The sequence below is a fragment of the Squalius cephalus genome (genome assembly GCF_949319135.1).
Source record: "Squalius cephalus genome assembly, chromosome: 1".
NCBI classification, from domain to species: domain Eukaryota; kingdom Metazoa; phylum Chordata; class Actinopteri; order Cypriniformes; family Leuciscidae; genus Squalius; species Squalius cephalus.
The window spans coordinates 8,460,940-8,533,028 of NC_137122.1; the positions used below are offsets into that span (position 1 = coordinate 8,460,940).

The 72,089-nt window shown below is 39.9% G+C and overlaps 3 protein-coding genes across 14 annotated transcripts; all 3 read left to right on the plus strand.

The window, feature by feature from the left end:
* The first annotated feature begins 2,025 nt into the window (after positions 1-2,025).
* On the plus strand, positions 2,026-18,853 carry LOC307162569 (uncharacterized protein). 2 transcript variants are annotated; one of them, XM_079877983.1, is made up of 4 exons: positions 2,310-2,370; positions 2,579-2,802; positions 15,571-17,245; positions 17,773-18,853. In XM_079877983.1, exons 2-4 carry the CDS (start codon positions 2,745-2,747, stop codon positions 17,786-17,788), a joined length of 1,749 nt encoding a protein of 582 aa, XP_079734109.1. In that variant the 5' UTR covers positions 2,310-2,370; positions 2,579-2,744; the 3' UTR covers positions 17,789-18,853. The 2 variants fall into 2 exon arrangements, with proteins under 2 accessions (XP_079734110.1, XP_079734109.1); XM_079877984.1 differs by having other exon boundaries at positions 2,026-2,802.
* Positions 18,854-23,429: 4,576 nt separating this feature from the next.
* On the plus strand, positions 23,430-30,842 carry LOC307163302 (uncharacterized protein). Its single transcript, XM_079879342.1, has 4 exons — positions 23,430-23,743; positions 27,129-28,159; positions 30,190-30,281; positions 30,559-30,842. Exons 1-3 carry the CDS (start codon positions 23,686-23,688, stop codon positions 30,268-30,270), a joined length of 1,170 nt encoding a protein of 389 aa, XP_079735468.1. The 5' UTR covers positions 23,430-23,685; the 3' UTR covers positions 30,271-30,281; positions 30,559-30,842.
* A 3,294-nt stretch (positions 30,843-34,136) lies between these two features.
* On the plus strand, positions 34,137-63,980 carry LOC307162781 (uncharacterized protein). Of its 11 annotated transcripts, XM_079878384.1 has the most exons (7): positions 49,092-49,204; positions 51,914-51,968; positions 57,525-57,596; positions 57,759-58,043; positions 58,859-60,224; positions 63,321-63,417; positions 63,693-63,980. In XM_079878384.1, the coding sequence occupies exons 4-6, from the start codon at positions 57,986-57,988 to the stop codon at positions 63,388-63,390; spliced, it is 1,494 nt and encodes a 497-aa protein (XP_079734510.1). In that variant the 5' UTR covers positions 49,092-49,204; positions 51,914-51,968; positions 57,525-57,596; positions 57,759-57,985; the 3' UTR covers positions 63,391-63,417; positions 63,693-63,980. The 11 variants fall into 11 exon arrangements, with proteins under 11 accessions (XP_079734514.1, XP_079734518.1, XP_079734513.1 ...); XM_079878388.1 differs by lacking the exons at positions 49,092-49,204; positions 51,914-51,968 and adding an exon at positions 34,137-34,274; XM_079878392.1 differs by lacking the exons at positions 49,092-49,204; positions 51,914-51,968 and adding an exon at positions 34,137-34,274 and having other exon boundaries at positions 63,324-63,417.
* The last annotated feature ends 8,109 nt before the right edge of the window (positions 63,981-72,089 follow it).

A 72,089-nucleotide genomic window follows, 5' to 3' on the forward strand; every position in this document is an offset into this window, starting at 1 on the left:
GAGTTCGTGCATCTTTTGGCAAGTCACAGTGGTGGACCGTTAATATTGCCAAGAGAGCCGAAAGTGCAATATGGGAAATACCATATGTTAATGCCCAGTTGGAAAGGCGAGTTTTTCTGGTTCCTCCCAGTCAGATATTTCTTCTACATCACTATCATCTTGATAATAAGATCTATCCTCTGGGTCAGACACAACAGCTGCCATTGGATCTAATCCAAGATTTTCTTCCATGATTTCATTTTCAGGTTCTGCAACATCATCTGTTGGAGACCCAATATCTCTGGGAGGAAGTGTGGCTGCAGGTGTTTTCTGGCCGATATCAATTAACCTTCTATTAAGGTCCACCCTGGCTCTTCTCCTCAACGCTGAACTGGAAACAGGTGTCTTGCGTCTTCATTTTTTACATTTAAGGTAACTATCTCAACTGTATCTATCTATCTATCTATCTATCTATCTATCTATCTATCTATCTACGGCTGACTCAGGAGACTCACTTTTGTTTACAAGAAAATGAAAGTAAAATACCAATAACAAAATTGTAATTGTAAGGTTGAAATTGTAATTGGGGTAGGCTACATGAGAAGAATAGTGGTTATGGTCTTTGTTCAGTGTAAGGTTGGAGGCATACACATTCAGATTTATTTCTAAATTATGTAGGCTAATGTCCCTGCCACTTTCTATCAGTTCTATCATATATTTTCTCTTCCTTTTCTTTAATGAATGTATATTTGATTTCAGTAATGATACTTTGGCCATGAATTAAAAAAAAAATCATAATCACAATTACTTAATTTATTTTTAGTCCAGGCAAAGTAGCATTTTACGACAGACTAATTGTAAAATAATATTTTTTCAGCATAGATCATTTCTATGAGGTGCCCAGAACAACATACTAAAAGTTCTAAGAAATCCTAGTTGAGGAAATATGTTAATTTATCATCAATCCGAAATGTGTGCCAATAAGGCCAGACAACAATACACCCAAATGGGGCTACTTTTTTCCTTTACTCCTATCAAAATGAAACTTTACACAATGAAAGTACCCATGAAAAGTATTTTTTTTTTTTTGTTTAAGTTTAAGTTTCTTTGAAAATTAATTGTAATATGCAAATATGGGGTGTGTTGTTGCTGGCCTTAATGGCACACATTTCGGATTGATGATAAATTAACATATTTCCTCAACTAGGATTTCTTAGGACTTTTAGTAAGTTGTTCTGGACACCTCATAGAAATGATCTATGCTGAAAAAAAATATTTTACAATTCTTTTTATTTTTGGCTCCAAATGAGTTAGTTTGCCTGGACTATTTGTTTTATTCTCAACTTTTACAAAAGAGCACGGCCTGCTGGGAAATCTGTTGACGAATCATTTTATTTCTCATCGTGACGTTTCTGATCATAGTGAGATGATCTGCTGATGATCCTGAATGGCTTGTTGAATGAGTGTTGATAGTCTGAGGCTCATCAATATTAACAGATCTGCTGAAAACACTCTTTATTTCATGACAATAGTTCCTGTTTTCACCTCATTTATTATGCTGATGTCTTCAGATCTCCTGTAAATTGTCACTTAAAGCTCATTTCATTGGTGTCAGCAGACTGAGGGTATTTGGCTACGTTTATTTCTGTATTTATGATTTAACTGTTTTCTTATCATTATTTATATTTGGAAGAATTTAAATTATTTATATTCTTTTCTATATTTCTAGATATATACCTGAATTTGAATGAAGAAGCTGATGTTGGGATTATGCAATAAAAATTGTTCAAAATAATTAATGAATTGGCACCAGTTACTGTAGGATGAATAGATAGACAGGCATAAATGCTTATTTAACATGTTAAAGAATGACAAATATTTTTGCAACCTTTCATTTTCTATTTTGTGGGTATGTGAGTTTTATGTGACTCTTGTATTGTTCAGTCTTTTCATAGGTATCGGGAGAGTTGTGTGTTGTGTAAGTGCGCCCTCTATTGGATAGAGGCTAGAGTGGTGGTCAAATACTGAACTTTCGCGCTCGTTTCTCAGTCTGCATCTACTGGACCGAGAGAGATGTTCACATCAGGGCGATGTAAGCTTGAAATATACCGGTTGGAACTTTAGCTTTAGTGCACATGGTAACTTGTACGTGTATTTTATGGTGAGTGCATACATTTAGTTGAGATGTGTCGAGAACTGCTGTTTTGAGTGCTTAAGAAATTGCTAACATTGCTAACCTCGAGGTTTGTTTTGCTGTGTGCTAGCGCTCGCCAGCAGTCTATCGTCTTAATGCAGCCCACGTGTTTCAGTTGTCCTTTTTCTTATGTTAGGCTGATTCTGAATGGAGATAGAATCCTGAACTTTTGCTCTCTTTGAAATTGTACAGGACAGGTATGTACTTCCAATACCAGGTTTAGAATATAATGTGTTCATTTAAAAGTTTTCTTGTACTTATTGATGTCCAATGGCACTGAACAGCCCAGATGGTAAAGCATGTACATTTTGCTTCATGCATGTTACTGTGTGTGTTAACTAGTTAAAGGAAGATGGTTTAAAAAACCAAAACAAATTCAGTAATTGATATTTTTGATTTTGGCAGATCAGCACCCCCAACTCTGGAATTCATCATCAGTGAAGCTCCTCCCACTGTATTTCTCCAATAAATTCTGCAAATTCCCATCAGCTACAAGTGAAGACGAGCATCAGAGCATCAGGAAGAGCTGAAATCTGCAAAGACTGAGTTTATTAAAGAGGACAGTGAGAACATGAGTGATCCAGAACCCTGTAGAATGAAACACACTGAAGATCCTGAAGAACAAAGAGGTTGGTGTTTATTCTTCATTCATTCATGATGCTGAAGAACATTCATGTTAGAAACATTCAAGCACTTCATCACTTTTAGATAAACAGTTTAACTATGAAATGGTACAGAAGGTTCTGGGTTTTCTTCAACAAATGGTCAGTAAGGGAGGTTTGAGACATTTTTATACTGATTATAAATATTAGATCAAGCTAAATACTATTTTACATTTATTTTATATCTGGTTTCCAATTTGCAACAATTTTACCCAAATTTTAGTCATTTTCAACATAGTTAAAACAATTATTATTTTTTAAAGAATAATCAGTAAACACAAAAGTCACTGATAAAGTTGTATTTGTCAAATATCATACAAGTTATTCATAGTTATAGAGATTCTTACAGTAACTTTGGTAACAGGGTTGATGAACACAGTCAATGCTACAGTTTGTGTAAAAACTGAGACAATGGATTGAGATTATATTCTTGTCTTCCCATCATGCAGTAGAAAGAGCCCAGATGATGTCACAATTTTAATAAATTCTCTGTTTTTAAAAGGAGGAAAATCATGTCAGGAGTAACAGGGTTGAGTGAAACATGTAGGACACAGATAATGCTAATAAAAATTGTTCATTTAAAACTAGTTAAAGCCGCGGCCGCTCTACACTTTGAGCTTGTGAAATTTCTACAGACGTGCGACGGCTGAGAAATGACGTCACATTTTGTGGCAGCTTTTTCACAAACATAAATTTAACATACATTTAACGGTATAACAAATAATAATAATAAAAAAATAAAAATAAAAAAAAATATAAAAAACAATCCACTCCACTTGAATGATAAATGTTTGTGTTATTTCTCACAGAGTTATTCACTTGAGCTTGTGTTTCTGGTGTCTCACTTTCACAGACTCATGAATGGAAGTCTAGGAAGGAAAAGTCTAGTGTGAACGGCCATTAATAATTAAAAGTCAAGTCATCTTCATTTATATAGCGCTTTTAACAATGTAGATTGTTAGCAGCTTTACAGAGATAAACGTATAATTAAGATAACAGAGATTGTTTTGGCTTTATAGCGGTTCTTTAATGAAATTATATTCCAGCTAAAGTTAGTTTTGATTGATTCGCTTCCGTCACAATGATAATTTGTTATTAAATTAGGGGCCGCTAAGACGACACCATTCTCTCTACACAGATTTTAAATGCGAACCTGTGATAAACACTGATGGCGTTCACATGCGCATTAAGAATTGGTTCTATAGTTATGTGCGTTTGAATATATGTGCACAGGTTTGTAATTCCCTACAAACCAAGTCTAAAAGTACTGGGCTTTCCTTATAAATTTTAATACAGAATTTTATTTTATTTTGTCATTTCGGGGTAGGTATGTGAAACGAATTTCCTGACAACGCTTTATCTGAAGAGTGGTAAAGGGATCCTCCATAGGGAGAGACTAGTTGGCACTAGAGACTAGAGCACTGCATTGACTTCCGGTCCAGGCGAAGGTCCTTCGTCAGATCTGGATTCGGCAGGCTGCGGGAAAACCTCTGGATAAACAAAGACACTAAAATTAGCGTAGACGCCATTCTTCTCATGATGTAACGAGTACATCAGGATTTATGGGAAGTGTTCCCGGTTCCGGCTGACCTAATCTATGCAGCCTAATCATTGTATTATAGAAGTCTATAATGTTTTATGTGCTGAGGTGGAAAAGATGACTGAAAATTTGTACTCAAGTACAAGTACCGTTACATTGCTGAAATAATACTCAATTACAAGTAAAAGTACTGGTGTCAAAAAAGTACTTAAATAAAAGTACAAATTACTCTTCTCAAAAACTACTCGGAGTACTATTTACATTTTAGCTGGCGATAGTTAATGTATTACCAATAAATATTCAACCAAATGATAGATTTATGTAGAAAATAGCTACTTTTAACACGTTTTTACCCTATTGTCGAAGGACATTAATTAGTGGTCATGATACTGGAAATTCTAATTTCAATATGACACCTTGAAATATGTCAATATTCAGTAGGCCTAGCCTATAATTTTTAATACCATCGGGAAAACTACCACATACTAAATATTTTAATATCTACATTTTTGTCCATCCATTTTGTCAAGGCAATCATTATTTTCAAGCATGGAAAAGCACAACACTCATTGTAACAGTAATCTATTTGTATGGAAAAGTTTAATTCAAGTCTTCTGAAGAGACATGTCCACTTTATACGGTGAGATTTTAATTTAGGCTTTTGTTTACATATTTAAACATTGATCAGTAACCATTACAAAAATCTAACTTAAATATTTACTCACTCAGTGTATTTGTCTTTACAATAGGGTAACGTTAAAGGGATACTCCACTTTAAAAGGAAAATTCTGTCATCATATACTCACCCTCATGTTGTTTCAATTCAATCCTTTATGAATTTCTTTCTTCTGCTGAACAGAAAGGAAGATATTTAGAAGAATATCAGTAACCAGACAGTTTCCGGTCTCATTGACTTCCATAGTATATTTTTTTCCTACTATGGAAGTCAATGGTACCAGAAACTGTCTGGTTACTGACATTCTTCTAAATATCTTCCTTTCTGTTCAGCAGAAGAAAGAAATTCATACAGGTTTGAAACTACATGAGGGTGAGTATATGATGACAGAATTTTCATTTTAAAGTGGAGTAGCCTATCCCTTTAACTGTTGCAATAGCTCACACACAGCACAAGAAAGCTTAATTTCAAACTGAATTTAATTTGCAAAAAAGACTAGATTTTTCATAACTTTTGACAACGTTTAATTCAAGAGCATGGAGAGATTGGAGCTGGACGTCATTTGAGTCTGCAGTGAGAACCACTTGGAGAGATTCGCGAATCGCGATTGCACATGATATGACACAGTCCGAGAGCGCACACTCAATATCCGAGTCCAGTTCATTCGTATATTTGAGAGCTCGTGTTCAGTTTTCTCGATTACATGAATGTGCCCTCGTGTTATAATATTGCACTCGTGACATTTGCCATTAAAATATGCCATAGAAACTTGCAGGTATTAATAAAATTATGTGTAATAGGCCTACCTGCAATCCCGCGCTGAGAGGAGGCGGGTGTGTCAAACTCGCTGTCGTTGAGATGAGAGAATGAGAACGCGCAGCTGGTATTGTATCAGTGTATAGGCCAAAATGAGTATTGACAGATATTTCAGTATTGATATCAAAATACAGATATTTTGACAATACAACTTATGTAGTTTGTTGTTTCTCCAAACTTTCAGTCCAGCCATTAATCACTCTGAGCTCCTCGCCTCCTTCACTTATGATCAGCTCTTCAAAACCTGCTGTGACTGCGGCGGCTTTAATTCAGTCCAAATATCAGGGGTTTTATTGGTCCGTTTATGATCGGATATTTTTATTGGCTACCGAAATGCCGGTCAAAGATTTGAATATCAAATTGTACTCGGTAACGAAATGTGATTTTACACATTTCGAAGTAGCGAAGTTGATTACTTAGCTTAATATGTACTTGAGTACAAGTAAAATTACAGATTTAAAAATATACTCAAAAAAGTACAAGTACCCAAAAAAACAACTTAATTACAGTAACGTGAGTAGTTGTAATTCGTTACTTCCACCTCTGGTTATGTGAATGCTAGTTCAAAGAGATGTGTCTTTAATCTGGCTTTGAACTGACAGAGTGTGTCTGTTTCCCGGACAATGTTAGGAAGACTGTTCCAAAGTTTTGGTGCTAAATAGGAAAAGGATCCACCGCCAGCAGTTGATTTTGATATTTTAGGTATTATTAACTGGCCGGAATTTTGAGATCGCAATAGACGTGAAGGACTATAATGCAGGGTTCTTAAGTTTTATCAAAAGCTTGGAGTGAGATCATATGCGGTTAGGGGAGGAGCCCTAATGGAGCCCCGCCCCCCAATTTTACCCATTGTTCATAATTAACCAGCACAAATTGAAATTATAACAATAGGTAAATCTGATAAATGTCAGAGCAATTCATCACATCAAATATACTCTTTAATGTTACATTTCAAAATTACAAATATACAAAAATTACAAAAATATAACAAATTGCTCCAAACAGTTTGGAAAATCTTTTTGCATTTTGAATGTGTCTAGTCAAAATGGTATAATAATTTATTGTGTGGTGGGACATTGTGTACAAATGACATATTAGAGTATTAAAGGTGCAATGCGCAACATTTCATGTTAAAAATACCCATTTTTCTAACCCATACATGCTTAAACAATTGCCTGATGGGCTGAATGAGCCCTTCTCTGATCACTGCGATTGCCTCTATAAATCCTGTTCAGTAAAATAAATAAGAGGGATTCGGGACGGAATTTGAGACTGGGCCTATTAAATTGCCTATATTGCAGTTTCGCTTGTTGCCAGAGGGGGCATTGTTCTGCAAAAACTCAGACTTGCGCAATGCACCTTTTAAGGTGTGTGTGTGTGTGTGTGTGTGTGTGTGTGTGTGTTTGTTGTGTGTGTACTCCAGCTTATGAAATGTGTTTTGTGTAGTAAGTGTTTGTTGCACATTTTGATGCCTTGATAACAGGGGTAGGGGGCTCCCACTTTAACCCTCTGAGGTCGACAAACGCGCCGGCGCGTTTTGCTGGATTTTCTCCACATTGTAGCACTATAAACTTAAATTTCTCCGTCATTTATGGTCATACAGAAAAAATAAATATAAAAAAAGAATCTGTGGTATTTCAACTTTTGTATGTGTCCACTTCCAATCAAATCAAAACATTGTGCTTTTGTAAAATAAAGAAAATAAACAGTGTGTGCGTTCTGCCTCTCCGTCGCGGTGAACTTTTTTTTCTTGAGCACGTCTATAAACTGAAACAAATCTCAGCGAATACTTGTCACACATTTATGAGCCATACACCTTTATAAACATTTAAGTGTGTACTTTTAAATGATCGGATTCAAAACGAAAACAAATATTCTCTGTTTAAGTAATTTGTATAAAACCAACAAGATTTCCAGCTTCTCAAACGCTTCCTAATTATTTTTAATTCGGCCACGCCCACTCGCGCAAAAGATATTCACATGCAAATCTCCACATGGAACGCGATCGCCCTCATTACCTCAACAACAAAACACTTCACTTCACTTTTCGTCGAGTTTGAAAGACGTGCCTGAGCTTACATTGGATTTACATCAGAAGAAGAAGAACGATATTTGAAGACAAGAAAGATAAGGTAAGTAATTCTTACATATTAGTTTGCTATTGTTGGATAAATTTCACATTGCAGTTGAACTGTTGCTAGATATATGGTGAATATTATAATATTTAGACCCGTGTTTACTGTTACTGTGTTTGTGGATATCTGCTCAAACGTAGATAGGCTATTTATATGGTAGGCCTAATCATAATGTTTTATATTTGATCGCAATCGCGTTTTAATGTATCATATTTTTGATCGCGATCGCGTTTTAATGTATCATATTTTTGATCGCGATCGCGTTTGAATGTATCATATTTTGGAAAAGCAAAACGCTCCAAACGGCTTCATGTTTTTACTATTATCTCATTTCATATCATCATAAAGAATGGAAACATTTGAAGTAACATGATAATCAATATATTTTTCTCTAGCTTAGTTGTTACTGAAATCTTTTTGAAAATATATATAGGCTGCTATATTGTTATTATTTTATGCAGCACTGCGCATAGCCTATACCTACAAGGCACAACAAACCTGGTGTTCATTATATATTGTTGGAAACATTTGTGTGAGTGTGTGTGTGTATTCTGTGAATTTTAAAAAGCAATTTTAACAAGAAAAATCTAAAATGTATTCCCAAAATCGTGCAGGCCTTTCTCTTGATATCAGTATGTTCACTTTTTTTTTTTTTTCAGGGCCCAGATGCCACTGAGTCCTGCTGACTTCAACATTCACAGTACATGTCTCTGTACATGAACATGGTAAAGTGAAAATCAAACACCTTAGAAAATGAAAGGTATGTACAATGTTTTTAGGAATGGCACAAAGGTCTCTTTCTTCAATAAGTGCTTTTTTGTTGTGTATCTTTGGATTATGTTGTGTTGTAAATAAATCCAAACAATTTTAAAAGCCATTCTTTTTTAAATCTCCTCATTCTTTGTGCAAGGTTGGTCAGAATGATGGGCCCTGATAAGCTCCTAATAGGGCCATTAGGGAGGTTCTTTGTCTTTCTCAGGTGTGGAAAGCTTTCATATTAATGAGGTGATCCGCCCCTTCGCATATTGCTTTCTAACACAAAACACGTCGTAAAATTTTTAAATCAATATATTGTCTTCTCTGAATGAGCAGTCAGGGTGATTCTCACATAGTTTTAGAGCAAATATTCTAGGCTACGTGATACAATTTTCAAAAGTCTTGTGAAGAAATAATCAGTATGGGTTTCATGACCTTATTTCAGTGAGAATTTATTTTTGTATTTTCACAAACCACGCATAAATGTCATTATCTCAAAACTACAAACTTTTACATACATGCTGCTGATATATTATTGTAGCAGAGTTTGTGCTGAATACAGTGTAATTAGACTTTAGCCATGAAAATGTCACAAGTAACAGAAATAACCACAAATGTCAGAGCATGTCAGAACACCTCCAGGGCCCAGAAAACAGCTCAGACCTCAGAGGGTTAAGCACTGTGGCTCGATGCCAGACAGTTAAATTGAAATATTACCCAGAGCACTCTGCTTTAATACATGTAGCCTTAATGTAACTAGAAAGACTATTAATACAGTATAATATATAATTTAAAATAAAATGATGAAATGCATCTTCATTCCTTCCCATACCCACTAACATTTCCCTTAGTTTCAGATAACGTAAGCTAGCCAAACTGAGCCAAAGCTTCTGGCCTGGTGTCAAAGTAGTTGTAGAGTTTTTGACTGCATCAATAATAATGTATACGATGGGCTATATATTAAATGTTCTAAAATGTTAGACGAGCTTTCTTCCAACTTACCTTCTCCATCACGATGTGTGTTCGCGCAATGTTGTTGGTTACCTAGTAATGAACGTACGGTGGCCGAGAATGTTCCGTCAACTACCGTGTGTTCGCGCATCTATGTTGCCTAGTAACTAATGCAATCTGGCGGCAGTAAACTTCACTTTGTGTGCCTGCGCCTCATATACAACGTTATATATAAAGCTTGCAGGACAACTTGGTTGGCATTGCCTTTTCAGCGTGAGAAATACACGGTGTGGCGTGTGAGCGTGTGAACTGGTTGAATTGCGTGTGTCTCACGGCCAATGCGTGAGACTTGAGAACCCTAAGAGCTCGCCCAAGTACTGCAGAGCTAAACCATGTAGTGCTTTGTAAGTAATCAGCAATATTTAAAAATGTATGCGATGTTTAATAGGCAGCCAATGCAGTGTTGACAGAACCGGGCTAATATGGTCATACTTCCTGGTTCTGGTAAGAACTCGAGCTGCTGTGTATTGAACTAGCTGTTTGTTCATTAAGCGTGCAGGGCAACCACCCAGTAGAGCATTACAATAATAATCTAGCCTTGAGGTTATGAACGCATGATCTAATTGTTCCGCATTTGTCAATGAGAGCAAATGCGAAATTCTTTGGCGAATAAATTTTTTTTAATGTGTAAATTGGCAAGTCAATACACGTCCAAATTATGAACTTTCACTCTATGATGTTTAAATTTAGCAGTTAATCCGCGAATCACATGCGTGCCGAACCGAATCTGGTGTGATCCATTCCACCCCTAGCGCGTTATCTCATTGAATATCATTGTCAGAATCGTAGAAATGCAGCCTTGGCTAAATGTAATTTACATGAGACTAGATAATGATCTTAGATGTCATCGCTCTGCTGCAGAATTTCAATGGCATCAACATCTATTCCATGTGATAATATTAGATCTAGAGTAAGGTTTTTTACCTTACCAAATTACTATAGAGAAGAGCAGCACCATCCCAGGAGGGATGAATACCATCTCTTTTCAACAGGTCAGGTCTGCCCCAAAAACTTTTCCAATTGTCTATGAATTCTATATTATTAAGTGGACACCACCTCGACAGCCAGTCAAGTCAAGTCAACTTTATTTATATAGTGCTTTTCACAACACAGATTGTATCAAAGCAGCTTCACAGCATCAAACAAAATAGCACATCAATGTTTGTTTCTAATGCAAAACGTCCACGTCTGGTAATGCTGATCAATAGTATTGTTGATTGATTAATTAAATTAAGTATCCCCAACTGAGCAAGCCAAAGGCAACAGTGGTAAGGAACCGAAAAACTCCATCAGGTGACCTAATGGAGAAAAAAAAAAACTTGGGAGAACCCAGGCTCAGTCGGGGGCCAGTTCTCCTCTGGCGTTTATGAACTAGAGACCGGATTTAACTGTAAGATTAAAAATATTATATAAATGCCTGGCTGAAGAGTTGCGTCTTTAATCTAGTTTTAAACTGGGAGAGCGAGTCTGAGCATCGAACAGTATCAGGAAGGCTATTCCAGAGTTTTGGAGCTAAATGTGAAAATGATCTCCCTCCTTTGGTTGATCTGGATATCCTAGGTATGACCAAAAGCCTCAGATTTAGTGATCTTAAAGAGCGCGGTGGATTATAGGGCGATAGAAGATCCGTTAAATAGACTGGAGCTAAGCCGTTTAGGGCTTTATAAGTCAGTAGCAATACCTTGTAATTAATACGGAGCTTTATAGGTAACCAATGTAGTGATGATAAAATTGGTGTTATATGGTCAAATTTTCTTGATCTAGTAAGAACTCTAGCGGCGGCATTTTGGACTAACTGTAGCTTGTTTATTGAGGATGCAGGACAACCAGCTAATAAAGCATTACAGTAATCTAGTCTCGAGGTCATGGACGCATGAACTAACTTTTCTGCATCAGAAACTGATAGCATATTACGTAGCTTAGCAATGTTTCTAAGGTGGAAAAAGGCTGTTTTTGTAACATATGAAATATGATTTTCAAAAGACAGGTTGCAGTCAAGTATAACACCCAGGTCTTTTACTGTAGAGGATAAAGTAACAGGACATCCTACAATGTTAAAGTTGTATTGTGAGAGGTTCTGTGGGCGGTTTTTTGAACCGATAAGTATTACCTCTGTCTTGTCTGGATTTAATAAAAGAAAATTACACGTCATCCAATCTTTTATATCTTTAACACACTCTGTCAATTTGGATAATTTAGCGTTTTCATCCGGCCGTGATGAAATATATATTTGAGTGTCATCAGCATAACAATGGAAACTAATTCCATGTTTCCATATAATATTTCCAAGTGGCAGCATATATATTGAGAATAATAGAGGGCCTAACACAGATCCCTGCGGCACTCCATAGTTTACTGGAGTTATGATCGATTTTTCTCCATTTAAATAGACAAAATGGTATCCGTCAGATAAGTATGATCTAAACCAGCTTAAAGGAGAACTTGGTAACTTTTTTAACTTAATAAAACTGTCTAGAAATCATTTGGATGGTTAAACAACCTGTTCTGGTGATATTGGTGACTTTCCCCGCTCCCCCCAGCGTTCCCTGGCGGAAAACCAACCTTGCAACTTGGGGACTACCGTCCCGGCAAGATAGAAATTGGAAGTCTCGTGAGAAGCGAGAAGCGAGAACGAGTGCGAAACACGAATTGCTTTATGGCAATTCGACATAAACACACACGCATGTATGATGTATTACCAGATTACCCACCTCGGTAGACATAGCTCCACACGATACAGTTGGCTTGCTCCGATCAAAACAAACGCACATGAGCAGCTGTAGAGAGGGGGAGGAGGCCGCCGCAAGTGAGTTTTTTACGACCGTGTTGTGAAATATACACCCTCCCACAGCTGTAGGGGGAGCTCGTGGGGAAAACATGCGACAACAAAAGGGAAAATCAGCGAAGAAGTGACTAGAGTTCGCTAGAGTTGCCGAGTTCTCCTTTAATGCTTGTCCTTGAACACCAGTATAATTGTGTAGTCGATCTAAGAGTATTGTGTGATCTATAGTATCGAATGCAGCACTTAGATCAAGTCAAACTAGTATTGAGATACAGCCTTGGTCAGAAGCTAATAGTAAATCATTTGTGATTTTAACGAGCACAGTTTCAGTGCTATGGTGCGGCCTGAATCCAGACTGAAACTTTTCATAGATGTCATTTTCTTGTAAGAAAGAGCCTAGTTGGGCAGACACAACTTTTTCTAGTATTTTAGACATAAAAGGAAGATTTGAAATGGGTCTATAATTTGCTAGGTTATTTGGGTCTAATTGTGGTTTCTTAATGAGTGGTTTTATAACTGCCAGTTTAAATGTTCTTGGAACATGACCTAAAGATAAAGACGAGTTAATAATATTGAGGAGAGGCTCTTCCACTATAGGTAACACTTCTTTCAGTAGTTTAGTTGGTATGGGATCTAATAAACATGTTGTTGTTTCAGAGGAAGTGATAAGTTTATTTAACTCTATTTGTTCTATAGTTGTAAAGCACTGTAATTGTTCTTGCGGGGTGATAATCGAGGCTGAGTTATAAGGCGCGATTGAGGATTGAACGTTTACAATTGTGGTTCTGATGTTTTCTATTTTCTCAGTGAAAAAATTCATGAAATCATTACTACTAAACTGTAACGGGATATTTTGTTCAGGCTGATGTCTGTTTATTTGTTAGTCTAGCCACGGTGTTAAATAAAAACCTAGGATTGTTTTGGTTATTTTCTATTAGTTTGTGGAGGTGCTCAGCCCTGGCTACTTTTAGAGCCTTTTTATAACGTGACGTACTGTCTTTCCAAGCGATTCTAAAACCTCTAAATTAGTTTGTTTCTATTTACGCTCTAAATTACGGGTTTCTCTCTTTAGGACACAAGTAGTATTGTTGTACCATGGTGCTTTAATTTTCTCTCTGACCTTTTTTAGTCTAATAGGTGCAACAATATCCAGTGTTCCAGAGAGAATGGTGCTCATTTTGCTGGTTAGTTCCTCTAGTTCATCTGTTTGTTTGGGTTCACTGAGCAGCTGAGACAGATTCAATAAGCAATTTGAAAAATGATCTATGGTGGATGGAAGGATTGTTCTGCCTAATCGATAACACGGCGCAGCATGATATATTACAGGGGTACGTAATATGCAAGTTACCATGTAATGGTCAGTTACATCATCACTTTGTGGAATGATATCTATATCGGTTGGATCGGTTCCATGTGATATAATTAAATCGAGTGTATGATTAAAACGATGAGTTGGTCCGGTAACGTTTTGCTTAACCCCAAAGGAGTTTAATAAATCTATAAACGCATCCCCTAACGCATCATTTTGATTATCTACGTGTATGTTAAAATCTCCAACAATTAATGCTTTATCGACATTGACCAATAGATCTGAGAGAAAATCTGCAAATTCTTTTAGGAAATCAGCGTAAGGCCCTGGCGGTCTATATACGGTAGCCAAGGCTAAAGATAATAGGGATGTTTTTCTAGCATCTAAGAGCGTAAAATTTAGTACAAGTACTTCAAATGAAATAAACTTATAACCCGTTTTCTGAGTAACATTGAGAATATCTCTATAGACCGCTGCAACACCGCCGCCACGACCAATCAGACAGGGTTCGTGCTTATAGGAGTATACAGATGGCGGAGTCGAACATCATTAGTGCCGCCGTTAATAATGATCTTAGAGAATTTACGATTAGCATTAGCCAGCACTTTTAAATTTGCTTTGATGTCAGGCGCTCTGGTCCCGGCAAACATGTGACTGGTGGCTGGTGTATCTAATTACTAGGGCACAATCAACAGGATTCTCAGTGGGTGTTTCACTGAGCGGGGCAAATCGATTTGTTATGGTAATCGGAACGGAAGAGTGTTTTTTTGATCCGCAACTAGAGCGATCCCTCACTGTCACCAATTTGCCTTTCTGCGCAGGCTCTACTTCAGCTGGAACCGAATCATGTAAAGAGTTCACTATGCTAGGCGCATCCAAAATAGTATCTAAAGCTCTAGCACTTTTACTATCCTCAATTAAAGTTTGGATGCGTGACTCTAGTTCTGAAATCTTCTCCGTCAGCCTGACTGTCTCTTTGCATTTATCAGTGCAGGTGACAATAACAGGACGACATTACTCACCGTGTTTGCTGACTGATTCTTACTCACCTGGGCTTTTTATAAACTCAAAGGTGCGGGCACACAAGAGAAAATAAATAAGAAATAACTGAGTGCATGTGTTAACAGGCTAGCGAATTACTAGCTTGTTGTGCCAATTATAACGGAAGCTAGCAATGTCAGGTTAATCTGAGATGTTGGGTAAGCTGTATTTAGTAGTATAAACAACTAGAAATGATAGTAAATGATGGTTCAAAACAAAGAAATACGAGGCTAAGACGGAGCTTACAGCACCGAAGCAAACAAACTCACAGCAGGCAGCGAGGAAGACGGAAGGTTTTAGTAAAATAAATATCAATCTCAAAGTTGGTTTCAAAATATGGCAGTATTGTACATTTTATTGTTAATATCATGTTAGATAATTGTTATTGATCAAGTATATTTAATAGTTCTTGCTAAAGAAACATGGGATTCGTGCCTATGTTTTAAAAATAATAGTTGGAAGATAAATTTACCTCATTCATGGAAAGTTTCAAGGACATATAATCAATTTATAAAAAGGCATGATATTATCATATTTTATAGCAGTTTTCTACTTTCTACCATTACATCAGGGCTCACTTTCATGTCCATTCACTTTATAACTTTAAAGAGAAATATTTTGATGTCCTAATGTAATAATTAAATGTAATAATTGTTTCTTTCATGCCAGACATGATGGAAGAGAGCGAGGAGAGTGAAGAACTGAGTGAAGTGGATGAGGAACATCATGTCAGACCTGGAGGAAAACCTTTCAGTCGCTCAAAGACTAAACAGACATTTTTAAAGAAAAGAAGAGCCAAGAAATATTTCACCTGCACTCAGTGTGGAAAGAGTTACACAACCAAACTAAATCTTGAGTGTCACATGAGAGTTCACACTGGAGAGAAGCCGCACACGTGTGATCAGTGCGGAAAGAGTTTCTCTATTAAAAGTGAACTGAAGATACACATGAGGATCCACACAGGAGAGAAGCCTTTCTCATGTGATCAGTGCGGAAAGAGTTTCTGTCAATCTTCATCCCTTAATGTTCACATGAGGATCCACACTGGAGAGAAGCCGTTCACATGTGATCAATGTGGCAAAACATTTCTTTTTGCATCAACCCTGAAGAATCACCTGAGAGTTCATACGAAGGAGAAGCCGCATTCATGTTCGGTGTGTGGAAAGAGTTTTTCATCGCTGCAATATTTACGTGGACATGAGAAAACTCACACTGGTGTGAGAGAGTGCTACATGTGCTTTGAGTGCGAGAAGACTTTTATTACAGCAAACTGTTTAAAACTGCACCAGAGAATTCACACTGGAGAAAAACCTTACAAGTGTTCACACTGTGACAAGAGATTCAATCAGTCTGGAAATCTGAAAACCCATGAGAGGATCCACACTGGAGAGAAACCGCTAACATGTGATCAGTGCGGAACGAGTTACTCTTTTAAAAGCGAACTGAAGCGACACATGAGGATCCACACTGGAGAAAAACCTTACACATGTTCACACTGTGACAAGAGATTCAGTCTCTCATCACATCAGAAAAGACATGAGAGGATCCACACTGGAGAGAAGCCACACACGTGTGATCAGTGTGGAAAGAGTTTCTCCAGTAAAAGTGAACTGAAGATACACATGAGGATCCACACTGGAGAGAAGCCGTTCTCATGTGATCAGTGCGGAAAGAGTTTCTCTATTAAAAGTGAACTGAAGATACACATGAGGATCCACACCGGAGAGAAGACGTTCACATGTCATCAATGTTGCAAAACATTTCTCTGTGCATCAGCCCTGAAGTCACACCTGAGAGTTCATTCGAAGGAGAAGCCACATTCATGTTCTGTGTGTGGAAAGAGTTTTTCATCGCTGCAATATTTACGTGGACATGAAAAAATGCATACTGGTGTGAGAGAGTACATGTGCTTTGAGTGTGAGAAGACTTTTATTACAGCAAACAGTTTAAAACTGCACGAGAGAATTCACACTGGAGAAAAACCTTACAAGTGTTCACACTGTGACAAGAGATTCAGTCAGCCATCATCTCTGAAAAGACATGAAGGAATTCACACTGGAGAAAAACATTACAAGTGTTCACACTGTGACAAGAGATTCACTCACTCATCATATCTGAAAACACATGAGAGGATCCACACTGGAGAAAAACCTTACAAATGTTCACTCTGTGACAAGAGATTCAATCGGTCATCAAATCTGAAAACACATGAGAGGATCCACAGCAGAGAGAAGCCGCACACGTGTGATCAGTGCGGAAAGAGTTTCTCTATTAAAACTCACCTGAAGCGACACATGAAGATCCATTCAGTGGATAAACCACTTAAACACAGACTGAAATCATGGTAAGTAGTAGAGATCCACCGATTACTATTTTCTCGGCCGATTCCGATTTCCGATTTTTCATTGAGTTTGACCTGCCGATACTGATTTTAGCCGATTCCGATTCCATTTTTTCTAACCACTTTACAGCACACAGAAATATTTATTTTCTATCTTTTCTTTAGTAGAACATTTTGCATAGAACATATAATTTTTTTTTAACAGAAAATGTTAATAACTAATCTAAAACTATATAAATTACTCCTGGTGTGGGAAATTCACAGTGCAGTGTTATGGAAGAACCAATTCCTCCTTTTCACATTCAATATCAATTTCTTCTCTCATCTGCCACATGTCCAGCCAGGCTAAACAAGCACTCACACAACAACACTAATTGTGCTCACCTGATCCTCATGTGCTCTGGTCCCTTTATATTTAGCCTCTTTCCCTCATGTCTTTGCTGGTTTGTTTTGTACGTTGTCTGCATTCAATTTCTCTGCAAGGTTGCAGTCTTTTTTAATTTCTTTTTGTTTTTTTCTGTCCTGGCAAGCCACTCTAGTGCCTAGTGTTGTTTCATCCCACCTATGCCAAGCCTCTGGTTCCTTGAGTTGCTGTCAAGTTTCCACTGTTCCCAAAGAGCCTGGGTTTGTCTAATCCCTGACCCACCGGTTCTCCAGTTGTGTGCCCTTGACCCACCTGTTCTCCAGCTGTGACCTCGACCCACCGGTTCTCCAGTTGTGCCCTTGACCCACTTATTCTCCAGTTGTGACCTCGACCCACCTGTTCTCCAGTTGTGCCCTTGACCCACCTGTTCTCCAGCTGTGACCTCGACCCACCGGTTCTCCAGTTGTGCCCTTGACCCACTTATTCTCCAGTTGTGACCTCGACCCACCTGTTCTCCAGTTGTGACCTCGACCCATCTGTTCTCCAGCTGTGCCCTCGACCCACCTGTTCTCCAGTTGTGCCCTCGACCCACCTGTTCTCCAGTTGTTTGCCCTGCTCTATTGTTTGGACTGTTCCGCCTGTGTTTTGTCTTTGTCAATAAATATCACTCCCCGTTCATTCGGCACCTGGGTCCTCCCTTCTCTGAATCCTGACAATTTATTTATATTTCAAAAAACAGTACTAGAGATTCTAGAAACCATATCCATTTTTGCCCTTTTAAAGGGGTCATATAATGCCATTTTTGTACAAGCTAATATGATTCTTTAGGGTCTAAATTAAAAGTTTGTAATATACTTTAATTAAAAATTATCAATAGTATTGTAGTTATTTTTGCTTACACATGCATTGATGAGAATATGTTAATGTTCTTCTCCCCCTCTGGATCTCCACCCATTTGCCTCATCTTTCCTGTCGGTAAGGTTCGGTGTTGGTATTCCACTCATGTTTAACAATGCTTTGTTCAGGGTATAAGAAGGAAAGGTAACTGTGTATCAGGGAGAAAGGCTGTAACCCCGCCACTCCCACACACCGGTGCGTAACCTCATACTATGAGAAAGGCTTTTACGGCCTCTTCTGTACAACAGTACGCTATTTGTTACAACTTAAGTTTTCTTTACAGTATGTTGTTCCATTCCACTGTCTGTATATTTACACATGTAAATTAATAAATAACTTTGCCTGCTTTAAAGACTTCGAGAATCTTTCCTTTTTTCACTGATGATGTTGAAAGCTGAAGTGATTATAACTTTACCTAAACATTCAGGTTAAATCCTACATTTTCCTATCAGTTCTAAGAAAGACATTTACCTTTAAAGAATAAAAGGTTAATGAATAACAACAACTTTAATGGAGTCAGATTAGTAATATTGGAGTCAGATTAATATTTGAATTATACACGTAATCTTTCAACTGCCTTTTGATCCGATTATAGGTTCAAAATGGCAGCATAAGCTTCCAGCCTTACATTTTCTTCTAAGAGAGTCGAAAAATAAGCAGATCTAGCAGTTTTTAAGGCTTTTCTGTACGCAATCGTGCTCTCTCCATGAAACTTGGAAAACGTCTAGTTTTTTTTTTTCTCGTTTTCTTCCATTTGTGCTCCATATTTCTGGCTGCCCTGTTTAGGGCCCAAGTGTGCTCGTTGTACCACGGCGTTGGACTATTTTCTTTAAAGGGGCATTCCACCCATTTGAACTTCGTGACCGAGAAAAGACAAAAAATAACTTCAAGACGCATTTGTATGAAAGACAACAACTCCCACAATGCACCACATTGCACAGCTCCGCAAGCCACTCCCACTAATCCAGAAAGCGCATATCTGCCTATAAGAGAAATCACTCTTCCGTCTACAAGGCTAGCTACCACCAGAGCTTAAAATTCATTTCACATTCACACAAAATGTCTAGTTAGTTAGCGAACTCACTAGTGCATTACTCCTCGTTTGTATTTCTTTCGAAAAGGTGAATTATTGCATGGTACCTGGATGTTCAGTCAGAACATATGCGGTGCGAAACTAGGATAGTTCTCAACACAAACGTCCGTGTCCTCGTCTGATTCAGAGATTTCGTCCAGGAGAAATTGTCATCATTGAAATTATTTGCCGCAGACGGACTCTATCTCTGTGTTCGTAGTTGCATAGTGAGATCACCGGCGCCACCAGTCCGCCCTAACTCGAGCCAGTCCGGGCTCCTCGTCCACGGCAGGCAGGTATTCTGCCTCGGCTGCTCTTCGCTATAATGCGGCTTGTAAAGGTAGCCACAAACACCTGATTCAAGCATCAGACTTCCGAAATCCTCTTCCTCTATATCATATTGAGCACTCTCCTCCGTTATTGTCATAACTTTACATCTGTCTCCACAGCGCCTATTAGCTTAGCTTCAAACAAGATGGAGGATATTGCTTTCAGTTTCAGAGAGTAAAGTCCCACCCACTGATCTGTAATAGGCCTGTAGCGTGAGCGGGTCCCGCCCCCTGGGAAAGATGAGGAACGAGTGTTGTAGTCTCAACGGAAATCCCCCCCTCTTACACTTCCTCCTACAATGATGCAAAATGACGATTTTTGCGTCATTGTAGGAGGAAGTGTACGAGGTAAATAACGGATTTCTCCCATCTCAGGGGAAAATGAGAGAGTGTTGCACGACCATTCAATAGTATGACTGGGTTTCAAACAATGCAAAGCTTAATGCAAATGGGTGGAGTGTCCCTTTAATCTTATTATAGCGCAAAGGAGTAACTGTGTCTAAAGTGCTGGAAAAGAGAGTCAAAGTTTCTGTTGCAATATCGAGTTCTTCAAAGCTATCTGGGATGCTGAGGAGATCAAATTGATCAGGAATATTATTAATAAAGCAATCTTTAGTGGCGGAAGTGATAGGTCTGACATATTTGTAACACGGAGTCGGCTTCGCAACCTTGGCTAAAAAGAGTATACACGAGACTAGATAATAATCTGAGATGTCATCGCTCTGCTGCAGAATTTCAACGGCATCAACATCGATTCCATGTGACAGATCTAAAGTATGATTATGACAATGAGTTGGTCCTGGCACATGTTGTTTAACTCTAATAGAGTTCATATTGTCTCTAAATGCCAATCCCAATGCATTTTTTTTTTTTGTTATCTACATGTGTATTAAAATCACCAACAGTTAGGACTTTATCTGCAGCCAGTACTAACTACGATAAAAAAATCACCAAATTCTTTGATAAAGTCTGTATGGTGCCCTAGTGGCCTTTATACAGTAGATCTCTCTCATTCACTGTCTGTTTAGGCTTAAGTGCAAATCCATGAAGCCTCTGTACAGTGTTGTTATCATTATTAACTTATTTAACATGCAATACTTATCTTTCAAATATTTATCTTTATATGCACGAAGTTCAAAAAAAGAAGGCTATATAGCCTTATGAAAAAAGAAAAAACTTGCTGCGGTAACTTGCATTTCTCTGCGGTTGGCTTGTCAGTAGCACTATATTGCAGTTACCGTGACAGCCCTAAACGCGACATACATTCACATCACATGCTAACAAAGACATAGAGTTACACTCATGGGACACTGCAATTCACAAAAGTTCATTATTTGTATATGCTTTAAAGCCTTGCCTGTTAAACATTTCATTCGCATTCTGATCAAGAATCGGGTCAAGGGCATTTCTGAGCGCATACTCCCGAAGCGCACAGGCACTAGAAGCCTCTCAAACAGCGCCTAGATACTAGACTGAGTTATTTCTTTAGTCTTATCGCGCTAATACTGTCAATTATATACTCACAAGGTTTACATAAAAACAGTTTGTGTTTATTTGTTCCAAACCTGTATTATTTTCTTTCTTGTGCTGAACACAAAAGAATACATTTTGACGAATGTGGGTAACCAGACAGTTGCTGATCCCCATTGACTTCCATAGTGGGAAAATATATACTTTGGAAGTCACAGGGGACCAGCAACTGTTTGGTTACCCACATTCATCAAAATATCTTGAATTTTCAACAGACAGAATTACAGTTTTATAAATTGTGGCATCTGTAAATTGAGCCACCAAACACCGTTGTTGTGCAAATGAAAGGCCAGAGCACATTTTAAGTTTTCTGTTTTCAGTTGAAACTGTGTCGTGTAAGTGGCCCCTCAGTTAATAACTAATGATCAGAAGTGAATAAATCAAAAACTAACTTTAGCTGGACAATACCTTTATTCTAGAGCTGCTGTACAACCAAAACAATCTCCGTTACTTTAATTTCCTTTTATCTCTGTAAAGCTGAAAGTCTTAAAATGTCTTAAAAGCACTATATAAATGAAGATGACTTGACATCAGTGCATCTCTATAAAATAACAAATGAAAATTACCTTTATTTATTTCGGTTCAGACTTCACACTGCAAAACATCCGTGACAGTGGTTAACTTATCTATTCTGTCAAGTAATCATGACCACCTGACATGAATTATAAATCAGTTTAATCAGAGGATCTATCACATGCATAGTAAAACTATTAACAAAAAAACAAAAAGATGGTCAAACCATCGGATCTGTGCATTAAGACTTGCAGTATAAACGCAGCCTAAGTGGTTTCTCCACTGTATGGACCTTCATGTGTAGCTTCAGGAGACTTTTAAAAGAGAAACTTGTTACACACTGATTACATGTGAAGCTTTTCTCCAGTGTGGATCCTCTCATGTATTTTCAGAGATGATGACTGACTGAATCTCTTGTCACAGTGTGAACACTTGTAAGGTTTTTCTCCAGTGTGAATTCTCTGGTGCACTTTTAAATTGCTTGCAGCAGTAAAAGTCTTCTCACACTCAAAGCACATGTACTCTCTCACACCAGTGTGAATTTTCTGATGTTTATGTAAAGTTTGCAGCAGTGAAAAACTGTCAGGTGTGACTTCAGGTTTGATGCACAGAGAAATGTTTTCCCGCATTTATCACATGTGAACGGCTTCTTTCCAGTGTGGATCCTCATGTGAACATCAAGACTTTGTTTGTATGAGAAACATTTCCCACACTGGTCGCATTCATAAGGAGTCAAAGTGTGAGATCTGTGAGGGGAATTGATCTCAATTGTTGCAGTCACTTTATTTCTTTATTTCTAAATGTGTTAGTTATTTTACACTATTAAAATAAACTGCAACCGATACTGCTAAATCCTTTACATTGAACCTATAATGAGTCACATGAGACATTTTAAATCTATAATTGTATCTATTACACTTGGAATAATATTATGCTCTATTTTTTAAAAGCTTTATGGTCTGTTTCAGTTTCTGCACATTTTAATGATCTAATTATTCTAATGAATGTAGAAATCATAAAATCAAACTTTATCAATTCTTTCAATAGAGCAGTTTCACAGGCTTTTATATCATTTATCATTTACTCAATCTGTTTCTAACGGTTAAACACTCAGAATAAAGTGAGATGATCTGCTGATGATCCTGAATGTCTTGTTGAATGAGTGTTGATAGTCTGAGGCTCATCAATATTAACAGATCTGCTGAAAACACTCTTTATTTCATGACAATAGTTCCTGTTTTCACCTCATTTATTATGCTGATGTCTTCAGATCTCCTGTAAATTGACACAAAGCTCATTTCATCTGTGTCAGCAGACTGAGAGGATTTGATGATTACAATTATGTACATTTATTTCTGTCTTTCTTACCTTAATAATATTTGGAATAATTTTATTACATTGTTTAAAATCTGGCTATCAGTAAGTATAAAAGCATTAACGTTGACTTAGTAACTGATTTTTTATTTTATTTTGGGCAGATCAGCTCCTCCCACTTATATTTACCATAATTGAAGCCCCTCCCACAGCAATCACATCATAAGTGAAGCTCCTCCCACAGCATCTACATCATCAGGGAAGCTCCTCCCACAGCATCTACATCATCAGGGAAGCTCCGCCCACAGCAATTCAGCAATAAATGCTGTAAATTCCCATCAGCTACAAGTGAAGACGAGCATCAGAGCATCAGGAAGAGCTGAGATCTGCAAAGACTGAGTTTATTAAAGAGGACAGTGAGAACATGAGTGATCCAGAACCCTGCAGAATGAAACACACTGAAGATCTTGAAGAACAAAGAGGTTGGTGTTTATTCTTCATTCATTCATGATGCTGAAGAACATTCATGTTAGAAACATTCAAGCACTTCATCACATTTAGATAAACAGTTCAACTATGAAATGGGTATAAAAGTTTCATTTTTGGTTTTCAAAGAATGGTCAGTAAAGTGAGGTTTGAGAAATGTTCATATTTATTGTAAACATTATGTCAAACCAGATTTAATTTTAGCTCTTTTATTTTAAATTTATATCTGGTTCACATTTTTTGATTTTCATAGTTTACAACAGTTGTTTCTTTTTTTCTTTTTCTTTGTTTTTTTTTGCAATAAACATACTGTATCAAGTAAATGAATGGCAGACAGAATTGTAAGCGTAATGTAATGTCATTCACCGTTTTGTGGCTCTTTTTTAAGTATCGGTTCAGGCACCGGTACCGTTTTAAAAAAGTATCGATTTGGCACTGGTATTGTAAAAAACCCGAACAATACCCAACCCTAATTATTCATAGATATAGAGATTAGTCTTCTTATAATATCTTTGGTAACAGGGTAGATGAATGTGATCAATACTGTGGCATTTGTGTAAAAAAGGAGACAATGGATTGAGATTATTTTCTTGTCCTCCAGTCATGCTGTAAAAAGAGCCCAGATAATTAGTGATCGACAATACTGTTTTTTATGATCAATACCTAGGAATGCACCGATATGAAATTTTTTTTACGATAACTGATAATTCTTTATATTTGAAAGCCGATAACCGCTATATTTGCAGATTAATCTAAATCCAAATGTGTTTATAAATTTTGAGAGCCTGATTACAAAAGTCTCACCATTAAAAGCCATGACCCAAACACACAATTATAATGTTCTCATCATACTTTTATGTAGCCTATATGATAGAGTTGCACTGAACTGTATTTTCCTTTTGGAAGTGATTCCAATCATATTTTAAGCAATTTAAAACTCATCACTCATCTGAAGGAAATAATTATTTATCGGCTTTAATATATTGGCCAAATTTTCTTATTGGGCCGATAACGATAACATTAAAAATGAACATATATCGGCCGATACGATATCGTGGCCGATATATCTTGCATCCCTACCAATGCCGATTATTTGCCTATTTATGTCCCTGATAACTGATATTCAGAACAAATACTTATTTATTGTTTTATTTCTGTTTTTGACAATTGCACTGAAATATACATCTGGTTAACACTCGTTTTCAATGCTGTAATTTCAGTAATTTCACTTGCATACATAACCAGATAATAAATAGTAGGGATGCACCGATACCACTTTTTCCAAAACATGTCCGACACCGATACTCCCATTTTTGTACTCGCCGATACCGAAAACCGATGCCTGTATTTTTACTGCATTTCAAATTTTTAAATATATTAGAGATAAACCAAAAGAATCATATTAGTTGGCTTACTTTGTGAATCAAATATTTATACATACATAAATATATATATGCATTCAGTAATTTTCATGCTTAATTAAGCCTGCTAAAATGCATTGTATGAGCTTCTGTTACTTACACTGTTCATTCTATTGCTCTATCATATTTTATCTTTCATTTAATATTACAGCACATGTTTAGAGCAGCTCCAGAAATGTTTCAGTGCTGAGGATTGGTTAAAAAAACAAAACAATTGCATATTCTTAACTGTATACATTTAATATAGATGTATATTTGTGTAAAGTTGAAAAGGGTAGCATATTTAGTCAAGAGCAGCGTGTAATTTATTTGTTCATTGTTTGATTAGAAACATTTAATTTAATGTAAAATTTTACAATTTTACGTTTGATTAAAAAAGTATTATACTTCTGCCCCTTTAAGCCGAACGCACGGACGACGGACCTCATTTGAATATAGCTAGGCCTACTGTCTACGTTCACTCGAGATATAACTGACTTTGTTTACTGGGATACTCGCCAAGACGGGCGTTTTTACATAAACTTGTGTGAATTTGTCCGTACAAGCGCAAGACGTGAAAGACAATTCAATTCATTATCCGCGCGCTGTCTGAGACACTGGTTTGCGGGGCGCGCGCTTTGGATGTTTGCATTCATTGAACTTCTTGACTTGCTCACGCGTCCTGTAACAATGTAGGGAACCACAACCCATTATACATAAATCAGGTAACAGTTCATGTTTTACGTACATCGTACTCAATCCACTGCGTGTTTTTCTCTTATCAGCTCGCGCACCAAAGCAATGTGTTACTATATTTAGTTTAATATTCCACTAGTAAGATACATTTACTTCATAGACAGCCTTCTTTTTTTATCCCCATTATACCATTATATGTTGTCAGAGTTTATTTTTCTGGACACAAACACTGTTTACACGCGGCCTGGTATCGGTCGTTGGTATCGGAACATTTTACGAGTAGGAGTATATTGAGCTCAGTATCCTGGTATCGGTGCATCCCTTATAATTATAAATAGGATTCAGAAAGAGTAAATAATTAAGTGCACGGTCACTAAAGCGTCTTTTTTTAAATAACACATAACAAATAAAGCATTTAAAACTAATTATATTCTATTCTAAACCACTTGAATAAAAAACATTGCTACTTCAATGTACCTTAATGTTCTCAGTTGCATATTTTATTTATAACAACAGCATTTATATGAACTATAGGCACATTATGAACTATATTTCAAATGAAGAACATAAAAAATAAATTACGGGGAAGTCTATCAACTTTGCATAAATGTAAGCATTTGTTTTCAACGGGAATACACTGGGATGTGAACTGCAATATGCATACATTGAAAAATAAGCAGAACAATGTTCTGTATCACATTATCACTATTACCAAGTCCATCTCATCTGGCGTGTCATCAGAATTATTAATGTTTTTGTCTGTCTAGATTGTAAAGAACCAGCTGACAGAGCGCTGTTTTTATCTGTGCATCTTAGTAATTAATCATTTAGATGTTTAATAGCTAAATAAAGGTTATATGTTAATACAATATAGGGAGTTTTAAATGAGAGGATCAGTCTAGACTTCCAGCTTGTGAAATTTCTACAGACATTGACATTGTGGTCAAATGTCACACTCTGTGGTGTTTTTTGTTAAGATAAATTCAATGTGTAACAAATAATAATAATTTAATAATATACAATCTGCTCCACTGGACTGCAAAAAGCTTGTGTTCTTGTAATTAAACTAAGGCCACAGTGTGACGTTTCTGTGGGACAAGAGCAGAGCGGGAATTGAGTTCGCCAAACTCACACAGGAACACAGGGGAACTTTATTTAACTTTATTTATTTTATTTTTTAACAGCAAAATGGTAATATATTATAGCAGTTGTCTACTTTTATGTCCTTTCACTTCATTTTTTTTTCCTCTTTGTATTATTTTGATGATTTTTTCTTTCACTTCAGATCTGATGGAAGAGAACGTGGAGCGTGAAGAACACTTGCGTCGCTCAAAGAATAAAAATACATTTTTAAAGAAAAATAGAGCCAAGAAATCTTTCACCTGCACTCAGTGTGGAAAGAGTGTCACAACCAAACGAAATCTTGAGCGCCACTTGAGAGTTCATACAGGAGAGAAGCCGTTCACATGTGATCAGTGTGAGAAGAGTTTCACATGTAAAAATAGTCTTGAGCGTCACATGAGAGTTCACACTGGAGAGAAGCCGTTCACATGTGATCAGTGTGAAAAGAGATTCTCAAGCAAACAAAATCTTAAGATTCACATGAGATTTCACACTGGAGAGAATCTGTTCTCATGTGATCAATGTGAAAAGAGCTTCTCAAGGAAACGTCATATTGAGCTTCACATGAGGATCCACACCGGAGAGAAGCCGTTCTCATGTGATCAATGCGGGACGAGCTTCACACAAAAACATCATCTTAATCTTCACATGAGGATCCACACCGGAGAGAAGCCATTCTCATGTGATCAATGCAGCAAAACATTTCTTAGTGCACCAGACCTGAAGAGACACCTGACAGTTCATACGAAGGAGAAGCCGCATTCATGTTCTGTGTGTGGAAAGAGTTTTTCACTGCTGCCAAATTTACATAAACATGAGAAAACTCACACTGGTGTAAAAGAGTACATGTGCTTTGAGTGTAAGAAGACTTTTATTTCAGCGCAATGTTTAAAACTGCACCAGAGAATTCACACTGGAGAAAAACCTTACATGTGTTCACACTGTGACAAGAGATTCAGTCAGTCTTCAAATCTGAAATCACACGAGAAGAACCACACTGGAGAAAAACCTTACAAGTGTTCACACTGTGACAAGAGATTCAGTCAGCCAACAGATCATAAAAGACATGAGAGGATACACAGTAGAGAGAAGCCGCACACGTGTGATCAGTGCGGGACGAGTTTCTCTTTTAAAACTCAACTGAAGCGACACATGACGATCCATGCAGTGGAGAAATCACAGTCTGAGATCACAGTAAGTAGTTCATCTTAATGTGCTGAGCATTAAAGTCTCTCCTGTGTAAGTTAGTTTCCTAACAGCCATGATGAGCAACAGGGCATCTTGGTGGTTGCTTGCTATCTGCTTCACATTTTTTTTTACATTATTATGAGATACAGAGTTATAATTATAAGAAAGTATCTCAGTATTATGAGAACTTTTATCATAATGAGATGTTAAGTCGTCATTATGAGAAGTTTCAAATTCATGTAGGATTATCCGTGAACAGGCCATTTCATTAAATGAACCCAACACCGCATTCCACAGTTCGGAACGATTCCCCAGTGAACCATTAGTAAGTCATAAAACACTGTCATGGTGCTGAGATGGCTAAAGGAGATGTCACCCCCCTTCCCCTTGTGGTGCGTGTCTAATCTCATACCAGTGATGTCAGGACAGCAGGAAAAGCTTTATCTTTGTTCCCCAAACTTAAGACCATATGGCCAAGAAACCCTGTGGTGACCCCAATGCATAAATCCACAGCCTTATCAGGAAACGAAGGATGCTCAGAATCACCACAAACCCTAAACCAGGAACACCTCCTTTCTGCAGCTGTAAATTCCAGAGACTTTTGTCTCCAAAACCAATAGACTGAAATTATGTCACAGTTCTGTTCAGTTAGTTTAATTTTTATTGACTTTTAGTTTGTTTTCTCAGTCACATGTTCACCTTTGTCTTAGTTTTCCCACCACTCATATGTCATTGCGGTCATTCATTTGTTCTGCACAGGTGTTTGTCATTTTACCCTCATATGTCTTGTATTTAAGTGGCAGTCTTTTCAGTCCTCATTTGTCTGGTTTCATTTGCCTATCTTGTTTGTATTACCTTCTGAGTGGATTATTAAAGACGTTATACCTCATCTTCATCTTCATCATGTTTTCCTTGCAACCGTTGGTGCTTAATGTAACAATATAGTGTAAAAAATACATTTGAGATTTGTGCTGGCTAATGTATACAGGGCACCAGGGCACCTTTATCAAAGAATTTGCTGACTTTCTATCGGAGTTAGTACTGGGTGCAGATAAAGTCCTAATTGTTAGTGATTTTAATATTAATGTAGATAACATTAAGATGCAATGTATGTATTGTGGCAGGAACAGTCCATTTTTTTACGTTAATCATTTCAGGGTTCGTACATCCTTTTGAGAGTAAAATTCAAGCACTAATCAAGGACTTTCAAGCCATTCACACTTTTTCCAGCTCTTAATTTTTTAAAATATTATCCAGTTTTAATATTATTTTTAATGTGATGACCAAAACCATGATTTGTTCATCCTTAAAAGATTGACCCCATTATAGTTGGCAAAACAAACATATTTATAAAAAATAAAATAATTAGCACTATGAACAGTAGATGGCGGCAGAGGACCGCTTATTGACTTATAAGCCATTTCCACTCCATAATAGTTTTTTCTAGGGCTGCCACTAACGACTATTTCTGCATTGATAAATCTATTGACTAATTTAGTAAAAATTTGTATACAAACATAAAATAAAAAATAAAATAACATAATATTGGTAAAAACAATAAGTCTGAGAAAGTCGTTATGTTCTGAATATCAATATGTCCACATGTTCTGGGCTTCTGTTCAGCACAGCTAGATGGAAAAAGGACTTCAGTAGTGAAACGCCAAATGAAATCAAATTTCTATGAAATCTTTTTTTTTTAAAGCAAAAGTAAAGTAGGGCTGCAGCTATCGATTACTTTAGTAATTGAGTATTTTACCAATTATTCCACCGATAAATCGAGTAATCGAACATAAATGTGGTAATAAATATAGATCCAAGTGAAACAACAGCCTTTAAATTACAAATAAATAACAAGCAATAATTGGTTCAAATAAAGTATCAAAGTAAGTTATCATTTGGGTTTTATTGAACAACACGGTTAGGTTACATGATCAAGGTCAATATTTTTTTAAACGTGATTAGCATTAGTACTTGAAATATTGATTATTCCTCTCTTATCATGTCTGTAAAAAATGAAACTTGTTTGTTATTAGCAGAACTGCCAGAAAGCATCTGGAAGGAGAGGACAGAGAGATCCAGTGATCCAGAACCTGCAGAATGAAACATCAAGATACTGAAGAACAAAGAGGTTGGTGTTTATTCTTGATTCCTCATTCATTCTTCATGATGAAGAACATGCTGATGCTCACCAGATTTACACTGTTTCATGACCAAACTAGTGATTTATAACACAAATCATCTTCATGACATTAAAATAGATCATAATCGTGCACAGCCGTTGTTGACCAGATTTGATGAGATTAAAATTACTATTGAACTCATCAGTGATCTTGACTTTGAGCTTCACTTTTCATTTCATGTTTGTCTCTCATTTGAAATCTCACTTAAATGAATGTTTCTTTTAGACCTGATGGCCGTGAACGAGAAAGGAAAAATACGTGTAAATGTAAATCAAGTCTGAAGAATCTCATGAGGATCCGCAGCGGAGAGAAACTTTTTGCGGGAAGAGTTTAACTCGGGTTTCACTTTCATGTTCAGGAGCTGAAGAAGAGGCCGTAACACTTTCAACAGAGACGTGAATGTGATATTAATTTGAACTCGTTGTTTTTCAGAGATCTGTCTTATTAGTTTTAATTTTTATACTTTTTTTGTACTTCAAGTTATGATTGATTAAACTCATTATAATTTTATCAACAGCTTGTTGTTATTGTCCAGTTTTATTGTCTGCTGATTCTTCTTGTTTCAGGAATAATTCCATAATTTTCAGTTCTGAAAGCAAGTATTACGTTTGCTTCAGGGGCTTCCCAGCAAACACAGAACGTTCCCCTAACATTAGTTATTGGTTCCTGTCTTTTTATTGTTTTGGGAACTAAATCATAATGTTCTAGGAATGCTCTTTTTATTTATTTTTTTTGCAACAATAATATAAAGTTCCCAGAAGGTTGCAGGATAGTTAGTTTTAACAACATTGACATTTTTAATATTAACATAGAAATAGTTACCAACTATAGAACGTTCCCCAATGGTTATTGTTTATATAAATATGTAAACTAACTTTCCAATTAAAACGCTGCAGATGTTTTTGTATAATGACCTGTACAGAGCTCTGAAACTAGTTTATGCAGCATTTAATAAAATGTAGCAATTAGTTTGATTTAATTAGACTGAATGTGAAAAGCACAGAAATCATAAATTCTTGGGTTTGTTTATATCTTCATTTACTGCTCCTCTGCTCTGCACACGCTTCTCCAACACGTGTTGTTGTACACAGTGCAGTGTTTCGGGGATCTACGTCAGAACGCTGCCTCGTTATTGGCCAGTTCTGCGTCAGGATCACACGCATTGGCCGACGCTGGTCATGTGAGCAGCACAACGAATTCTGAGTCTGCGTTCTGACGTAGAACAACTTAAACAGCGTTGGAGAATGACGGAAGAGAAGAAATTGATGAATAAAGTTATTTTGTTTTGTTTTTGCGCAAAAAATGTATTCCAGTCGCTTCATTAACCGCAGTCTGTGCCTCTTTGTCTCCGTCTCTGTTTGAAATCTGCAATTGCAGTTATTTGCGTAATTATCTTTACGAGTGTTGTGCATCAGCACGGATGAATAATGTCTGTGGATTGATGTGGATAGAGTGATGGTCATCCAGGAAAATAACCCACTGAGAATGGCATGTCAACTCTGTAGGAATTGTAATAATGGCGGTACAAAATGCCTCTCTTTCTCGTCATGATCCCAGTCCATATGTGTCTGCTTGATGTCCGGTGTTGGCACTCTGCCACTCACTTTATGCCAGTCGCTCGCTCCCAGACTCACAGATAACAGTCGCCTGAGCTCCTGTATGGTGGGACTAAATTCTTTACAGAAAGTAGTTAGCGCCTCAGCAAATTTCTCACTTGGTTTTCGGGCCATGGCTCGATTTATGTGTTTTTCAGCACACGGTCTGGTTCCGGTGACGAGGCTCTTATCTCATTGCTAAAAAATTGTTATCATCAGGCCCTACTGCCCTATACGCTAGTTCCCTTTGCATTCCTTTTCTCTCTCTCCGCTCTGCCTCCCCCAACCAGCAATCCTTTTTTTCTTACAATCCACACACACACACGTCTCACACAACACCCCTTTTGTTCACTCCCTTCTTCCACCGACTCTTGCACCGCTGTCAGCCTAGTGACACTTAAGGTTCCCTCCTCCTCTTCTGATTGGCTGAGAGAACATTAAGTCTAAACAATAATTCATTTTTGATAGATAAGTGGGTATATCGTCGTTAATCAGAATAGTTGTCGCCCAATTCCAAGATTTAAGTCCGTGGTGACCTTCCAGGGTCCGAGAAAGATGTCTTCAAGTCTAAATGTTGTATATCACAGAGTTCAAAACCTGCAACGAATATCAAACGCACACACACACAACACTGACGAACAACAGTTCTCTTCAAGGCTGAAGAAGGCCTGAGCCTTATTATCAGAAGAGCAGTCCACCAGAGCAGGCTGATAAGACATTTCACTCCTCAGAAAGCAGGAACGATAATATCCCCCTTTACTCCCTAGAGAAATACACATGAGGATGTTCACTTAATGAAAAGCAGATGAAAGGGTGTAGAAATCGACCCTCGAACTTATACAAGTCAACTCAGACAGATATATAGAGCAACACATGGGTACAGAGTCTCTCTCGGCGCTCTCTGAATCCCAAGAGAATCATCATCAAAAGGCCCCTTGCATGTGAACACAACCCACGGGCACACATTGATTCTCAGAATAGCAAGATATAAAGTCAGAATTGCGTAAAATAAAGTTGCAATTGCGTCTTATAAAGTCAGAATTCGGACATTATATCTCGCAATGAACTCGCAATTGTGAGATAAAAAGTAGCAATTATCTTTTAAAATGTTTTATTCTGTGGCGGAAACAAGCTTCCATATGACAACATTAAAACATGGATGTAAATTATTTCGTGCAAAATCTATAGCATTCTGACCACTGTAATATTACTTCAGAAAACTGTTCATTAACAATAACGGAAAACATACCCGTGATGTCCGTTAGCTAATAATGCAGTTATAATCCAAGTCTTAATATCCTGCATTTTATAGTAATATTGCCTGAAAACATCAATCCAGAGTGTCAGTCGTTTTTGGCGTGCTCCTGAAGAGCGCTGGGTTTCAAAATGCACATCAGGATTGGTTAGAAAAGAAAAGGCGGTGCTTAAAAGACAAGGGAACACATCGTAGGATCAGCAGGATGACAGACATAAAACAAAACCAAACCAGACAAACAACATCACAACACAGCTACGCAAACACTGTTCAGAAGTGTCAGTTTAGTTAAAGACCGTTGTTATTAACCCTTCTTTCTTTATCTTTTTTCAAACTCAATTAGATTCAGTATTTCAGAATAATAGGCCTAAGCATGGTGTGGTTGAGAGTAAGGCAGCCAATTGTAATTTCTCAAATGCATTTTGTCATTTGTTTGCTCTACTTTTTCATAATCTTTTTGTTTTGTGAGAGCTCTACCTAATCTTGGATCCATGGCCAATAACGTTTCCATCTCATTATCCCAGTTTTGACATCATTTCCTAATTTTGGACCATTTGGAGTTATTTTTCCTTCTCCAATCTATCTCTAGAAAATGATTAAAACAAGAGAATAATGGCAGAGAATAATTCTATCATGCTTTTAGCCCCATAGTTGTTGAAAATAATAGCCCTCACTATATCAAACCCAGCCTCAGTTTGAACTATTTGGTGAGTTGAGCTCCCACTATTTTCTTTTTCTTATAGGCCTGGACTTGTACCTAAAGCAGAGAGGGTTAGTTTAGCAGAGAATATAAGTAATTGCTATGAGTGAATAATCAAGAAGAATAAAGTTAATATAATAATTAACCAAATTTGAAGCAGTCTCTAGAGTGATGATTGAAGTAGCCACACCTGTTCTTCTGTTTTTAGATCAGTGTGTTCTGTCGCTCTGCATGTTTTGTCAGCCTTGTTGTCACTCAAAGGTCGTTGCAGAGTGGAGAACAGGCTCTGTTGTTTCTCTGCCTCGTCTTAGTTTGGGCTTTTGATCGATCCTGCCACAGTTTTGCATCTCAGAATTTCCTCTTTGTCCTCAGGAAAAGTCTCAAGTGAAAGGTAAGACCTTTTCCAGCATTAAATCAGAATTTCTGAGTCTTTTTGAACTTCAGGAGGGGAGCCGAGAACCCCTCACCCGCTTCTCTCTTCTTCTTTCTGCATTCGCCTCTTTGCCCTTTGCCCTCTTGTTGCTTCCATTCGTCAGGGTCACAGAAGCCATCTGAAATTTGAACACTCAGAGATCTGCATGAATCAAATTGAACCTTTACAATTAAGCTATTAGCTCTTTATCTACATTCCACTTTTTAACCATCGTTTTACTAGTTATTTTATATAAAAAATCTCACTGGTTGACCACAGAGGTTCCCTCATTCTATTTTAGTAAAGCAAGTTCTTCGTTGCAGGAAAAAGCAAACTAGTTCTGTTTTTCTATATCAGCAATAATATAACTCTGATGATCTGAGAATAATACAATTAAATAATTTTCCCTATCATAAAATCAGACTTCAATCTTATGGCGTTATTATCCAGTCAAATGTCGAGAGCGCATTATTGTAGGGCGAAAGTACATTAATATAATGCGCGAGCGCGAATCTCTTTGCTCGCGCGCGGAATATAATGCGTGGACGCGAATCTCTCTGCTCGCGCGCGGAATATAATGTGCCGAGTGCGAATCTCTCTTGCTCGCGCGCGGAAACTGAGCGCGCGCTCTCAGACAGGCTGCTCTTGTAAGAATTTTCTCTGGGCTCGCTCAGAGAATATGCCTGCACTTAAGACATGTTCAGTGCAATCGCGAATCTCTCCTCTTCACTTAAAGTAAGCGTGTATGTGCTTAGACATGCGTTCGCGCATGCTTAAGTATTTTTTTTTATTAATGCCAAGGTATTAAAAATAACTTGCACAGCAAAAATGTACAAAATACATACAACGGAATAAAGAAAGCAAAGCAGCATACATAAAGCCTGTACATATGCTCATAAAAAAAAAAAAAAAATAAACAGACCAGAAAACTGTAATGAAATAAATAAAAAAGTTGAAACAAGTATTGTCTTAAGAGTTTTAAGATTCTTAGATAACGAAATGCTTTGGATGTATTGTTGGACCTCTCTTCTAAAAACAATGAATAAGGGATTCTGCTGAGTGAATTTACTACGGTGAATGTGAAATTTTGCAAGGAACAATACTAGCTTAATAATAAAATACTCATTAAATTTTGCTTTTTGTATATTAAAGAAACCAAACAGCACATCCTTAAAAAGCAAAGAGAAATCCGGAAACATATTGCGCTTAATAAAATGATAAAATTCAACCCAAAATACCTGTGTGTGAGGACAATCCCAGAAGATATGATGAGCAGTTTCATCATCTGATTTAAACCTTTTCAAAAGCTAAATTTTATATTATCAATCTATTATTGTTCCTTGCAAAATTTCACATTCACTGTAGTAAATTCACACTCAGCAGAATCCCTTATTCATTGTTTTTAGAAGAGAGGTCCAACAATACATCCAAAGCATTTTGTTATCTAAAAATCTTAACGTTCTTAAGATAATAAACTTGTTTTAACTTTTTTATTTATTTCATTAAAGCTTTCTGTTTATTTTATTATGAGCATATGTACAGGCTGTATGTATGTATGTATGTATATATATATATACAGGCCCGGCCCTAACCAATTTGGTGCCCTAGGCAAGATTTTAAGTGGCGCCCCCTTGCATCGCAGTACAGTACTTGCACTGTTAGTGTACATATACTCACAAGAAACTTAATAGCTTTGTTTTAGACATTCTTTTATTTAAAGGTTGGGTAGGTCAGAATTGTCTAAAAAAAACTTTTATTCAAATTTGTTTAAACTGTCTTTATATACCAATACATAATTAAAATGCAAGTACTCTGAAATAGAGAGTATAAAAAATTGAGTGATTTTAATCTTCAATAAACACAGCTCATTAATTCCATTCACTCCCACCTAAAAACGGGTGCTCGACTGCGCGCACGTGGGCAGAGCCAGTAATAGCGGCGGTAGTCATGGCGACGGAGAGTGACAGTCGCGCAAGCCAATCACTTGTTTCGTCCCGGTAGGAATGAATGAGCTGTGTTTTTTGAAGATTAAATACACTATAGTCACTCAATTTTTATACTCTCTTTTTCAAAGTACTTACATTTTAATTATGTATTGGCAGGGACGGACTGGGGCTAAAAAACAGCCCTGGACTTTCTCCCAAATAGGCCCATCATCCGGCCATTCGCCCCTGTGCGACAGACACTAGCCAGGATGTCCTGATAATGCCACAATACTGTAGCCTATCAGACAAAGTATTCACAGCAAGTAACATATCAAACCAATGATGATAATTGGGGTTGTGTTTATTAATGAAGCCTCAGCCTTCAAAAAAAGACAAAAAAATTAATTCTAAAAAATGTACAATGCCATAAAATGCAAATAATGAAATGTCACTGCATGCAACAGAAACCCCAAATTACACAAACTTGTAATTAGAAAACATATAGTTATATATACCAGGGGTCTCCAACCTTTTTGTGTGCAAGGGCTACCTCAAGGGATAAAATAATAGAAGGGATTTTTGTTTGTTATACTCAAATATTTATTATACATATAACATGGTGGTGCTTTTTTACTTTACACCATCATATGCAAAATAATAAAATATCTTGATATTCTAGTTCAGACTTACAAGCATTTTAAAAAAAAAATCAACAATTCCTGAAAAATTATGAAAATATTTATTGATTTTTTTTGTTGATTTTCTATAAACCTATTGTATGTGTTATCAAAAACAGTAGCCCAAACATTTAGTATAAATATAAATGCAAAAATAAATAAATAAACTGCCATAACTTCTTAACAAAAACATTAGCCTACTGCATTACATTTAATACATATATAGGCCTACATGACTATATTAATATAACAGCATTTTTAATATGAATATATACAGGCACATTTCTGCCCCAAAAAAATTTGTTTTACTACAGTTAATTAATAAGTTGTGGAGTGAATGTCTTCTAACTGGTTTGTTCTTGGAACAATGTTTCGCCTGTTTTTTGCATCAATATGTTGAGAATATCAGCGCTGTTTCATCTGGCTTTTAACAAGCTTAAATCACAATGTCATCTGTGGGTTTATAATGGAGATAGAGAATTCTGCGCTGAATTTAAATGCTTCTCAGTGGATCACGCAGCTCTGTGTAATAATCGATAATAATCCATGATCGAGATCAGCTGCTTTGGCCGCGATTGCTGTTTTTGGGCCGAGCTGATAATGCTCTGCGCTGCTCAGATCAAACAGGTTTTGTTCCTCTTTTTGAGCGTTTGCCATTTGATGTTTATCATACGCAACGCAAATGACAGCGTATAATCAAAGAGAGTTGGGTAATTTTGTAGAGGCAAAAGTGCAAATTGAAACGTTTAGTTGAAAAGGTCGCAAAATTATACCATTTAGTCGAAGTCTGGAGCCCCGATTTACAGTGGATCGCTATTGGCAAGTTGGGGCTATTTATAGAATGTGTTTAGCGGGCAACTCATAGGCATCACATTGGAGACCACTGCTATACTATAACTTACCTATTCAAATATAATGTAAGCAAATTTAAAAGTGCAGTATAGATAAGCCTTATAAAACTAACTTTCTGTCAGTGGCTAGTAGGCCGACTCTTCTTCCTCAGTTGTTGTTTTTTTTACACGTATCATATAAGTGATCGTAGTGCCCCTGCTGTTGGCTGTTCATGTTGCTTTATTAGACTTATTTCTTGTGCCGACGGCCCTCGGTTGGACGGCCGTTCTGGACTTTTCCAGAACGCACAGATTGTCAGTCCGTCCCTGTGTATTGGTATATAAAGACAGTTTAAGCCAATTTGAAAAAAAGTTCTTTAGACAATTCTTACCTACCCAACCTTTAACTAAAACAATTGCACATTCAAAATACTAATTATAATAATAATAATTAAAGAAACAAATAAAAAAATGAACTCAATATATGAAATACAATATAGATAGCTTACTTATTATTTTAATACTCCCGAAATGAAAAGTGTAAACAAGTGACATTAACTTATATACAATGGAAATACGGCACTGTGCAAAATAAGACATTAGTATATTATCTTATCTATCTTATATATCTTATCTATTTGTATCTTTAAGTAGACACAGAAAATACTACAAGGATTTGAATTAAAAAAATGAAAAGATGATCTTAAAAAAGAGCTCTATTGGTGTTTTTGGTCCTGCCTTAAATTACTAATATTTACACATTTGTCCGAGGAAGGTACTCATATAGGGTACTATTTTCCATAATAATAGCGCTAGGCTTATCTGTTAGAACCATTGACTGTTAATATTTTGGTTAGAACTAGCAGATAGCAGATAGCGCTGGTTATTTATAGATTAACGTTAGCTAACCACCATGTATGCTAATGACTAATGGCATTATTGATCATCTTTCTGTAACATCAAAATAATATCATTAACATCATCTTTACTGTAACATTACCTTTGTCTTTGTCGCGTTTTTCCTCCTCTTCTTTACTTTTTTTCCTCCCCTGGGCACCAGATAATTTGGGACGCTTTGACATATTAACTTTTTTTGACGCAATAAAAACGAAAACCGAATGGTGGCCGCGGGTAAAAGAAGTCTGATTGGTGGAAGTGTATGATCCCTTCAACTCCCCCCTGGTCACGTTAAAGTAAGAATTTATAAGAGAAAGTCAATGCCATTAGAAAAATTTGATCACAAAAAAAAAAGAAAGAAAGAAAGTCAATGCCATGTACATCCCATTATTGCTCCACTCGTTGCAGTGTTAATGAAGTACAATAAAAGTGGAAAGTTCCTTACGCGGCTCTGGCGCCCCCCTTAGGGTATACGGCGCCGGCGCCCTTAGCATTTGCCTATACTGCCTATGCCACGGGCCGGCCCTGTATATATATATATATATATATATATATATATATATATATATATATATATATATATATATATGCTGCTTTGCTTTCTTTATTCCGTTGTATGTAATTTGTAGCCTACATTTTTGCTATGTAAGTTATATTTTTGATACCTTGGCATTAATAAAAAAAAAATAATAATAAAAAGAAATTGAAGAGAAGAGTAGCCTACTTAGGCATGCGCGAATGCACGGGACACAGTCTAAGCACATACACGCTTACTTTAAGTGAAGAGGAGAGATTCGCGATTGCACTGAACACGTTTTAAGAGCAGGCATATTCTCTGAGCGAGCCCAGAGAAAATTCTTACAAGAGCAGCCTGTCTGAGAGCGCGCGCTCAGTTTCCGCGCGCGAGCAAGAGAGATTCGCACTCGGCACATTATATTCCGCGCGCGAGCAGAGAGATTCGCGCTCACGCATTATATTCCGCGCGCGAGCAAAGAGATTCGCGCTCGCGCATTATATTAATGTACTTTCGCCCTACAATAATGCGCTCTCGACATTTGACTGGATAATAACGCCATACAATCTTTCTTCTATATTTGCATGCTGTTCAAAATAATCTAGAATGGTGAATAAAATGTGCCTCAACAAACATCAAGGAATTACTCTTATTATTTATTCTCAATCAACCAGGGCTTGAATTTCAGTGCGGGATTGCGGGTATATTGCGCATATTTTTTATCATTCCCGCAGGTCTCCCATTTATAATGCGGGAAATTCCCGCAAACATTGATTCACTTTAGCATACGTAGGTTGTATTAATAAATGAATCCACACAGATTATAAAATCAAATCAGTCATTTTAAAACTGTCTGCGAGACAGTTGTGTTGCACAAGGGAATCGTTAGTGCGCTGCATACGGCGATACACTCTCGCGTTTCGGGATAGACGGAATTGTCACTTGCATAATCGGGCCAGCATTGCATCATGAGTAACGTACTTGGTTACTTACGTAACCTCGGTTCCCTTAGAGATAAGGGAACGAGTACTGAAGCCTAAATTTCATTTTAAAACGCATTGTCATAGCACAGACGAGAGCATCATGCTCGTGCGCGAGTGCTGATAGGCTGTGCTGAGGCTAGTGCACGAACCAATGGCGAGCGGGCTGAGGTGATTAAACCAATGGGAGACATTGGCGCCCTGCAGCACGTGACCGAAGTGAATAAATACGGAGGCAGATCGCCATATGACAGGTATAATCGACTGAAGCGAAAATACCTGATGTTAGGAAAATAGCACGGCAAGGCAACGCAGTACTCGTTCCCTTATCTCTAAGGGAACCGAGGATACGTAGGTAACCAAGTACGTTCCCTTACGAGAACGTTCTCTCGTACTGCGTTGCAAACGCTGTGGGAATGCTTTTTTAAAACGCTGTGCTATTAATCCTGTGGTTAATCTGAAAATCCGGGAAATTCCGGGATTATAACAGAATAACCAGAATAACATAGACCAGAACATCGGGCCAAAAACTATTATAAATTTATATGGAGCTGGGCCAAAAAAAGGGCCAGACATCTAAGTATAACCCACATGACTTAATCAACATAAGTTTCCAAGTCAAAACTAGTCTGGGTCCACAGAGCCAGGATCTAGATAGAGAGAACTCGTGCTTGCAAAGCAGGGACTTCCAAGTTATAGAATCTAACAAATGTGGACGGAGCGGACCAGCCGGCCGCCGCACAGATGTCTTCTATTGGAATGCCACTAGACCAGGCCCACGAAGAGGCCATGCCTCTTGTGGAATGAGCCCTAACACCTATGGGGCAAGGAAGGCCCAGTGAGGTGTAAGACAGAGCAATAGCATCAACTATCCATCTGGATAATGTGATTTTCGTGACTGGAAGACCCTTGGTCCGGCCTCCGAAACAAATGAAGAGCTGTTCAGACTGTCTGAAAGAGGCAGAACACTCTAGATACACTCTCAGGGCTCTGACGGGGCAGAGCGTGTGAGCATCATCGTCCTCCCCAGAGACTGGGAGAGCAGACAGAGAAATAACCTGGGCTCTGAACGGCCTTGAGAGCACCTTAGGAATATAGCCATGTCTTGGCCTCAGGAAGACTTTAGAGTCGTTGGGACCGAATTCGAGACAGGACGCGCTCGTGGAGAGCGCCTGTAAATCTCCCACTCTTTTAACTGACGCCAATGCTAATAGCAGAGCGGTTTTCAGAGAGAGGGGTTTCAGATCCGCCGACTGAAGTGGTTCAAAAGGGGGTCCCTTAAGAGCCCTTAGAACCAGGGAAAGATCCCAGGGTGGCACCGAAGGTGGCCGGGGCGGGTTAAGCCTTCTAGCTCCTTTAAGGAAGCGGACTATAAGGTCGCTTTTACCTAAAGAAGATCCGGCTACCATGTCGTGAAACGCTGCAATGGCTGCCACGTAAACCTTGAGCGTGGAGGGGGAAAGTCCCGCGTCCAGCATCTCTTGGAGAAACGAAAGTACCATAGGTACTTCACACGTGTATGGGTCGAGGTTCCGAGCTAAACACCAGCTGGAGAACACTGACCATTTGAGGTTGTAGAGACGTCTAGTAGACGGAGCTCTGGCCTCGTGTATAGTATTCAGGACACCCTCTGGGAGGTCCTGGGGTACCCGTTGAGTGGCCATGCATGCAGGGCCCACAAGTCGGGACGGGGGTGCCATATCGTCCTGTTCGCCTGGGCCAAGAGGTCGCGCCTCATTGGAATAGGCCAAGGGTCTGTCACAGACAGCTGTATCAGCTCTGGGAACCAAGTTCGAGTTTGCCAGAGAGGAGCTATCAGGAGGACTGCACAATTCGTTTTCCTGATCCGTTCGATGACCTGAGGGAGCATCGATACAGGAGGAAACGCATATAGTGGGAGGTTGGGCCATTCGTGGGCCAACGCATCCTTGCTCTTCGAAAAGAAGATTGGGCAGTGACAGTTGTCTTCTGAGGCAAAAAGGTCCACTTCTGCCTTTCCGAAGACCTCCCATAATAGGAGAACCGTCTGAGGGTGGAGTGACCATTCTTCTGGGGAAACGTTGTCCCGAGAAAGCATGTCTGCTCCTGTATTCATTGTGCCCGGCACATGAGCTGCCCTGGGTGAGCGCAGGTACGTTTGAGCCCAAATCAGAAGCTGTGTGGCTATGGTCAGCAGGTTGCGGGATCTGAGACCGCCCTGGCGATTTATGTAAGAGACCACTGACATGTTGTCCGTTCGGACTAAGACGTGGTGTCCTGCCAGGTATGGAAGGAAGGTTCTTAGGGCTAGAAAACTGCTCTCATTTCGAGGCAGTTGATGTGTAGGCGTTTCTCCGAGCTCGACCAGAGGCCGGAGGCAGGCCTGCCCTCGTACAGGGCTCCCCAACCGGAGTTGGAGGCGTCTGTAGAAATGACCCTCCTCTCTGATATCACACCCATGTTTACGCCCTGCTGGTACCAGCTGGGGTTCTTCCAGGGAGCCAGGGCCTGAATACAGCGCTGGTCTACCCTGATATTCAAAAGGCCTGAGTGCCAGGCGTGGGGTGGTACCTGAGGTGCTAACCACAGCTGAAGAGGACGCATACGCAGTAGGCCTAATTGGAGTACTGATGATGCCGAGGCCATTAGGCCCAGAATCCTCTGAAACGTTCGGAGGGGTACGTGAGAGCCCTCTGTGAACGAAGCGGCGAGCCGCTGAATCGATGTGCTCTCATAAGAACGGAGTCTAGAACTGTGCCCAGGAACGTAATACGCCGGCTGGGTAACAGAATACTCTTTGAGAAGTTCACTCTGAGCCCCAGACATTCCAGATGGCTGAGGAGCCAGGCTTTGTGAGTATGTGACTCCGCCTCTGACTGAGTTAGTATGAGCCAGTCGTCGAGGTAATTCAGAATGCGCATTCCCCGCTGTCTCAGGGGGGAGAGAGCTGCATCCATGCATTTCGTAAATGTACGAGGCGCCAGGGCCAGTCCGAAAGGAAGGACTGTGTACTGGTATGCCTGCCCCTCGAAGGCGAATCTCAAGAATGGCCTGTGGTGGGGGTTCACTTGAATGTGAAAATACGCATCCTTTAGATCTACTGAGAAAAACCAGTCCCCGGGGCGAATCTGCGCCAGGATGTGTTTGGTTGTAAGCATCCTGAACGGCCGAGACATGAGGGCTTTGTTCAGGTGTCTGAGATCTAGGATGGGTCTCAGACCGCCATCCTTCTTTGGAACAAGGAAGTAGCGGCTGTAAAACCCTGACTCGCTTTGTGATGCGGGGACTGTCTCGACAGCCCCTTTCGTGAGCAGAGACAGTACCTCGGTGCGGAGGACGTGAGATATCGTGCTCTTTACTGAGGTTTGAATAATCACGCGAAATATTATGATATTCATCACCCAATCTGAAACTCCAGGGATGGCCTGCCAAGCCAGAGCCCGATGAGCCAGAGGTATAATCATGTCTGAGGACTGAACGCCCAGGGATGGGGGTTCGCCCTGATAAGGATTTGGGTGAGAATTTTTGCTCGATTTGTGATTTCTGTGGGTCGCTGTTAAAACAGCGTTTGGTTGCAGGGGTGCGTGACAAGAGACGGGCCCATGTTCTGCATTTTGAACTGCTCCAGCCACCTGAACTGAAGAGGGGGCTGTGAGGAGTGTACGAGCGATCTTCGGGGCTGGTCCGGCCGCGGCGGGACCTAAACCCCTCTTTCTCCTGGCTAGGACGGCTTCTTAGGCTCGTGGTCGAGCGTAAGCTTGGGCCGGGGTCCCTGGCGCTTGGGGAACGGGTACTTCTTAGCGGGCTTCGGCTGTAGGCTGGTCTCAGCCGCTGGGCGGGGCTGGTGGACCTGAGGCACTGGTCTGTCTGGCCGCGGCGTGCTCTTGGGGCGCCGTGAGGCCAAACTGGAGCGTTTGGGCAGAAAGTGCTTCATAGCGCTGGATGCTTTCTGGGCTTCAGTGAAGCGTTCCGCGAAGCCGCTGACCGAAGGTCCGAAGAGACCCGTTGTTGAGACCGGAGAATCCAGGAAGGCGGTTTTATCAGCGTCCCTGATATCTGTCAAGTTAAGCCATAAGTGGCGTTCCAGCACCACTAGGTTGGCCATGTTGCGACCCAGGGCTTGGGCGGTAGACTTAATGGCCCGTAAAGCCAGGTCTGTCGCACTTCGGAGGTCCCTGAATGAGCTTGGGTCAGGTCCTGACTCATCCATAGCGCGGAGGAGCTTAGCCTGGAAAACTTGAAGGGTTGCCATGGCGTGAAGTGCAGAGGCGGCTTGGCCAGCGGCAGCATAAGCGCGGCCGGCCAAAGCTGAAGTGGTCCTTCACGGTTTAGAAGCGTGCACCGTTTTAGACCTCCAACTGCCTGCGGTGGGAGGGCATAAATGGGCGGCAACCGCTTCTTCCAATGGCGGAAGAGACACGTAGCCCTTTTCTTCAGCGCCGTCCACCGTGGAGAGCGTGAGAGAAGAAGAAGAGCGCGTTCGCGCTGAAAAGGGCGCGCGCCAGCTTTTAGTGAAAGCTTAGAAAGCTTAGAAAGCTTTAGTGCGCCCCGGCAGGTACCACTCGTCGAGGTGGCTTCTAGTAGGCTCTGCTGGAGAAAGCCAGTCGAGTCCTAGCTCGTCGACAGCGCGAGACATGACACGGAGAAGCTCGGCGTCAATGCTCGCTCTAGTGTCAGGACGATCACATTGAGAGGAGGGGGCGGGGTCCGCGGAGCCCGACCAATCCTCACTCCCAGATGCCGCCACGGAAACAACATCATCCTCCTCGGCCGATCCGCCGAACGAGACGAGTCCCGCCGCTTCAATAGAGGGGCGTTGATCGCTCTGGGCGAACAGCACTGGAGATGGAGGCGCGGGCGAAGCACGCGGGGACTGACCCGGCGTGAAATCTTCCACCTCGCGACGTTCAGGAATCCTCTGATCACGCCGTTTCTTCCTACGGGGCTCGGAAGGCGCCGAAGACGGAAGATGGGCGGGTTCGCGCTCAGATGAAGCGAGGGCGAGTCTGGATCTGAGGACGGTGACAGGCATAACGTCACACAGCTGGCAGCCGCCATTAGTGAGTGCTGCCTCGGCGTGCTCAGGACCGAGGCAGACAGCACACTGTTTGTGTCCGTCAGACACGTGCAGGGGAATCCCGCATGAGTCACAGATGAGCGGCATGATGTAAGCGCTGTTAAAACAGCGATTTGCTCTTTTAGATAGCGTTAGTAGAAATGAAAAGGATACTCGCCGGATGCCACAGGGAAACGCTCGCTGGCGAAGCCGAGATGCGAAGCTGTTCCGCTGGAAGGCTGATCGACGGCGAGGCGGCTTCTTCACCGGAGAAATCAGCGACGAGGTGAGTCGAGCGCTGAAGGAGATTAAATCTGTCATATGGCGATCTGCCGCCGTATTTATTCACTTCGGTCACGTGCTGTTTGGCGCGCTCGACACTGGCAGGGCGCCAATGTCTCCCATTGGTTTAATCACCTCAGCCCGCTCGCCATTGGTTCGTGCACTTGCCTCAGCACAGCCTATCAGCACTCGCGCGCGAGCATGATGCTCTCGTCTGTGCTATGACAATGCGTTTTAAAATGAATTTTAAGCTTCAATATTCTCGAGAAAAGGAGTTTTCCACAGCGTTTGCAACGCAGTACGAGAGAACGTTCTCGTAAGGGAACTAAAGTTTACCATTTGCACGTTTTTTTTAAAGTTTTACCAGTTTAAACATTCACACGATTTTAAACTATTCGGGACTTGCGCGCTGTTTGAGAGAGGTTTTTTTCTCTGCACACATACATAGAGTAAAGCCACCTCAGAAACAGCTCGCGGGTAACAAAAGTTATTTTTCTTGCATTATATCGCTTTAACAGTCAAAAACATAAGAAAATTATGCCAATTTCGGTCTTGGTGAGTATCCTCTAAACACAGTCGGTTATGTCTTAAAGCTACACTGTGTGATTTTTACCCCCATCTAGCGGTGAAATTGTATATGACTACCCAGTGAAAATTATTTTCTGTTCCTCTCAATTCCGAGGGCGTTTAAACTCCTACGGTGGCCGTATTATTCCAATATTAACATGGCTTCCAGTTATCACTTCGTCCATGACAATAATAAACAATACGTCTAAAATGAATAAAACTACAGGACAGATGTCAGGAGGTAAACGTCACCCTTGGAATCGGCTATCCCAGCATAATCAGGCAACGTTACAATGTGTACAAAGTAAAAGCAATTAAAAATAACTAAAATTTACAGTGTCCTTTTTTTATATATAGCTTAAAAAATTGCGCCTTTAAAACTATTCATCACCTGTGATCCGTCGCAGCACAGATTTATGTTACAAGGTAAACAATACTTTTTCACCATTGACGCGAGGATGAAGTTATACTAGAGGTCGTTCTGACGTTATGCACAACCATACTATGGTTAGACAAGCAACTATAAAACTTCGAATTTACACAAATGAATTACAACAGGCTGAATTACCAGTCGAGAAGAAAGCAGGCAACCTCGGCGTCCGTTTTAAAATCTTTTCTCCTCATGAGCTCTTTCCATCTGGGAAAAGTTACTCCAATATTGACTATGGTCTTGCTGATTTGTCTGTCGCGTTGACGTTTTAATTCTCTCTTTCAAATGTGAGTACGCACGCACACACACACACACACACACACACACCACACTATCTTTCAAATCTGCCGGCACTCGCGAGCTCGCGAGTAATCTCCCGCTCGCATTCGTCACGGTGTCACTGAGTGAAAAACGCAAAAGGCGAAGCTTGAATTTACAGGCATGTCCCTCTTTGGCTAATGTAGTTTCAAGATGGAGGGGCAACATGGCGACCGGCATTCGAACCCCTCACCCGTATGTACTTTCAATGGCAGATTATAAACTTAATATAATACTTTATTACTTGAAAGAAGTAAATATATATTAATGAGCACATATATTTTTGAAAGAACTAAGTGTTTTTTGCTAAGAATCAACTAAAAAAGTTACACAGTGTAGCTTTAAGCATAAATCGCACGTGACCGTATAATGAAAACAGGATCCGTGCACTAGCTCTTAAAGGGACAGCAGCCATATGTCTGTCATTAATATGTTTGTCAAAACAACAAAACATAGCTTTCATTTTAAGGAATCAGGATTAATAGCCTATGTATTTAATTTAGTCAGGACTAAAATACTACCCCATGTTATTTTACATTTGATTACTTTATTCAGTCTCTGTAGTATTTCTGAATACTAGTTTTAGACTTAAGCAAAAACCTTTCTCTTTATTTCTCTTTATTGGTATCTTTATTCTATTGTATTTATTTGTGCTACTTTTTTTTTCAATTTAATTCAAAGATTGAAATCAAGCTTCCTTGAGTTGTGTAAATTCTTAAGACCAAATTTACCCCATTGTAAAATGCAATGAGTAAGCATACATTTAGGCGAGATAAATGTAATTAAAAAAAAGTCTAAACTCCCCCCTCAAATAAAAAATTCCCCCCCATAAGAATTTCCTCCCATCTTATTTGTATTCATCTATTAATATATATTATTACATTTATTGATTAAATATGTCGCATTATTTTAACTTTTACTACAGTATTCTATATGGTTAATATCTTGAAACGATTGTTTTCCCTTAGTTAATTTTTTAATACACACCATTTCATATCCCTTCATTCACAGGTCATTCACACATTATCGGTCCCTTCAAGCAACCAGGGTCAGAGGTCACTTATTTTCAACCACAGGCACAGTCACAGGATCACACACACACACACACACACACACACACACACACACACACACACACACACACACACACACATATACACACACACACACACACTATGTACTCCCTGTCAGATCTGAACAATACATTAAAATCTTCACTCCTCAACACAGTGACACTTTTAACTATCCTATTCCATAGACCTCTGCGATTCACTTCCTCAACACAACAGAGTGAAATAAGACCTAGCTTCTTCTGTATATATGCTATTCTTGTATCCTTCCAGGCCCACTTACAAGAAAACACAGATCAATAATTGATATCTTTATCAATACGCTTGTCATCCTTCCAGGCCCTCTTGACAAGTAAACACAACTTAACTTGTATCCTTATAAATCCTCTGTGTGCATGCTTTGCTCATCATCCTCAAGGCCCTCTTGATAAGCAAACACAGATTCTTACGTACGTACGTCAAAACTCTTAGCGCTTAATCAGCGGTACCAGTATCTCAAATAAGCCACATACATAGAATTATTTAAGCATTGGTAAACACTATCGGGAGCTCTCCACACTATTACAAACTACTTGACCTCTACAAAGACAATGCATGCAATTATTTATGAAATCAAAGATCTGCACTTTTTAAGTTCTTTGAATTTGGAGAAGCTTTTCTTACCACATCCGGGATCGCTGGTGACTAACACACACCTTATTCAAAAGCAAAAACTGCTCAAAAAAGTAATCATCGTGTCACTGCAGCTGCCGTTAGAGAAAATGACGTTTGACAATTTCATCTGTCACACTTTATTAGTGTCTGTGTTATGTTGATAACTTGCAGATTTTAAATATTTTAATCAACATGTTTATAATTACATACCAAAATGTCCCCTGATCCTGAAATCATCATGATGGCAGCCTCCATTTTTAGAAAAGTCTGGATTTAGGCTCATTTGTCTGCGGTGTTACTGTCTTTCCTAGTAACACCTCAGACTCTATAGTAACTCCACTGACAATATACAACCAGAAATGTTGTATTTTTAATAAAACACATAGGACATCCATAGTCATCTCTCTTGTCAGGTATGGCAAGATTAACTGCTGCTGAAATGCAGTGTTTCAGTGTCTGCTCATTTTAGAACGAACCAAAATTTGACTTCAAATATTGTTAACACCATAGATATTGTAAAAAAGGACTTGCTATTTATGTTCGGGGATCAGCCAATCAGCGCTTTCGTTTTGGGGTCACCGAGAGGACATCTGTTTGCGCTGACTGATAGGTTTCGTTTTGAGTTAGTAGTAGTGAGAGTGAGTGACCACGGGCAGCACATCGTAGATATTTCTGAAGTGCATAGTTGTCGTCTGTGTCGTTATCTGTGCATGTGTGCGTTCAGAGACATGTGAGTACCCTGGTCTTAATGTTTACACATGTGTATTTTGGTGCCTTAGGTTTTTTATGAGTATTGTCTATTCTGGGATACTCAGTTGAAATGCAGTATGTTAGCATAAAGTTCGCTAGTTACACTACTAGTGTGTTTATGTGTGTACTCACCTGACATTGTAGTTATTAGCTAATGTGTGCTATCTGGTATATTATTTGGTTATTTGATATAAGCAGCTAAAGTTACTTGAAGGGAAAGTTGTACTAATTAGCATTTATTAGCTTTACTTATTGCATCATATCAGCTGCAGCATACTGTACACTCACGAAGACAGATAATCATCTGCTGCTGTCAATAAATCCATTGAAGAGCATTAGAGCATTCGATTGCATTCTTACCGTGGTCACAGACATACTCATACTACTGTTACAGTCCTAGCTATCAATTCACCATTACATACATATTTGGTTGTTTCACCAGTGTTTGATTAAAATGATTTAAAAATCTAAATGTTATTAAGCTGCAATTTTAATAGATATATAATATTAAACTAATTTTAAATGCATAGAAATGCTTTATTAGAGGAAAAGATACTGCTAAATGTTTTACATTGAGCCTATGATGAGCCACGTGAGACATTAAATCAATACTAATAAATATGAATAGTGTTTTACTCTTGGAACTATAGTGCTTTGTGGTGATCTTTATCTGATCATTTTCAGTTTCTGCATATAAAATGTTATTGTAATTGAGAAAACCACTTTTATGATCCCAGAATAAGGTTAGCCTACAATTTAAATTTCTGGATTGTTTTGAAATAAAGTTTTTAAAGAGTAATATAAAGTGATGTGTTTATTTCAAAGTGAATTTTTTTTTTTTTTTTCAGATTACATGATTTGTCAGTGTATTTTACAGTTCTTTAAAGTAGATAATGCAGAATAGGTGTTCATATTTCACTCTCTTAGTGTTCATGTTGTAACTCTGTGTTGGTGTTGCGAGAGGCAACACCCTTGAAAGTGTCGAACTAACACTTTGAGGGTTGTTCCCATATTTACACATTTGAAGTGTTGAAATTACTGTAAAACTTCAAATAATAGCCGAGTCCCAAATAGACGCCTGTCTCTTTTACACGCCTGGTGTGGCTACAGGTTTGGATAAATAAAGGCCGGTCTCAAATAGAGGCCTGGTCTGTTTTTTTAGTTTCGGGTTGTATTTAATCTTCTAAAACCCGTCAGATCATCTGTTTAAGCCGGTTCTATGGAGCAGATTGCGCACGCAAGAGAGCCCTGCGCATTTGGACGGAGCTGTTTGCGCAAGCAAGGCAGGCAGAGAGAGTTAGCATCGCGCCTATGACAACTCGAGGTATTGCACACTGGACGCGCATTTTGTCAGTTTATGGCCAGCAATATTGTTATGTTTAAGGATATTATCGAATTAAGATCATGTCTGTACTATGTTATGATTGTACTGTACAATTAAATACAATCATTTCTTAGTCTGCAGTCTGAACGCTTTACCTCAGAGCGTCCGTTAAAGGAGAACTCCGGTCAATTTTAACATTGAGCTAATTTTTTTTGTCAATTTGGAGTGCTGTTAATACAGAGAACAACGACAAAAATCGGTGTGCCTACACCGTGTTATCCTCTTTTTAAAATTTGCACCCTGTTGATTTCAATGGGGCAATATTTAAACTAGCTTTTAGCCTCTTAACATCCTTGATGTGTCATTACAAGTGCACAGGTCATGTGAGTGATTCCTTCAGAGTGAACACGAGTGAATCTGACTGCAGTAGATGTGAAAGAAATGGATAAAAATGATGTTATTTAAGCCAGCGCAAATACCTGTATTTACATCCTGTTTTCGGTTGAAGTCCAAAGTAGTCGATTGTCGAGTTCACGCGCATAGTTTTAGTTACCTATGATCACGCGCGTGAACTCGGCAATCGACTACTTTGGACTTCAACCGAAAACAGGAAGTAAATACAGGTATGTGCGCTGGCTGAATTAACATCACTTTTATTCATATCTTTCACATCTACTGCAGTCAGAGTCATTCGTGATCACTCTGAAGGAATCACTCACATGACCTGTGCACTTGTAATGACACATCAAGGATGTTAAGAGGCTAAAAGCTGGTTTAAATATTGCCCCATTGAAGTCAACAGGGTGCAAATTTTAAAAAGAGGATAACACGGTGAAGGCAACACCGATTTTTGTCGTTGTTCTCTGTATTGACAGCACTCCAAATTGACAAAAAAATGGAGTTCTCCTTTAAGTGAATGAATTGAGAATATCAACTGAAAATCGATTTCTGTAAATGAATGTAAAACTAAATGTATATTGCAGCACAGGGGAAAGTCTCAACACTACATTAAAGGCCTGTCTCATATAGACGCCTGTCTCAAATACAAGCCGGTGCAGTTCGGCGATTTGGGAAAATAAAAGCCCGGGCTATTATTTGAAGTTTTACGGTAAGTACATTGGTGTTGATTTCAAATTTACTGTGTAGTGATTAATATAATTATTATAAGATCAAACTATATATTTAGATTAATTTGGACATTATGCTGCTGTAATCTGTAGTGGTTGAGGAAGATGAGTGTCATTGTTTTGTGTTATTGATGTTTTATCCATGTCATAGTTTGAGAAATTACAGTATTGTCTTTCAATAGAGCAGTTTCACAGGCTTTTATCATGTATCCTGACTCAAATAATGTGTTTCTAACAGCAAACACTCAGAATAAAGTGAGATGATCTGCTGATGATCCTGAATGGCTTGTTGAGTGAGTGTTGATAGTCTGAGGCTCATCAATATTAACAGATCTGCTGAAAACACTCTTTATTTCATGACAATAGTTCCTGTTCTCTTTCATAGGTTCACTCAACGCTGCAGATAGCGCAGTGGGATATTCTCTGAATGTGCCGATTGTCTGAAGCCCTATAGAATCACGCCAATTCATTGGCTGATGGCGTCCGCGCAATCTGGCTCCGCCCCGACGCTCTTACGTCGCATCATTACATATTCGCGCGCGCCATCTGCTCCTCAGATTTCTCTGCCTTCAGAACGAAGCGGTCACGTTTGCCCTTCGCTCGTGATTTTTCTGAGCTCGAAATAGGCCTACTTCTGGATTATTCTCGGCGCTTCTGCGACTGTTCAAGCGGAACTCTGTTTCTCCTTACGGTGAACTTGCCATGGAATACCGATGCTGTACTCCGCCATGTGCTCGTTACATCGCTAACGACGACCCTCACAGTAAGTGTGTTAAATGTTTGGGTTTTCCACATGCGCGCGAGGCAGTCATAGGATCGTCTAAATGCAAATTCTGCGAAAATTTTTTTGCTCAAAACCCTCAAATCGCGGCTCGCGGTTTTTGAGAGGGAATCATTCGTCTCCCCCTGTCGCGCTCCCGAGGCCTCTCGAGGATCCGCGACTTGGGGTTCGGATGTAGAGCTTGAGGATGTGGAGTTCGAGCAGACGAGCCCCGCTCTTTTTCTCCCTCCCTCCCCTCGGCACGCGTGAGGCATGCCAGTCGAATTTTCGCACGATTATTTGCGCCCCAGCCCGGGAGCACGCGACGCGGTTTCTTTCGGGTTGGAGGATGTACTTTTTACCGAGGCTTCCGACTCCGAGGATTTCGGGCCTACTCTCGCCGACGAGGTTATCCCGCCGAGCGGCCAGGAAGCGCGGCCTACTGCGGCCTACGCAGAGCTCGTTGACGTACTTTCGCGCGCTACGGAGAAGCTCGCTATTGATTGGCCCGACGAGCCCCGCGAATCTCAGTCGTCAAAACTCGACGAGAGGCTTCTCAGTGGCCCTAGTTCTAGGCCTCAACGGAGAAAGCTGCCATTTTTCAGTGATCTGCATCACGAGATTTCCAGATCCTGGAAGCAGCCTTTCTCTGCGCGCCTCACTAATGCGGCAGCTGCTGATTTCACCAACCTAGTAGGTTCTGTGGAACAGGGCTATTCCACCATTCCGGCGATTGAGGAGACTTTAGCCGACCATCTTGCTCCGTCGTCTGCGCCGTCTTGGAAGTCACGCCCCCTCCTCCCCTCTAAAGCATGTAGGACTACTTCCTCTCTCATTGGAAAATCCTACATGGCGGCTGGGCAGGCAGGCATGACCCTGCAGACTATGGCCATTCTTCAGGCCTACCAAGCGGACGTCCTGAAGGAAATGGACGAGGGCGAAGGCGTGACCCCTGAAGCGGTCAAGGAGCTTCGTAAGGCTACGGATTTAGCCTTAAGAGCCACCAAACATACCGCACGCGCTATAGGTCGCTCTATGGCTGGTTCCGTTGCGGTGGAGCGCCACTTGTGGCTTAATCTCACGGAGATCCGTGACAAGGAGAAGGTTTTCCTCTTGGACGCCCCCATTTCTCAAACAGGGTTGTTTGGTGAGGCGGTCAACACGGTGATTGAGAAATTCCGCTCCTCCAAATCCCAATCGGCCGCGTTCAGACAGTTCATGCCCAGGAGGGCTAGGGAACCTTCTGCTCCCTCCCCTGTTCGACCCAGAGAATGTCCCTCTCATAGACCGGAGTTCTCTTCCAGGAGGAGCGAACCGGTGCATCCCCCACCTACCTCGGTTTGGGGAGCCCGCGGTCGCCCGTTTCCCCGTCAACGGCCTCACAAGCGCCTCCAGTTGAAGCGGTCCGACAAACCGACCGCTCCGGCGGCCCAGAGCCGTTCCTGACTCTCCGGTCGGAAAAAGGAGAGCTCCTTTGCTTCCTCAAGGTTGGGACAGACCGCGCAAGCGTTTCTGCCCACCTCCCAGCTCTCCTTTCCTTGCCCTGTCACCTTCGCCAAGTGCAGGCCATTTTTCACCATCTCTACTCAGCCCGGCGCGGGAGGAAGGAGACGCTTTTTGCTTTCTCCCCTCACCCCCGACACTCTCTATAACTGCCGGTCGCATCCTCGGAGGCACTTTCCGTTTTCCTCCGGAGCAGGCGGTCCTGGTCACCATGACCCCAACATCGATGCCTCCCTTCACGTGCCAGGACGCCAAGGTCTCTCCTGCACAGTCAACTTCTCTACCCCACGGACGTCAACATGGCACCCTCACTCAGGTATGTCGTCTGCATTACAACATCCCTCTTCCTCTTTCACATTTCTTTCAGGAATGGGAGCGCTTACCAGGGGTATCGTCTTGGGTTCTTCGCACAGTTCGGTTCGGCTACACTCTTCAGTTTTGCCGCAATCCCCCTTGTTTCAACGGGGTCTTTCCTACTGTAGTAGACAGCGCCACTCAGGCTTCTGTACTTCAGCAGGAAATTTCATCCCTCCTTCTCAAAGGAGCAATAGAGGAGGTTCCTTCAGGGGAAACCGAGCGGGGCTTTTACAGCCGTTATTTCCTGGTCCCGAAGAAGGGCGGCGGTTTGCGTCCCACACTGGACCTCCGCCGACTGAACTTCGCCCTTTACAAAGGGAAATTCAAGATGTTGACGCTGAAAGCTATCATATCTCAGATTCGGCCAGGGGATTGGTTTGTGACAGTAGACCTAAAGGATGCTTACTTTCACATCCAGGTTGTACGGCGACACAGGCAGTTCCTCAGGTTCGCCTTTGGAGAAAGAGCGTTCCAGTACAGGGTCCTTCCCTTCGGCCTCGCTCTGGCCCCGAGGACATTCACGAAGTGTATGGATGCAGCTCTGGCCCCATTGCGGCTCCAGGGCATCGCCTTCGCCTACTGAAGGAATCGCGCAGTTGCTTTCGAGCCCTGTCAGTTTGGCGGGACCCTCTTTTTCTTCGGAAAGGGGTCAGCATGGGTGCGGTATTTCGTCGCCAGATGATTACGATGATGCCTCTCTCACCGGCTGGGGAGCAGTTTTCGAGGGCAGACCAGCGTGTGGGGTCTGGACTGGCAAGACTCTCTCTTGGCACATAAACTGCCTGGAGTTAAGAGCCGTTTTTATGGCTCTGCATTATTTTCTCCCTCTTCTGGAGGGACACCATGTAATTGTCAGAACAGACAACATGGCAGTGGTGTCTCATGTGAACCGGCAGGGGGGTTCTCGGTCACGCACCCTAGACAGGCATGCGCGTCACCTTCTCCTGTGGTCTCAGAGCAGATTCCTATCTCTAAGAGCGGTTCATGTCCCAGGGGTTCTGAACCTCGCAGCAGATTTTCTGTCGAGGCAGAAACTCAGATTGGGAGAATGGATGTTGAACCGCCAGACGGTGGCCCTGATCTGGGAGGTTTTCGGAGAAGCAGAAGTGGACCTCTTTGCATCTCAAGAGTCGTCCCAATGCCCGCTTTGGTTCCCCCTGAGTCCCCCGGCTCCATTAGGGATAGATGCGTTCGCTCACCCTTGGCCAACGCAGAAACTCTATGCCTTCCCGCCCATCAAACTGATCCAAGCGGTCTTGGCCAGAGTGAGAGAGAGCGGAGTCCGCCTCCTCCTGGTAGCTCTGTTCTGGCCGTCTCAGCCATGGTTTTCGGAGCTAATTCCTCTGCTGGAATCTTCCCCCTGGAAGATCCCGGTCAGGGAAGACCTGCTGTCCCAGCTGCAGGGAGGGATATGGCATCCTCGCCCAGACATGTGGAAGCTGTATGTTTGGCCAATCAGAGGCCGTTAGCATTAAGTTCTGATCTCCCAACTGACGTTCAGGAGACCATTGCGAGTGCTAGAGCCCCTTCTACAAGGAGGCTATATTCTTCCAAATGGAAGGTTTTTGAGACATGGTGCTTAGCACATGATAGGAGCCCAGTTAACTGCCCTGTTGGTTCAGTACTGGAGTTCCTGCAGGAGAAGTTTGCTTCTGGAGCAGCTGCTACCACTCTCAGAGTTCATGTCTCAGCTATTGCAGCACATAGGGAATCGGACAAGATTCACCTGGGGAAACTAAGGTTAGTTTCGGCCTTCATGCATGGGGTTAAGCACCTGAAACCGGCTCGCTCCCCTAGAGTTCCCTCATGGGACCTTTCTGTTGTCCTGGAGGGTTTGACGAAGGCCCCCTTTGATCCCTTGGAGTCAGCTCCGGAGCGGATTCTGACTCTCAAGGTTTCTCTTTTGTTGGCTTTGTCCTCATTAAAGCGGGTAGGAGACTTACAAGCTCTTTCTGTTAGCGAGTCTTGCTTGGACTTTGCTCCTGGCTTGGTCAAGGTTCTTTCCACAACTTTCCGCTCGCAGGTGGTTAACCTTAACGCTTTCCACCCTCCTCCATTTTCTTCTGAGGAAGATAGGAAGCTTAACTTGCTCTGCCCAGTTCGTTCTCTTAAGATATATGTAGACCGCTCAGGTGGTTGGAGGAAATCTAACCAGCTTCTGGTTTGCTTCGGTGCTGGCCGCCGTGGGCTTGCTGCATCAAAGCAGAGGATTTCTCACTGGGTCACAGAAGCTATCTCGTTGGCTTACGAGGTGTGTGGCTTGCCTTCACCTCTTAGCATTAGAGCACATTCCACCAGAAGTGTGGCATCTTCTCAAGCTCTTTCTAGAGGAGCACTTTTGGAGGACATTTGTGTTGCGGCAGGCTGGTCCTCTCCGCACACTTTTGTAAGGTTCTATAATTTGGATCTTGACATGACCCCGGTTTCCCAGGTTCTTTCTGTTTGAACTCATCTTGGTCGTTGTCTCATTTATGTACCAGTCATGGTAAGTGCTCTGGCTTGGCGAGTTTGGTAGTCCGTTCCCACTGCGCTATCCGCAGCGTTGAGTGAACCTATGAAAGAGAACGTCTCTGGTTACTTACGTAACCTATGTTCTCTGAATAGGGAACGAGACGCTGCATTAGCTGCCAAGCTCCTCGCGCTGTTGACAGTTTTCTTTTCGGCAGAGAAATCTGAGGAGCAGATGGCGCACGCGAATATGTAATGATGCGACGTAAGAGCGTCGGGGCGGAGCCAGATTGCGCGGGCGCCATCAGCCAATGAATTGGCGTGATTCTATAGGGCTTCAGACAATCGGCACATTCAGAGAATATCCCACTGCGCTATCCGCAGCGTCTCGTTTTCTATTCAGAGAACATAGGTTACGTAAGTAACCAGAGACGTTTTCACCTCATTTATTATGCTGATGTCTTCAGATCTCCTGTAAATGGACACTTAAAGCTCATTTCATTGGTGTCAACAGACTGAGGGTATTTGATCGTTACTATATGTTGCCTATGTTTATTTCTGTTGTGGTAGAAATTGTATATGTTCTGTGTGTTTGCATTTTCTTATATTCATAGAAACTTAGAAAACATGATGGTAATAAAATGCACGGGATTGCGTGTGAAGTCCCATGATTCTCTGCTACATGAATATAACAGTGAACTGTTATTAACCCTAATGCATGTTTGATAAATAATGTAACAATGTGTTCGTTATAACTGAGACATGTTTTCATTTATCCTAGAGAAATAACCTTGGGGTGAGTCAGGACAATAATGAAGGAAGGATGCCCTCCTCTCGCGGTCATTTGATACATGTTTGTCTCTTATTCAGTAATATAAAATTGTTTGCCACCACACTGTTTATGCTTTCAACTGTTTTTCTTACCATTATTTATATTTGGGAAAATTGACATTATTATATTCTGTAGTCCATGAACATAAAACAAACTCAGTAACTTATATATTTTTGATTTTAGCAGATCAACTCACACTACAATTCATCATCAGTGAAGCTCCTCCCACTGTAATTCATCATCAGTGAAGCTCCTCGCACAGCGGTCACATCATCAGTGAAGCTCCTCCCACTGTAATTCCCCAATAAATGCTGTAAATTCCCATCAGCTACAAGTGAAGACGAGCATCAGAGCATCAGGAAGAGCTGAAATCTGCAAAGACTGAGTTTATTTAAGAGGACAGTGAGAACATGAGTGATCCAGAACCCTGCAGAATGAAACACACTGAAGATCCTGAAGAACAAAGAGGTTGGTGTTTATTCTTCATTCATTCATTTAGGGCTGGGCGATATGGAGCAAAAAATATATCTCGATATACGATATATATCTCGATATCTTTACAGGAAAAATAACCCCCAATAACTACTGCAAAAACAAATATGCCAAATACCACAAAGTATTTTTTTATTGAAGTGCAAATAGGTAGGCAGTTCATGGAACAAAGTGCTTCTGCGACATTAAAAAAACCAAAATCCCTGTATACAAAAATAATAATTTAACTGTAAAATAAAGGAATAAATAATACATATTGCACTATTTTTAATAAACCTGCATATAAATATCATTACTAATTTTGGCAAATTTATTTGCCAAAATTAAACTCGGGGGACTTGGTTGAATGAGACAACATGCGAAGGAGGCGGAGGTGGGCACAGCACAGAGAAGGCAAACAAACAAATTGGTGAAATCAGAATTTAATACAAACAATATATCGATATATACGATATGTCAAAATCCATATCGTGTTTAAAAAATATCTCGATATATTTTAAATATCAAGATATTGCCCACCCCTACATTCATTCATGTTAGAAACATTTAAGCACTTCATCACTTTTAGATAAACAGTTTAACTATGAAATGGTACAGAATGTTCTGGGTTTTTCTTCAACAAATGGTCAGTAAAGGGAGGTTTGAGAAATTTTTATATTGATTATCAACGTACTATTTTAACTGATAAATAATCAATTTATCAAATTATCATAATATTTAAAACAGTTGTCTACTTTCTACTATTACTTTAGGGCTCACTTTCATGCCCTTTCAATTTATATTTCTTTCAGTGAATTATTTTGAGAGCGAGGAGAGTGAAGAACTGAGTGAAGTGGAGGAGGAGAGAGAAGAACTGAGTGAAGTGGAGGAGGAACATCATGTCAAACCTGGAGAAAAACCTCTGAGTCGCTCAAAGACTAAAAAGACATTTTTAAAGAAAAGAAGAGACAAGAAATCTTTCACCTGCACTCAGTGTGGAAACAGTTTCGCACGCAAAGATGGTCTTGAGCGCCACTTGAGAATTCACACCGGAGAGAAGCCGTTCTCGTGTGATCAGTGTGGAAAGAGATTCTCAAACACATATCATCTTAATGTTCACATGAGAATCCACACTGGAGAGAAGCCGTTTAAGTGTGATAAATGTGGGAAAGATTTCATTCAATCTTCACACCTTAAAGGACACATGAGGATCCACACCGGAGAGAAGCCGTTCTCATGTGATCAATGTGGCAAAACATTTCTTAGGTCATCAGAGCTGAAGTCACACCTGACAGTTCATACGAAGGAGAAGCCGCATTCATGTTCTGTGTGTGGAAAGAGTTTTTCATGGCGTCAAACTTTACATGCACATGAGAAAATTCACACTGGTGTGAGAGAGTACATGTGCTTTGAGTGTGGGAAGACTTTTACTGAAGCGAACAGTTTAAAACTGCACCAGAGAATTCACACTGGAGAAAAACCTTACAAGTGTTCACACTGTGACAAGAGATTCAGTCGATCACAACATCTGAAATCACATGAGATGAACCACACTGGAGAGAAACCGGATACGTGTGATCAGTGTGGACAGAGTTTTGCTTTTAAAAGTCCACTGAAGATACACATGATGATCCACACTGGAGAGAAACCGTTTAATTGTGATAAATGTGGGAAAGATTTCAGACGATCTTCACACCTTAATCTTCACATGAGGATCCACACCGGAGAGAAGCCGTTCTCATGTGATCAGTGCGGCAAAACATTTATCTGTACATCAGAGCTGAAGAAACACCTGACAGTTCATACGAAGGAGAAGCCGCATTCATGTTCTGTGTGTGGAAAGAGTTTTTCACTGCGGCAACATTTACATAAACATGAGAAAATTCACACTGGTGTGAGAGAGTACATGTGCTTTGAGTGTGAGAAGACTTTTACTACAGCTCAACATTTAAAACTGCACCAGAGGATCCACACTGGAGAAAAACCTTACAAGTGTTCACACTGTGACAAGAGATTCAGTCAGTCAAGAAGTCTGAAAACACATGAGAGGATCCACACTGGAGAGAAGCCGCATACGTGTGATCAGTGTGGAAAGAGTTTCTCTTTTCAAACTCACCTGAAGCGACACATGAAGATCCATGCAGTGGAGAAACCACATCACCTCAGTCTGAGATCACAGTAAGTAGTTTATTTTCATGTGCTGAGCAACAAAGTCTCTTCTGTGTAAGTTAGACACACATCACCCTATAGCCAAATTATAGACCCATTTCAAATATTCCATTTATGTCTAAAATACTAGAAAAAGTTGTGTCTGCCCAACTAGGCTCTTTCTTACAAGAAAATTACATCTATGAAAAGTTTCAGTCTGGGTTCAGGCGGCATCATAGCACTGAAACTGCGCTCGTTAAAATCACAAAAGATTTACTAATAGCTTCTGACCAAGGCTGTATCTCAATACTAGTTTTACTTGATCTTAGTGCTGCGTTCGATACTATAGATCATACAATACTCTTAGATCGACTACAAAATTATACTGGTGTTCAAGGACAAGCATTAAGCTGGTTCAGATCATACCTATCTGACCGCTACCATTTTGTCTATTTAAATGGAGAAAAATCGATCATAACTCCAGTAAACTATGGAGTACTGCAAGGATCTGTGTTAGGCCCTCTATTATTCTCAATATATATGCTGCCACTTGGAAATATTATAAGGAAACATGGAATTAGTTTCCATTGTTATGCTGATGACACTCAAATATATATTTCATCACGGCCAGATGAAAACGCTAAATTATCCAAATTGACAGAGTGTGTTAAAGATATAAAAGATTGGATGACGCGTAATTTTCTTTTATTAAATCCAGACAAGACAGAGGTACTAATCATCGGTTCAAAAAACCGCCCACAAAACCTCTCACAATACAACTTTAACATAGTAGGGTGTCCTGTTACTTCATCCTCTACAGTAAAAGACCTGGGTGTTATATTAGACTGTAACCTGTCTTTTGAAAATCATATTTCATATGTTACAAAAACAGCCTTTTTCCACCTTAGAAACATTGCTAAGCTACGTAATATGCTATCTGTTTCTGATGCAGAAAAGTTAGTTCATGCATTCATGACCTCGAGACTAGATTACTGTAATGCTTTATTAGCTGGTTGTCCTGCATCCTCAATAAACAAGCTACAGTTAGTCCAAAATGCCGCCGCTAGAGTTCTTACTAGATCAAGAAAATATGATCATATAACACCGATTTTATCATCACTACATTGGTTACCTATAAAGCTCCGTATTAATTACAAGGTATTGCTACTGACTTATAAAGCCCTAAACGGCTTAGCTCCAGTCTATTTAACGGATCTTCTATCACCCTATAATCCATCGCGCTCTTTAAGGTCACTAAATTCGAGGCTTTTGGTCATACCTTGGATATCCAGATCCACCAAAGGAGGGAGAGCATTTTCACATTTAGCTCCAAAACTCTGGAATAGTCTTCCGGATACTGTTCGTTGCTCAGACTCGCTCTCCCAGTTTAAAACTGGATTAAAGACGCATCTTTTCGGCCAGGCATTCATATAATATTTTTAATCTTACAGTTCAAACTACATTCCGGCCTCTAGTTCATAAACGCCAGAGGAGAACTGGCCCCCGACTGAGCCTGGGTTCTCCCAAGGTTTTGCTCATTTTTCCAGGCGCGCCTATGTTGGTTGCATAGCAACGACAGACGCGGTGCGAACTGCGCTCTTCATGATGACGAGGAAGTATCAGCAAAGAATTAATTGATTTCTAGCCCTTGCATTAGCTTTAGATATATTTATGGAGATGAGAAATGAAATAAAAAGCCGTCATCATGTTATTAATATCAGTCCATCAGAAAAGCTGTTCTAGGCTTATTCTTGGCTGGATAACTCTTAGCAGGTTTAAAAAGCCCTTTTAAAATTAAATATGAATGTTTTGGATTAAATAAAAGTACAACCAAGTCAAATAAATCGCGTTTTATCTCCTGTTTGGTAACACTACAATAAGATACCATTCATTAGCATTATCTAACATCAACACATTGAGTGAACAACATATTTTTACAACATTAATTAATGTTTGTGAATGTTATTTAATACAAATACTTGATTGGTCATGTTTGTTCACTTCAGTCATTGTGCATTAAATAATGTTAACATAAATAATGTTATCTTTTGATTTTAAAAATGTATTTTTAAATGAACCCCAAGGAGAATAATTGCGACAGTATATTGTTTATTGTTAGGTTATTTTATCTAATGTTATCTAACAAATTGAATCTTATTGTAAAGCGTTTTTAATACTACAGTTTCCATCTTTTTAACCCCAATATATATATATATATATATATATATTCCTGTGAATATTCCATTCTCTTTACTCTCAAGTATAACACATAAATATTTTGTATATACATTGTCAGAAAAGTAAACAAAACAATGAAAACATCATCGCATGTTATCGCATCCTTCATGTTAATCTTCTATGAACAATGTAGATTAATGTAGAATAAACCAATGTGTATTTTAGTCAGAATTATTGCTCTTCATCAACTTGAGGTCCTGGAGCTCGTTCTGTAAAGTTGAACAGAGACTCACTCGCTCTCGGGACAAGCATTGCTTATTGACTTGTAAGCCGTTTCCACTCCACAATAGTTTTTTTCTAGGGCTGCCACTAACGACTATTTTTTGTATTGATTAATATATTGACTAAATTAGTACAAATTTGTATAGAAACATAAAATAAAAAATAAAATAACAGTAAATATTAGTAATAACAATAATAAGTCTGAGAAAGTCAGCATGTTCTGAATGTCCATATGTCCACATGTTCAGCACAGATGAAATAAATAAACAGAGGACTTCAGTAGTGAAACTCCAAATGAAATCCAAATTTCTATGAAATCCTTTTTTAAAGCAAAAGTAAAGTAGGGCTGCAGCTATCGATTATTTTAGTAATTGAGTATTTTACCAATTATTCCACCGATAAATCGAGTAATCAAACATAAATGTGGTAATAAAGATAGATCCAAGTGAAACAACAGCCATTAAAAAACAAATATATAATAACAAGCAATAATTGGTTCAAATAAAGTATCAAAGTAAGTCATAATTTGGGTTTTATTGAACAACACGGTTAGGTTACATGATCAAGATCACTATTTTTTTTAACATGTGATTAGCCTTAGTACTTGAAATATTGATTATTCCTCTCTCATCATGTCTGTAAGAAATGAAACTTGTTTGTTATTAGCAGAACTGCCAGAAAGCATCTGGAAGGAGAGGACCGAGAGAACGCCAGTGATCCAGAACCTGCAGAATGAAACATCAAGATACTGAAGAGCAAAGAGGTTGGTGTTTATTCTTGATTCCTCATTCATTCTTCATGATGAAGAACATGCTGATGCGCACCAGATTTACATTGTTTCATGACCAAACTAGTGTTTTATAACACAAATCATCTTCATGACATTAAAATAGATCATAATCGTGCACAGCAGTTGTTGACCAGATTTGATGAGATTAAAATGACTGTCAAACTCATCAGTGATCTTGACTTTGAGCTTCACTTTTCATTTCACGTTTGTCTCTCATTTGAAATCTCACGATTTAATGTTTCTTTTAGATCTGATGGACGTCAACGAAGTTTAAAATGTAAATCAAGGCTGAAGAATCACATGAAGATCCACAGCGGAGAGAAACAAACTTACACGTGATCAATGCGGGAAGAGTTTCACTCGGGCCTTCGTTTTAAAATCACTTCTGCCTTCTCATGCTGAAGAAGAGCACCAGAAGAATTACACCGGGAAAAAGCTTTTGTGTTCAGGGAGCTGAAGAAGAGGCCATAACACTTAAGAGAAACAAACTCGTTCTTCATTGTTTGAGATAATTGATTAAACTCGTTATCATTATCAACAGCTTATTGTTAGGTCCAATTTTTATTTTCTGCTTATTCCTCTTGCACTAGTAATAATTTCATTATTTTTGGTTCTGATAGCCAAGTATTGTGTTTGCTTCAGGGGCTTCCTGTAACAGAGTCCACTGGAGGCGAGGTTGAAGAACCCAAGTGCAGTATTTATTCAAAACTAGATCAAACTTAAAACAAAGGCATGGCGTGGGATGGCACTTAAAACAAGAACATGGAGATGGCTTACCAGCAGCAGTTACAGTGAAACAATACTTGACAAAGTAACAAGCCTAACATGAGGGCTTAAATGCACACAAGACTAATGACTAGACAAGGGACACCTATGATCAATCAAGGCAATAAACCAATCAGAATATGACACATAAGACAAGGGAACACATCGTATGATCAGCAGGATGACAGACATAAAACAAAACCAAACCAGACAAACAACATCACAACACAGCTACGCAAACACTATTCAGAAGTGTCAGTGATCTTAATGTTTAGTTAAAGACTGTTGTTATCAACCCTTCTTTCTTTTTCTTTTTTTCTAACTCAATTAGATTAAGTATTTCAGAATAATAGGCCTAAGCATGGTGCAGTTGAGAGTAAGGCAGCCAATTGTAATTTCTCAAATGCATTTTGTCATTTGTTTGCTCTACTTTTTCATAATCTTTTTGTTTTGTGAGAGCTCTACCTAATCTTGGATCCGTGGCCAATAACGTTTCCATCTCATTATCCCAGTTTTGACATCATTTCCTAATTTTGGACCATTTGGAGTTATTTTTCCTTCTCCAATCTATATCTCTAGAAAATGATTAAAACAAGATGGGAGTGACCAGTATCTTTGTTTTGTAAACAAAAATAATAATTCTTTGACATTTTGTGTCTATTTTTTTCTTTGCCAGAGAATAATTCTATCATGCTTTTAGCCCCATAGTTGTTGAAAATAATAGCCCTCACTATATCAAATCCAGCCTCAGTTTTAAAGGGACACTTCACCCATTTGCATTAAGCTTTGCATTGTTAGAAACCCAGTCATACTATTGAATGGTCGTGCAACACTCTCTCATTTTCCCCTGAGACGGGAGAAATCTGTTATTTACCTCTAAAAATCGTCATTTTGCGTCATTGTAGGAGGAAGTGTAAGAGGGGGGGATTTCTGTTAAGACTACAGACACTAGTTTCTCATCTTTCCCAGGGGGCGGGACCCGCTCACGCTACAGGCCTATTACAGATCAGTGGGTGGGACTTTACTCTCTGAAACTGAAAGCAATATCCTCCATCTTGTTTGAAGCTAAGCTAACAGGCGCTGTGGAGACAGATGTAAAGTTATGACAATAGCGGAGGAGAGTGCTCAATATGATATAGAAGAAGAGGATTTCGGAAGTCTGATGCTTGAATCAGGTGTTTGTGGCTACCTTTACAAGCCGCATTATAGCGAAGAGCAGCCGAGGCAGAAGACCTGCCTGCCGCGGACGAGGAGCCCGGACTGGCTCGAGTTAGGGCGGACTGGTGGCGCCGGTGATCTCACAATGCAGCTACGAACCGCTACGAACACAGAGATAGAGTCCGTCTGCGGCAAAGAATTTCAACGATGACAATTTCTCCTGGACGAAATCTCTGAATCAGACGAGGACACGGACGTTTGTGTTGAGAACTATCCTAGTTTCGCACCGCATATGTTCTGACTGAACATCCAGGTACCATGCAATAATTCACCTTTTCGAAAGAAATACAAACGAGGAGTAATGCACTATATGAGTTCGCCAACTAACTAGACATTTTGTGTGAATGTGAAATGAATTTCAAGCTCTGGGGGTAGCTAGCCTTGTAGACGGAAGAGTGATTTCTCTTATAGGCAGATATGCGCTTTCTGGATTAGTGGGAGTGGCTTGCGGAGCTGTGCAATGTGGTGCATTGTGGGAGTTGTTGTCTTTCAAACAAATGCGTCCTGAAGTTATTTTTTGTCTTTTCTCGGTCACGAAGGCACCAAATTCAAAAATTATTTTACATTTCGACTACATATATGACCCACTTTAAATAAAAAACAATGTTCAAATGGGTGAAATGACCCTTTAACTATTTGGTGAGTTGAGCTCCCACTTCTCTGTATTTTCTTTTTCTTATAGGCCTGGACTTGTACCTAAAGCAGAGAGGGTTAGTTTAGCAGAGAATATAAGTAATTGCTATGAGTGAATAATCAAGAAGAATAAAGTTAATTTAATAATTAACCAAATTTGAAGCAGTCTCTAGAGTGATGATTGAAGTAGCCACACCTGTTCTTCTGTTTTTAGATCAGTGTGTTCTGTCGCTCTGCATGTTTTGTCAGCCTTGTTGTCACTCAAAGGTCGTTGCAGAGTGGAGAACAGGCTCTGTTGTTTCTCTGCCTCTTCTTAGTTTGGGCTTTTGATCGATCCTGCCACAGTTTTGCATCTCAGAATTTCCTCTTTGTCCTCAGGAAAAGTCTCAAGTGAAAGTTGAGACCTTTTCCAGCATTAAATCAGAATTTCTGAGTCTTTTTGAACTTCAGGAGGGGAGCCGAGAACCCCTCACCCGCTTCTCTCTTCTTCTTTCTGCATTCGCCTCTTTGCCCTCTTGTTGCTTCCATTCGTCAGGGTCACAGAAGCCATCTGAAATTTGAACACTCAGAGATCTGCATGAAACAAATTGAACTTTTACTATGAGCTTTTTATCTACATTCCACTTTTTAACCATCGTTTTACTAGTTATTTTATATAAAAAAATCTCACTGCTTGACCACAGAAGTTCCCCCATTCTATGTTAGTAAAGCAAGTTCTTCGTTGCAGGAAAAAGCAAACTAGTTCTGTTTTTCTATATCAGAAATGATATAACTGATGATCTGAGAAAAATACAATTAAATAATGTTCCCTATCATAAAATCAGACTTCAATCTTTCTTCTATATTTGCATGCTGTTCAAAATAATCTAGAATGGTGAATAAAATGTGCCTCAACAAACATCAAGGAATTACTCTTATTATTTATTCTCAATCAACCAGGGCTTGAATTTCAGTGCGGGATTGCGGGTATTGCACATATTTTTTATCATTCCCGCAGGTCTCCCATTTATAATGCGGGAAATTCCCGCAAACATTGATTCACGTTAGCATAGGTTGTATTAATAAATTAATCCATACAGATTATAAAATCAAATCAGTCATTTTAAAACTGTCTGCGAGACGCAATTTCACAAACAGCGTGAGTGATTCAGCGGTGTTGCGTCTTCTATCTCTCGTCTCTCTAAATGGGTTGCACAAGGTAATCGTTAAGCGCGCTGCAGGCGGCCATAATACACTTACCAATCGCGTTTCGGGAGTCGGGATAGACGGAATTGTCACTTGCATAATCGGGCCAGCATTGCATCATGAGTAACTAAAGTTTACCATTTGCACGTATTTTTAAGTCTCACCAGTTTAAACATTCACGCGATTTTAAACTATTCGGTACTTGCGCGCTGTCTGAGAGGTAATTTTGTTCCTAAGAATTTACACAACTCAAGGAAGCTTGATTTCAATCTTTGAATTAAATTGAAAAAAAAAAAAAAAAAAAAAAAAAAAAAGTAGCACAAATAAATACAGTAGAATAAAGATACCAATAAAGAGAAATAAAGAGAAAGGTTTTTGCTTAGGTCTAAAACTAGTATTCAGAAATACTACAGAGACTGAATAAAGTAATCAAATGTAAAATAACACTGGGTAGTTTAGTCCTGACTAAATTAAATACATATAGAGGCTATTAATCCATCATCGTGTCACTGCAGCTGCCGTTAGAAAAAATTACGTTTGACAATTTCATCTGTCACAGAAAATCATAGTAACTCCACAGACAATATACAACCAGAAATGTTGTATTTTTAATAAAACACATAGGACATCCATAGTCATCTCTCTTGTATGGCAAGATTAACTGCTGCTGAAAGGCAGTGTTTCAGTGTCTGCTCATTTTAGAACGAACCAAAATTTGACTTCAAATATGTTTAACACTAGCCTGGCAAGCCAGACTTACATCAAGAAGTTAAGTCTGGCAACTCACCAAAGACACGCTCAATTCGAGGGGCGGGATAAACGGCTGTCTTTCAAATTCCCTCTGCACGCAATAGGACAGCGCTACAACCAACCAGAGCGTTTTCCCAACAGCTGAGCTAACGTTAGATGATAGATTCAACTTTTGCCATATCTGACAGGCAAAAAAAGCATTTCTAAACAAACGTGTCGTAAATAGGCCTACTTCACCTTTGGCTTATAGTCAGAAGTTATGCTGTTTGCGTAGATCACGGAGCACGCAGTGACAACCGCGCCCACTACGGTCACATATTATGACGGTCACAGAATCTGGTGTAACACCGGCAAAACTACAAACACATCTTCCTTTTTAAAGAATGACTTAAGTGCCGTTCTTTGCTCTTTTCTTAAAGAAAAACTTAACTCCAAGTCCTCCAGAGTCGCGGCCAAAGCCGATTCGAAAGACTATTCGCCAGCAGCCATTCTTTGTTTTCAAGCCAGGGAACGTCACATCTCTGTCTGTCGTCATTATGTTAAGCCCGCCCCGCCTACTCTATACGCGTTGTGATTGGCCTGACCCAATTTGGGTTTTTGCAGCTAGAAGGTCTATTGAGAGTGTCTAGACCCACCAGGCTGCAAAATAATTTTTGCTGCCGCTAGGGTGCGTCTAGTTTCTAGGCTAGTTTAACACCATAGACATTGTAAAGAAGGACTTGCTATTTATGTTCGGGGATCAGCCAATCAGCGCTATCGTTTTGGGGTCACCGAGACGACATCTGTTTGCGCTGACTGTTAGGTTTCGTTTTGAGTTAGTAGTGAGAGTGAGTGACCACGGGCAGCACATCGTAGATATTTCTGAAGTGCATAGTTGTCGTCTGTGTCGTTATCTGTGCATGTGCGTTCAGAGACATGTGAGTACCCTGGTCTTAATGTTTACATATGTGTATTTTTGTGCCTTAGGTTTTTAGCGCAATTTTCCACCGGACAAATTGCGATTGTTAACTCATGATTTCTGTTCTGTGCGTCTGTGCGCACCAATCTTGCACTTCTGTCTACTCCTCAACCAGACCACCTAGAGCAGGGCTATTCAATTACAAATTCAATTGGGCCAGATTTTCAAACCAAGAAGGTTAGCTGGGCCAGTTATTTCAGCGGCGAAATAAACTCGTAATGACACATTTCAAAACCAACACAAACAAATGTATTGAATACATGTAAGGTTTATTCATTGTTTCTCTTTTAACTGTGGTCAGTTTGCATATCAAAAGGTGCATACAAATACAATAAAAGAGCTAACGGAACAGAATCTGTCTGAGGTAGCCCCTAATTTTTCCACTTACAAAAAAAAAAAAAAAAAAAAAAACTGACCTAAGCATCTCTTGCCTTGGCCTACCTAGGCTACATATCTGACCTATCTGATCACAAAGTGCAAAAAAATAAAATAAAAATAAAAAAAACTGCACAGTAGTAGATAAGCAATAACATTAAGTTTCCTTTTGAAACAAAATACTCATCTTGCTCACATTTGACCCAGGAACATCTCAAAGTGCATAAAAAAACTGCACAGTAGTAGATAAGCAATAACATTAAGGTTCCTTTTGAAACAAAATACTCATCTTGCTCACATTTGACCCAGGAACATCTCAAAGTGCATAAAATAAAAAGTGCACAGTATTCACAACTAGGCTATAACTAACACATGAATACAAGGTGGACTACTGCACATATTGCACATACTGAGGGAACATATTTTAAATCACCACATTTGTGATTAGGCATGCATTTGTTACACATCCAACATTATATTAATGTAGGCTACAATTACCCAGCTAATTTAGTGGGAGAAGTGACATTTTTTGTTTTGAACGAGAGCAGTGACTTTAGGCTCGTAAGTTGTCAATGCAATCCGAAGGCATTGGTGGAGAGTACGATCAGTCAGGGAGCAACGAGAGTTGCTTTTTATGGAGTTCATGTGTGAAAAACTTGACTCACATGTGTAAGTTGATCCAAACATACTGAGCATGACGATCGCTACTTTCTTAACGTTAGGGAACTGATGTACGTTGACATTAGTCCAAAACACTGTAGGCCCGTTAGTGCAAAGCTCCTGTGCCATGGTTACAGATGACCGCATGTCAACAAGTTCGAGTGCGAATTTCCCCTCGTCAATGGAAGGAACCAGTTGCTTTGCTCTGGCGGATAAGTCCCCTTCTATTGCAACAGTGAACGGGTCTCTGACAAAAACTGCCATCTCTGTGGGCAGAACAAGTCCATCCAATCGAGCAGCAAAGTTCATTTTCAACCTCGCAATGAATTCTGTCATCACATCCGTGATTTGTGCGGGGGATGAGATGCATTTGCGGAGTGTCGGAAAATGCAGCATTCGGCCTGTGCTCAAATCTGTTGCGAAAAGGTCCAGTTTAACTGGGAATGCGCGCATCTGTTCCACAAGGTCGATTACAGTTTTGTCTCTGCCTTGTAGTGCCAAATTGAGATCATTCAGGTGTTTGAATATGTCGCTCAGAAAGCAGGCATCTGCCATGAAGTTGTCGTCCAGTATGCGACTCAAGTGCGTTTCTGCCTTTTTTTGCTTGCTGTTGCGGAGAAAAGTTATGATCTCCTCTCTGAGACCACAGAAACGCTCCAGTGCTTTGCCTTTTGACAGCCACCTCACGTCATTATGCAAAAGCAGGTCGTGGTGCTCAGCAGACATTTCTGACAGCAGCATGCGGAACAAGCGGTGTTGGAGGCTTGATGTGGAGCGAATAAAATTAATTGTAGCCATCACGTTGTCCATGATCGTTTTGAGCGTCCCGCTTAGTTTTGCGCACAACACCGCCTGATGCACAATGCAGTGTAACGTGATCAACTGAGGTGCAACAGCGGACCAACGTGCTGCCAAACCATTCACTTTCCCTGTCATGGATGGAGCCCCATCTGTCACAAGCATGCACACACGCGTCATATCCAGACCATTGTCTTTAAAAAAAGCAGAAATTTTCCCAAAGACTATATCGCCCGTTGTGTGTCCTTCTAAAGGCAGTAGGCAGAGCAGCTCCTCTCTGAAGCATTTGCTGTCAAAAAAACGGACATATATGCACAACTGAGCAGTATCAGTTTTGTCTGTGGACTCATCTACTGCTATAGATATAGTATCAGCTTTCACCAGGTCTCCTAACAGTGTTTCATACACATCTGCAGCAAGAATTTCAACCCTACGAATGTTGGAAGTATCTGACAGGGGTACGTTTTTTATAGCAGATACCACGCTCGTTTTGATTTTATCGTCATTTATCACCTCATCCACGACAGCCAGCATACAGTCCTTCACGGTTTCAGAGTCTGTGAATGGCCTTTTCTTTTTTGCCAAAATCCAGGAAACACGAAGGGATGCTGCGGTAGCTCTCTCTTGGGCTGTGAATGATCGCACCATGGTAGTACTGCTCCGGTTGTAAGATGCAATCAAACTTTGCACTTTTGCTGCCCTCTCTTGAGATCCCTCGGGAAAATTGGTGCGGAAAGTCTGGTGTTTCTCAACGTGGTGCCTCCGTACATTGTAATCTTTAAATACTGCGACGCACTCGTTACAAATTAAACACATCGGTTTGGCGTTTGGATGTGGCGGTAAAATAAACAAGTATTTGTCAGTCCAGGCAGGGTTAAACTGGCGGTTTTCATTGGCAATTTTATGTTTCAGTGTTGAGAAAGACATATTGATAGTAATCTAGGCTACTAACATTACCAGCACGCGCTCTGCATTGTTTGCGTTGTTGCTAGGCTACGTGGTCTGTACTACTGTATGAGTTTACATAGGGATGTGCGTTTTTGGCGGGACCACGGGCTGGGCCATTTGGAGGTTGCTTCCGGGCCGCATGTGGCCCGCGGGCCGCCAATTGAATAGCCCTGACCTAGAGACTTCGGGTTTTTGGCATTATGTTAAGGAAGGTCTAATCTCGGGAACGCACAAAAAAAAATCCAGGAAAAGATTTACTATCTCTTAGTGTTGTGATCCCATGAGGTGAGAAAATTGCGCTAAAACACTCACCGAGTTTTTATTACTTGTTTATGAGTGTTGTCTATTCTGGGAT

Excerpts from the sequence above, each read along its gene's own strand:
- LOC307162569 (XM_079877984.1), top strand. The coding sequence starts at position 2,745 with ATGAGTGATCCAGAACCCTGTAGAATGAAACACACTGAAGATCCTGAA. Across the intron at positions 2,803-15,570 it reads AGATCCTGAAGAACAAAGAG|ACATGATGGAAGAGAGCGAG; the intron begins GTTGGTGTTTAT and ends CTTTCATGCCAG.
- LOC307163302 (XM_079879342.1), top strand. The coding sequence starts at position 23,686 with ATGAGTGATCCAGAACCCTGCAGAATGAAACACACTGAAGATCTTGAA. Across the intron at positions 23,744-27,128 it reads AGATCTTGAAGAACAAAGAG|ATCTGATGGAAGAGAACGTG; the intron begins GTTGGTGTTTAT and ends CTTTCACTTCAG. Across the intron at positions 28,160-30,189 it reads AATCACAGTCTGAGATCACA|AACTGCCAGAAAGCATCTGG; the intron begins GTAAGTAGTTCA and ends TGTTATTAGCAG.
- LOC307162781 (XM_079878388.1), top strand. The coding sequence starts at position 57,986 with ATGAGTGATCCAGAACCCTGCAGAATGAAACACACTGAAGATCCTGAA. Across the intron at positions 58,044-58,858 it reads AGATCCTGAAGAACAAAGAG|TGAATTATTTTGAGAGCGAG; the intron begins GTTGGTGTTTAT and ends TATTTCTTTCAG. Across the intron at positions 60,225-63,320 it reads CACCTCAGTCTGAGATCACA|CAGAACTGCCAGAAAGCATC; the intron begins GTAAGTAGTTTA and ends GTTTGTTATTAG.